The sequence below is a fragment of the Cibotium barometz genome, chromosome 17 (assembly GCF_041138505.1).
Source record: "Cibotium barometz isolate CiBa-2024 chromosome 17, ASM4113850v1, whole genome shotgun sequence".
NCBI lineage: Eukaryota > Viridiplantae > Streptophyta > Polypodiopsida > Cyatheales > Cibotiaceae > Cibotium > Cibotium barometz.
The window spans coordinates 52,156,409-52,228,497 of NC_141062.1; the positions used below are offsets into that span (position 1 = coordinate 52,156,409).

The 72,089-nt window shown below is 43.1% G+C and overlaps 1 protein-coding gene across 1 annotated transcript; it reads right to left on the reverse strand.

Annotated features, from left to right (window-relative positions):
- Positions 1-7,208: 7,208 nt before the first annotated feature.
- On the reverse strand, positions 7,209-42,463 carry LOC147630158 (uncharacterized). Its single transcript, XM_086811802.1, has 9 exons — positions 42,123-42,463; positions 19,921-20,029; positions 19,733-19,814; positions 19,565-19,650; positions 8,653-8,756; positions 8,114-8,244; positions 7,756-7,849; positions 7,615-7,670; positions 7,209-7,531 (listed from the first exon to the last, which is right to left on the reverse strand). Exons 1-9 carry the CDS (start codon positions 42,168-42,170, stop codon positions 7,405-7,407), a joined length of 837 nt encoding a protein of 278 aa, XP_086667928.1. The 5' UTR covers positions 42,171-42,463; the 3' UTR covers positions 7,209-7,404.
- Positions 42,464-72,089: the final 29,626 nt, after the last annotated feature.

The following is a 72,089-nucleotide window of genomic DNA, read 5'->3' on the forward strand; positions in this document are numbered from 1 at the left end:
CTCTGTCAGTGGCCTGGTCTGTGTCCCATAGGCCCCAGACCGCTAATCCATGGGCCGGCCATCAATGATGACCCGACCATCTCGATAGAAGGCCTTCTTGCCTTCTCTCCTCGCGTGTAAGACTCGTGGCATGCAAGCTCTCCTATGCTCAAGCTGCATCCTCGTGAGATCATCATCCAAGAAAATAGGAGCTCCCTCTAAACCCCGTAGTATGACCCTCTTCCTCATGAAGGTGACCCTCTCCGTCTCTCCTGCAAACTGTAGGATGAGGGCTCGCTTGCGTGTTGAGTCTTTCCCGGCTCTCCATGCTTTGGTGAAGGGGAGAGGGTGCTCTTCCTTGTAACCGAGCTTCATGCATAGAAGCTGTCCATCTTTCTCGGGAGTGGAGTCGGGTGTCTCGGCTATACCTGTGACTCGAATGTTGAGGCGGCGGGCATGCCTCATCTTCTCCTCCTCAATGGTGGTGTGAATGATTTGGTTTTCTTCCCTTTGAGTTTCCTCCCTCACTTCTTTACGGATGTTCTTCTTCACCACCTCGACCCATCCTGACTGCTTGGCTTCGAGCTTTCCCTCCATGTCCTTTGTGATCTCCTTGGAGATCTCTTCTTTGATGGCCGTGAGAGTGTTGTCATTGATCTCCCCTTCTTCCTTCTCAGCATTCTTGATGGCTACCATTTCCACTTTCAATGCACTCACCTCCTCCTTGAGTGCCGTGTTCTCTTGTTCGAGGTTCGTGACCCGTGCTTCGAGAGCTATGATGTGCTTGTGTAGTTTGTTTTCCACCTCATTGAGGTTGGAATCGGATGTCTTCTTGTTCTCCTTGATTAATGCCTTCATTGCCATCTCGAGGGCCTGGAGTTTCTCTTGGAGACTCGGGGCCATTCCTCCAAATCACTCTGCAGTCCTTCCCACAGGCAGGGAGGAGAGAGAGAGAGAGAGTTATGTTGCTGTCTTGGGGGCCTGAGCAGGGGTGGGTGGGGAAAGGGGGGCAAATAGGCGAACTGGGCAGCGAGGGGGCGAAAGAGAGGCGAACTGGCAGGCGAGCTGGGGGGGAAGCGGGCAAATAGGCGAACTGGGCAAATAGGCGAACTGGGCAGCGAAGGGGGGTGGGTGGGGAAAGGGGGGCAAATAGGCGAACTGGGCAGCGAAGGGGCGAAAGAGAGGCGAACTGGGCAAATAGGCGAACTGGGCAGCGAAGGGGGTGGGTGGGGAAAGGGGGGCAAATAGGCGAACTGGGCAGCGAAGGGGCGAAAGAGAGGCGAACTGGGCAGCGAAGGGGGGTGGGTGGGGAAAGGGGGGCAAATAGGCGAACTGGGCAGCGAGGGGGCGAAAGAGAGGCGAACTGGCAGGCGAGCTGGGGGGGAAGAGAGCGAGACCGAGAGAGAGAGAGAGAGAGAGAGAGAGAGAGAGAGAGAGAGAGAGAGAGACGTGGGAGAGGTGGTGAAATGAGTGCACCACGAGCTGCTTGTAACTGTTTTTTGTTTTCATGCTTTTCAAACGTACAAAATGTGGGAGAAAATGAGGGAAAATGACTTTTTCAAATGTCTAAAAACCAATTTAAAAGCCATGTCCAGGACATAGGTTTCGAGTCCACCTTACCATGCATCCACTCTCGTATGTTTGAGCACCCAATGGCGTTGACTCCTTTGAGCTTGAGGTTTCTTTACATGTATTATATGTGACCTTTGATGATCCTTTTGTGGGGATTGGAAGATGAGAGTGCATGTGGAATTGGTAAATGTGAGTGCATGTAGAATTCTTTTATAGCTGGATTTTAGTGTTATCCTCGTAGCCCTTGCAGTATCCTTGGGCTTGCAATAGTGATGTGGAACTAGCATGAGCTTTACCTCTCTTTAATTGCTCATAGCCCTTGGTATTCTTCCATGGCCTTTTATGGATCCAAGGTTCTCTACAACCATCATAGGCGCCTTGGGGGTAGCAAGTGGGTTCCTAGGTATCCACCATTTGCCGTGTTGTCTATATTATGGGATCAAGGTCCCTAGCTTGGTGAGTTTTCTTGTTGGAGGTTGAGGAGTCTTGGTGGGTGAGGTCTTGGAGCCAGATATGATTCTCAATGGTGAGGCTAGATTATCTTGGAGTGGAGGTGTCGATTTTGAGGCTCTAGGTTTCCTATACAAGACCCAAGGGTCCTATTTATAGTGATATGGGTTGGCCAACCCTAGGTCCAGTTGGACCACTGGAACAAATTAGGACCATGTCCACACATGATTGATTACTAAAGTGTTCGTGAGCATAAAAATTGGTTCCACACATATAAGCTTGTGTCCATGTGCTGCCCAAGTTGTACCAATGTATAGAGAGGACCAAACCCCACCTATCTAATAAACACGCTAGACACGGATCATCTTTGGACCATCTCCTGAGGGGGCTTACAACATGAAGGTTCCTGTCAACACAACAATGTACAGTAAATCTACCACCTTCTCTCATCTTCTTGGTTGCGAAGTCGATTTAGATGTGTCAATGTCAATGCTACTACTCATGATCTCTCCAATATCTCTAGAGGATCTCTCCATACACGCATTCAAATATACAATCTACTCCAGAACTCTCAATGGGACCAAGTCCATGTCCTCCCTCAAGTACGATCTCTAGAGGATCTCTCCATGTACGCATCCAAATATACAATCTACTGCAAACCTTCCGATGGGACCAACTCCATGTCTCTAGTATCTCTAGAGGATCTCTCCATGCATGCATCCAAATATACAATCTACTCCAAAACTTCCAATGGGACCAACTCCATGTCCTCCTCAAGTACGATCTTATGGAATAAACCATGTGAGCAATAACATGCTCCATGTTTTTATTCTAACTCCCACTTTGAGCCATCCGCATCCAACCAACCATGTGGGTCATGATGAACAACTCTCGTCTTTTGAATACCATTTCCCTACAAACTTCCACACAAAGGACATACATGTTTGATCAGCCTAGGAAGCCAACCTGTGACTAATCCATGAGCATCTACATAGCAACCTAAGGTCATCCCCCTCCAGGTACTCCAATAGGAGAGATGTCACCACCTCCCATCTTTCGAGCCATGGGCATGCATTCCCATCTTGCTAGTGATGAAAATATAAAACTGGACCTTGTCAAATCTGTGTACCAAGGACTCACAAGCCCCCTCTCGATCTCAGCATCTAGAAATGACATAGCGTCATCCCCCTCCACGTGCTCCAATAACATACAACACCTCCCATCTTCCCACCAGCCATGGGCATGCATTCCTAGCTTGCTAGTGAAGAAAATGTAAAACAAGACCTTGTCAAATCTGTTTGTGGATGACCCCCCCTCTCAACAACTACTAATGACTTTGTCCAATTGTTTTGGGCCACCATGATATGATATGCCAGAACCTCAGAAGACACTTCCCCCTCTATTTGAGCAAAACTAAGCAAATCCAATTCTTATACACAAAGCGTGCATACTCCCACATCTTGAAGTCTGCAACCTGCTCCTATTTATAACCTCGAAACCTCTGGTCATATTCAAAATCACATGCACACAACTATTGCTTCATCACCAACAAAAGCACAACACTTGCTTTGACACTTCTCAAGCCATATGTTTGCCACGTGTCCCATGCCTTGTCTATGTTCCTCAACACTATCCAACGAGAGCACCATAACTCTCAACCAACTGTGCCCGCAATGTGAAGAGCCCAAGCATAATGTGTGTTTGCCTATCTTAGCCAGGTGCCCGAAATGTGAAGAGCACCCACACCGCTTTGTGAAGAATGACGCGTGAATTAGCCATGGGAGGGCTGTTCACTCGATGTGAAGAGGCCGGCCTCAAAGTCTTAAGCTTTGTATTCACACCTTGCAACCCGAAGATCGTCGCCGAGACGAGCCTCCAACAGAGCCTGGCCACCACCAACACCTCTCCAATGCATGTGCCACACCCAGCCCTCGATGCGATCTCTGCAGCCTCCCCATCTTGGTCTACACTTCACGGCTCACACAACTGCCGCAACACAGAGAAAAGAAAACGCAACGATCAGTCCGCCTCCTCATATAGCTTCTGCAGCGCCGCCTTCAAGCCCATCTCGCTACGAGTGTCCCACCGCTTCTCATCACGAGCTTGGCATAGGACTCAAGCATCTCTTATAATCGCCTCAAGCAGCTCCCTCCTTTCAGCCAACCCAACAACAGCCTTCATCATGCGCCATGCTCAATTTGCAACCACAACAAAGAACACCATCATTCCTGTAGATCCCCCAAGCAAGCTTCCAAAGCCTGCCAGAATATGATGATGGAGTAGATGCAAGAAGATCGACACAAAGAATATATTGCTGAAGAACCATGTGGTTACAATTCTCTCTCTCCATCTATGTTGTTGGGCTCATGTTCGAGCTACTACAGTGTGCCTCGGATGACTCTCATGAGTGATATATGAGTACAAGACGCAGGGGTCCTATTTATAGTGATATGGGGTGGCCAACCCTAGCCAATGGTTTGACCATGTCCACACGACTAACCAGTAGCTAGTTCCACATACATATACAAGCTTGTGTCCACGAGCCCAAGTTATATTGGTGTATTGAAGACCAAACCCCACCTATCCTATCCAGCAAACACGCTAGACATGGATCATCATCTCCGGACCAGCTCCCAAGGTAGCTCACAACATGGAGATTCCCGGCAGCACACGTCTATGCACACTAAATCTAACATGGGGTACTCCGTTGGGCCTATGGGGACAACCGGTTGGTCTCCATTGAGGCTTTTCCTTTACCGAGCCTAGGTTTGGGCATAGTTCCACGAGATGCACTCACAAATGACCAAGATGAAGAAGTTTCTTCATCTAATCCGCTTTGATGGTGACCTGATTGTCGTCCTTACATGTGTGCTTCAAACGGCATTTCTTTTTCAATGCCTTTCTCAGTAGGTTTGACATTGGTTCGCAGTGGTTTTCTCTTGACCTCTTTCAAGGTTAAGAGTTGTGCTTCAGCCCGTGTAGGGTCTTTTGAAGTAGAGGCTTTGATAGTCTCCTTCGCAGCTTTCTTCTTCTGCCTGGCTTGCAATCTCGTTAATGTGTTCAAGGAAATGGTGGTTATCTTTCCATCTCAGTGTGTTTGGCAAGCGTTCCACTAGGGAGTTGGCTATGGAAGCCTTCTGTGTGACTCGAAGGGGACAGTTTAGATTTATGTGGACATTCCTGGAGCCTTGAACACAACGTTTCTTAACGAAGGACTTTAAGTAGAATGGTATCTTCATTAGAGCCAAGCAATAAGGAGGGTCCATGTGTACATTGACAAGCAGCAACATAGACGACGTGCTGTGGCGAGACGGCAAGGTGGTCAGAAGCTGTGGAGCTCCGAAGGGGGCTACTGGGGATCTCATCAACAGCACAAAGACAAGGCAAATGGGGATCATCGGCAGCACAGTGAAGGCAAACTGACGGCAGGACGATGGCACGAGGTATAGGCTGCTCGATAGTGATGAGGTGATGCACAAGGGGCCCAAAGATGGCAGCTCTAAAAGCGACAGCTATGGCATGCCCAGTTGCTTGTGACGACGACTGAAAGTGTGGAACCCTGCAGGGCACGGCGACATGACAAAAATGGGGTATGATGACAAAGGCACCTACGTGGAGATCGTCAGCAAGACAAAAGCACCCTGCTTAGAAATATCGTAAGTCATACTAGTATGCAAGCAGAACAGTAAAGGGGGAGAGGCACCATTCCCCTCAAAGAAGAGCAAACCTATGGCCCAAAAAGTAAAACACTCTTCAGAAAAGTCATGGCATACGTGGACAAGTTAACTGTAACAGAAAATGCAATGAATTATGGCATAAAAACTTTTCCATTTCATGCATATGCAACAGGAGGTGTTGGTGTATCTACAACAATCCAACTTTCTCTTACAATGTACACACCTTTTTCCCTAGAATGTACCACACTGATCTATCTAATCATGTGCAAGTATTTTAAAGTGGAAAGATCTACTGGAAGAACCAAAACAGTTAGCAATTACCATGTTTAACAAGTTTCATTTCATTGTTTTGTCTTTCATTATGGTAAGCTTTGCAAAGACAAGCCCCATCACTTCTAATTCGCTTTGATTTTCCTTTTATCACAACATAGCCACACTATTATAATAATAATCACAAGTTTGACGATGACTTCCTCTGACAAAGATATGTCTGTAGCTTGCTTGCATCTCTTGTTGGCACTGCATAGCAGTGATGTATCCATTTGGTTTTCTTTACACAATTCTCGCAAGGCTTTTTAATCACTCATAATACATGAACAAATGAATGTAGCTATTGAGCATGGTGCAAGGCAGTCCTGACATGTGATCTTCAACCCTCTTTATGACATTAAAACGAAACTTAAAACAATCGAACAGTAATATGCCAACTTTTCTATAGCACTCAAAGTATGGGTTCATTTTGATACAAAGATGTGTGGGCCATACGTTACTTGCAGTACGTAGGAGAGGTAGTCGCATCCATTTTGCTATGCTGTGGCAAGTTTCCTAATCTTTTTTTTATCCAACTAGCCTTAGGCCCAAGATCCTCCCGTAGTTACCATTGTTCACTGCCCGAAGGCACCCTGCCCGTAGGTGCTTTTTATCCGCCCATACCAATGCTGCCAAGGAAGCACCTAGTGGGGTTTTGAACCCAAGACCTCCTCGTCCTAGGCAAACACCTTCACCACTTGGGCTATAACCTCATTGGCTTCCTAATCTTCTTTCTTTCCCCCCACACCCCCCCCATCCCCCCAGCCTTAGGCCCAAGATCCTCCCATAGTTACTGTTTTTCACTGCCCGAAGGCACCCCACCTGTAGGCATTTTTTATCCGCCCGTAGGCAATGCCGGAAGCACCTTGTGGAGTTTTGAACCAAGGACCTCGTCGTCCTAGGCAAACACCTTCACCACTCATTGGCTCCCCTCATCTTCCTCTTCTTTCTTTCTTTTTAAAAAAAAAGAACTCTACACTCATTACAGTCACTCAACTGTCAACACAAAACTTTGGTGGATTGCCAATTCTATATTACCCGTTTAACAGGAGCGAGTTTTGGACAGGAAATTCCCCACCCATGAGGGACAGGAGGCCGGGTTTATGTCTATATAGAAGTGCAAAAAAATGTGTTCCGCAGATGGTGAATTAGCATGCTTCCTATCTTTAACTCACACAAGTGAATACCAGTCACCATTTTGGAGTAAACTTGCAAACGTGAATTGAACATCAAGAGTGCCAATTAATGGATTAATGGTTCAATGACGCTTTTTACTTGTGGTTGTACTAATTAAGAGTTTTCCAAAAGAAGGGTACCATAACTCAGTACGTCAGAATCTTAAATCCTGGGAGAGCTGCTGCTTGACTACAACACAAACAGCTCATGTAGCTATGTGAAAACAAACACTACCCCGCTCTTAGAAGCCATCATCCTCATCTGCTGCATCCGGTGCAATGAAATCAGGGTCAAATTCCCTTACCTTCACCTCCGCATCTTCTCCAAACTGGATGGCATTGTCTATGTGCGATAATAAGTACTGAATGCTGCAAAAAAGAGGTAGACTTAAGACTTCATTTTCAAAAGAGGATTTCATTGCAGAAGATGCCTTGTATTCAACAACACAAACCTTTTCTCTTTCCTGATGTCAAGCGGTATAAAGTTGACCATACTGTAGTCATCTACCTGCATTAACCCGTAGTATGACATCAGAACTGGTGTCCCCACTATCAAAGATCCTGCAAAAGAGTTAGAAGAGTACAGAAAGTACAAGTTCTGCTAGGGAATGGTTCAGCTTTGAGAACCGCGGTGCCATTTGCTGATTAAGGTCAGCTAGGAGCAACCTAGTATCTGGAGTCAAGAACCTATAGCACAACAGCATCGTGAGATCACTGAGGTGTACAGATAACAGCAACCATAGTCCCTTATTTTTCAGTTCTTTCTTTTTGTCAGAGTGATACGTAGACATACATGTGCACATACATACATATATACATACATGTGTGTGGGTGCATGTGTGCCTGTGCAGCTTGGTGTCAGGGTTTGGATTCATGCTCCCTCCTGGTCAGTTTGCTAGCCACTTAAGCACAGGACCACCGGCCACAGTCTTATTTTGAAACTACACTTACCTTTTGATGCCTTTCTTGTCTTCTAGAAGATCCATTTTTGTCAAGACATTAATATGTGGCAGCTCTAACTGTATCATTGCTGAAAGGGATGCCAGACAGCCACTAATGTATTTTGCCATATCTGAAACAAACTGTAGGAGAAAACAGCCATTATGTGATGCTATAGACTAATGACAGCATCAATTGAAACAACATAGCAAGAATCAAAGTTGACATCAATTAGAACAATACAACAATAGGGCAAATCCCCAGCAGTGTGAAACCGGAGCCAAACCCAAACCTTTTGGTTATAGTGGCTCTTTGTATGGACTTTATGCCTTGGGCTTCCTACACACACACACACACACACACACACACCCCAACGGCACTAGCACACTAGCTGCAAAGAACAATATGTAGGAGCTTTTCGGGATATTTGGGAGGTGGACGGAGCAAAAAAAGAACTGGGTTTGGGACCCCACACGTTAATCAAGAGAGCATAAAGAAGCATGTTTGGAATGCAGGACTAGAAGCGCAAGGTTGTGGGAGAAAAAAAAAACCTGACAATCAAGCAGATACACAGCACAGACTTGAAAGTCCCAGCGCTTCAATTGGTCAACAAAGGCCCTTAGCACCGGAATATGAGAATAGAGTTCTATCTGCCCTGCAGATCCAAAAAGAGATGCAAGAGTTAGCTAACAGATTTTCCACATAAAAGCAAGACGAGCGCAGAATTGCCTAGTCCTAAAATGATATCCAGGGTAACTGTTTGTGGTGTGTTTACAACAAATAGATGCTAGTTATTGTGTTATACTCAGCTAAACACCAGATAGACATGGGGCTACAAGCTAAGTTGTTGCCTGCAGGAGCTAAGTGATTCACATATTCGTTGCATTTGAGAGAGTTGTGTCTTCTTCTGTTAACTCCATTCTCTTGTAGTTCAAACAGCCTTACAATTGTACCGCAAGCATCAATGCATGTGCTAGGCCATGTCCAGGAGACTAGGTGAGTGTTGGCCGCTTGTGAGACCCAATTTATGAAAGGGACAAGGCCATTAAGTGCACAGACAGCACAGGGGTAACAGCAATAGGGGTGTGTTTGTGGTGGAGCCCAGAGGCAAAGGCCTATAGACAGCAGACTTTGAGCAAGAGAAATCAGTAGTGAAAAGTGGTGCAAATTGACCAAATTGTGCTGGAAATTACCTGGCCGTTGGGACTTAGTGCTGTATTATGTAAGTGTTTCCCAAGAGTCTTTTGATGTCTATCAATGCTTAACACAGTTAAAGATATATCGCGTCCACAAGAGTATCTAGCATTTTGTGTTTCGGAAAAATTTATGGTGGTTTTGCATTCAGAAAGGAGACACACTAAGAAGAAAGATTTTGAATATCAGCGTAAAGAGCAGTCCACAAGGACAAAGTGGCTGCACCAAATCCACAAATCCCCCATTCTCAAGGGCTTGAATCAGCATTACCGACTAGCTCTAGCCATGGACACTGTCCATATGGGGCGAAGAATCATGGAGAGGTATGCCATGTCACCAAGTGGTGACAGCTGGCACCGAGTGGCCTACTTGGCATCACGCATTCGTGCCGTTTGGATCACCTTCAGGTACAAACTGACTATCACTACTGTGTCCAAGCCCACCTTGAAATCCTCGTGAACTATGGTGTCGGGTGAGAATAGCAAAACTCATAACCTTTTCCCCTAGCCATGCAGATCATCTCAGGAAATGTTTGTGGTTTGGGAGGCACATTCAGCCACAAGTGCAAGACGATTGTGCCAAAGGAACTTCAGCACACCCTTGCATGGGCGGCATCGACCTGCTCTTGGTCAAGGAGCACTATCTTACCATGGGCGGAACCCACCAATGTGGGAATCTCCTTTAAGGGTGTAGCCATACCTTCTGCACCCCCCCCCCCCCAACTAAGCCTCTCAGGAACCAAGGTGGGGGTTAGCATCTTTATCAAGAACCAGCTCTTACCGGAGGTGGTGGACTCAAGCACTATCTTCCCCAGTAGAGCGCAGTGGCTAATCTTGGTTTTAGTGTTGGCATCAACATCTACACACCCAAGGGGCTGAGGGACCGCACCAAGTTCAAAATCCATGTGCGTAAGTTTTTTTTTGTTTTTGTTTTTGTTTTTTTTTGGGGGGGGGAAGGGGGCGCATGTTGAATCCCCTGAAGGACAGGCACGGTGGCAACGTGGATTCCACTGTGGCACGAGCTGAGTGCAGCGCACAGGGGCCAAGAAGCCTAGCACCTTCCACACCCCCAACAGCCTCCTCTTCTCCATATTGGATTGTTAGAACCAAGGTCCCATTCTTGCCTAGTTGGACCACTTTTACCTAGATGAGTGTACGTGCAACCGTAGCGGCTCATTTGGCGTCCTTGCCCGCACCATATTCTCTTACCACGCTCCAATTCTCTTGTACTTGGGAGACCCTTGGTAGCAATACCACCATGATCTCTAGATGAGTCTACGTGCAACCATAGCGGCTCATTTGGCGTCCTCGCCTGCACCATATTCTCTTACCATGCTCCAATTCTCTTGTACTTGGGAGACCCTTGGTAGCAAGACCATGATGATCCCGTATATGTATTTGGTAACTCGGTGATCTTGGATCACCCACAAGCTTGTATGACAACTACTCGTTGATAATATCAATTATCCAGGCCTTGGCATATTTCAAGGACAATCTAGTTGCAAAGATGATCAATTTCTCAAGTTGTCCTGCTGCCCCAGTCTACTTTTAAAAAGCCTGTTGGATGGACCTTTTGCCCACCCATCTGCTAGTGTTTCTCAGGCCACTTGTAATATGCGGAAGCTTCGGAGAAGGATCGGTACTTCAAAACTCAGAAATCAGCACTCTTTTCGCGACGGAATTAACGCACAAACTGAAAGGAGATGTGCAGAAAATAGAGAGAGAAGGGGGAGATGGAGAGGACACAGTATTGGGTCCCAATTACCCTCTGTAGGGCCCCCACCACGGATGGTGTATTTGCTTTATTAGAATGATGTAAATCTGAAAACAAAATACAGAAACTTGACCTTTTCTTGGCTGGAGAATCTTGCCCTTGACCTTCAGTCCTTCACCCCTTTGCGTTAGCAACTTCTTGGCTGTCCTGGCCCCTTTTTGCTTGAGCACTTGGTGAATTATGAGATGCTTTCAATGATTCTTGGCTGGAGTATTTATACTCCCTTTAGCATCCAGTCGGCTAGCTTCATAAAGCCTCACGACTAGGTTTTTTTTTTAATAAAATGCTTTCACATTATGAATCATGTTGGCCACTCTGCGCATGCTTGTGTGGGACAGTACCAGGCTGCTGGGCACTCTGCGCATGGGTGTGGGACTGCCCCCCTACACCTGGCCGACCTGCTGGGTAGGGTTATTAGCCCTGTCGGCTGCCTGTCCAGCAGCACTAGGGCTGGCCGACAGCCCTTCCAGCCCATGCCATGGCTGGTGGGCACAGCCGGGGCCCTCCTGGCCCCTTGGGGGTGGATCTACACCTTCCCCCATGCCCACACTAAGAGTGCAAGTCTTCGCACTGGGGGTAGCCCTATGGGCTGGCCCCATCTCTACATGCAAACCTACATGCCCACAGAAGTCTGGCATCCGGTTGCAAACTAGATACACAGAACATCTGACATCATTCCAGAGGGAGACTCACAGCGCGGACTGGCACTGCTTCATGTGCAGGACAGTGCACACCTGACCTTGGACTCATGTGCAGGACAATGCACACCTGACCTCGGACGACTGAGATGGATCCTTGGCTGACTCGTCCCGGACTGGGCTCACATGGGACCAGTTCACCATCCCAGGTCCTGCACCTTCTGTACAGAAATGTCTACGTGGCATCCAAGTGCGGGATGCACGTGACATCCCCTTCTGCTTAACTTGACGGAAGCTGCATAGCCTCCAAATAATCCGTCAATAATGCCGGATAGTCTTCGAAAAATTCTTTGTCGAGCCATACCGCTTCATGAGTTCCTTGGTCCTGAAACTTCATGAGGAACTGTCGTAGTCTTCGGCCTGAGCCATGCTTGAAACGGTGCAGAAGGATCTGTTCTGGAACCATTACTTCTGCTTCATCAATAATGTCTGGTTCCGCTTCGTCTTGGACCTCTGAAGGGGGTGGACCTGCATATGGCTTTAACCAACTCACATGAAATACATCGTGCATAGTCCAACTCGGAGGTAGCTTTAACTACATAGACACCTCATTAACCTTTTTCCGGATGGGAAATGGTCCGAAGCTCCTGAAAGACAACTTTGGGCATCGCTTGCCCACCTGCTTCAATCTTTGCTTCATAATCCGAAGATACACCCAATCCCCTTCTGAAAACTTCATGTCCCTTCGGTCTTTATTGGCCTGTCGAGTGTAGGCCTCTTGCGCTTTAGCCAATCTGTCTTTAACGGACTCTAGGATCTCCTGGTAAGACTCCGTCACTCTGTTCGCCTCAGGTACTGAAGACGAAGTCCTGGTTAACGACGACTGGAAAGACCTTCCAAACGCTGCCTCATATGGAGTCCTGCCAATAGCTGAAGAAAAAGAGTCATTCAAAACAGCTTGAACTAAAGGCAAAAACGATTCCCACTTACCTTGCTGATCGTGGACATAACACTTCAGCACATCAAAGGCCAACTGGTTGTATATCTCTGTCTGGACATCTGTCTGTGGGTGGAATGCACTGGAAAAATTCAACTTAGTACCAAAATTATCAAACAATGCCCTCCAAAAATGACTGGTAAACTTGGCATCTCGGTCTGACACTATGGTCCTAGGAATCCCGCCAATCGGGTATCAATGCCGAATGAATAGCTGGGCAACATCCTCGGCGGTCACATTGGCCCTGCAAGGAATAAGCATAACAAATTTGCTGAACCTATCAACAATAGTTAAACACTGTGTATTACGCTTACTCGGACTAGGACGCAGATTTGTGACAAAGTCCATCGAAATGTCCTGGAAAGGACCCTCAAGAATTGGCAAAGGCTGTAACAACCCTATCTTCTTTCCACGAGGAGCTTTCACCTTTTGACAAATGTCACAGCGTTGTACATATGTAAACACATCACGCCTCATCTTTGGCCAATAGTATTGCCGTTCTAATTTCTCCAGAGTCGAATTCATGCCCCTATGACCACCTGTAATGGCGTCATGGGCATCATGGAGAAGAGCTGCCCGGAATGATTTCATGACACATAGTCGGCCTTTGTAGAAAAGCCAACCATCGCGTATCAGAAAATGGCATGGTCCTGTGGCATCCAATGCCTGTTCCCACTGTGTACCGAATTCCTCGGAATCCGCGTACGTGTGCTTCATGTCCTCTAGTCCTGTACCAACAAGGTCAAGTCTAGTGGTCTGAATCGCAGATACTTGTCCCTTCCTGCTCAAAGCATCGACCACTGGATTGGCCTTTCCTGGAAGGTACTCAATCATACCACCAAATTGCAGGAATATCTGACTCCAGCGGTGTTGTCGGTCACTCCACTGTGCACTTGGCATCGTCTGAATCCAGCGCAATGCCTGATGGTCAGTGCGAACCTCAAAGTCACGGCCATACAGGAAATGTTTCCAATGTTTCAAGGCCTGTATAACTGCTAGGAGTTCACGATCGTAGACTGAGTAGTTCTTTTCGGCGGGCAGTAACTTACGAGACATGTAAGCTACCGGATGACCATTCTGTTGTAATACACCTCCAATTGCGATGTTACTCGCATCGGTGATCACTTGAAATGGTTCGTCCCACGAGGCAAGGGCTAAACAAGGCGCTTCTGACAAAGCCACCTTGAGGTTCTGGAATGCCTCCAACGCTCGTGGAGTCATTCGAATCTTTTGCCTTCTTGTTTTCACTCCCTTTAGCAGATCGGTGAGGTCTGCCGAGAGATCAGAAAACTTGTCAATGTGGGTGGAATATGCCTGGCATATATCCACAAATGATCTGATGTCATAAGCGGTCTGAGGTACTTCCCAGTTAACAATCTCGGCCACTTTAGCCGGATCAAGTCGAATGCCTTCGGCACTAATTATATATCCCAAGTAGTGTACCTGGAACAGATAAAATTCTGACTTCTTTTCATTGACATAGAGCTCGTTGCTTTCCAGCAACTTAAGGACTTTCTCCACATCAATGTCATGCTGCTCAACTGTAGCTGAAAATATGAGTATGCGTCCAGAAATATGAACACACACTCTCCAATCAACTCCCGGAAAATACGCATCATCATGCGGTTAAATGTAGCTGGGGCGTTCGTCAATCCAAATGGCATAACCACAAATTCATAGTGGGCCCGTTCTGTACGGAAGGCTGTCTTGGGGATGTCTCCCTCAACAATCCGTACCTGGTGGTACCCACTCTTTAAATCCAGTTTTGAGAACACCTTTGCTCCATTCAGCCTCTCGAGAATATAGTCAATTCGAGGCATTGGGAATCTGCTCTTGATAGTCAGCTTGTTGAGTGCACGATAATCGACACACAACCGAGAAGACCCATCTTTCTTCTTGACAAACAAGATCGGTGCTGCAAACGGCGACACGCTGGGGCGGATGAAGCCAGCTTGCAACAATTCTTGGAGTTGGCGGTCCAACTCCGATTCCATTGCCTTAGAAAGGCGATACGGAAACTTGCTCGGGGGTTCCGAGCCTGGAATCCTGTGATCCTCCGGTCTGGACGGGGGAAGCTGGGGAGGGAGACTGTCCCGAAGAAAAATCTTCTGGAACTTTTCATGGAGAACCGAGTACTTCTCGTAAGCACTGGCCACCGTCTGGGCTGTCTGGATGTAAATCATCGCACACTGTGCGCCTTTCCTGACTGCTCGTTTAGCCTGCAAGTGGCTTATGAGCGGAAAGTTGGGAATACCTGGCTCACACTTAATGGTCACCGGGGTGTTTGACACATTCCGATCGATCTGGAACGTGTGCTTGTCCCACTTGACATCAGGAAGAAACTTGTGAAACCACTGGATACCCAAAATTATGTCTGCTCCTACAAGAGGGGCAACCATAAAGTCACGCACAAACTCTATGCCCTGAATCACTAACTTAGCACCTAGAGCTTCATACTTGACGCTCGTTGTCATACCTGTGCTAAAACCCTCAACTTGTTTGTCCACCGGAGTCAGCTCGAAATGGGCACGCCTAGCGGCCAGTTCCGTGATCACATCCTCCATGCTGCCGCTGTCAAACAAGACAACGACTCTCTGGCCACCTATGTAGCCAAAGGACTTGAGCAATTCATTGCGCTCATACTCCTGGTCATGGGCGCCCTTCTGCTTATCTTCGAGCTCCCGGCTAATAATTGCTCCAACTGAAGCACCGGGGGTTGAAGAACTAGGGGTAGCCGCTGGGGTCTGTGTGGGAGCTGTGCTCATCTCACAGAAGCTGTGGAGGCGGCGGCGGCCTTTGGAGGCTTCTTCGGACAATCCCAAGAAGTATGTCCTTTTGTGTGACAAAAGAAACAAACTGAAGGACTGGTTGCGCGTTCTAACGCGCTCCCCTGAACTCGTCTTCGAGTCGCTCAAGGTAGTGGGGCGGTAGAAACCGCTGCTTAAGGTCGCGGACGAACTCGTCCCACACATAAGCTGCCATACCTGCTCTGGTGTGGGCATGAGCCCACTGAGTCCACCAAGGAATGGCCTCACCTTCCAAGTACCAACTAGCTAAGATCACTTTGTCAATATCTGTTTTCCTAACTGCGGCAAAGTAAGCTTCAAATTGATGTAACCATGAATACAGAGTAGTGGGATCGAGTTTACCATTATACTTACTGAAATTCATTTTCTCGGGAAAATGATTCGAGGGCGCCGCCGGTGTCAATCTGGCGTCCAAAGCTCTGAGGTAACGCTCGTGTTCCACTCGTCCCATGGCATCGTCTTCTCGTTGTCGAATCTCCAATGCACGCATCTGCATCTCAAGCAAGGAGCTTGGTTGCGGCTGTGACCCCGCGAGAGGGTCCCTGTGACGAGGATCTGGTATCTGGGATACGGAAGGAGAGGGAGGAGGAGATGGAAAACGCGACGCTGGAGAGCGAGAACGCTCCTCCAGAGCCAAAATCCGCGCCTTCTGCTCATCCAACTTGGTTGTCTGGTCTGCGATTGCTCGCATCATCTGCTGGAACATGTCTGTGACACTCAAGCCGGGTGCCCTAGCTGGGCTGCCTGGTGCACTCTGGTCCCATGGTTCTGGTTCTCTCTCGTCGCCGAAACTCGCCATAGCGGGAAAATGCAATACCTTTCCGGAACGCAATCTGACCATCCACTATCTGTGTGGGAGACTTCCGGAGGCTTCCGGAGGCTAAAAACCAACCGTCCTTCGAGGGACAAGAGTCACTCCGAAAGGGGTAGTCCACCGGCGTCTAAAAACCAACCACACGAGCGAAAAAATTTTCTGGTTTTCTTTGCTGAATCTTTGTCCTTGAAGTAGGCTCTGATACTACTGTAATATGCGGAAGCTTCAGAGAAGGATCGGTACTTCAAAACTCAGAAATCAGCACTCTTTTCGCGACGGAATTAACGCACAAACTGAAAGGAGATGTGCAGAAAATAGAGAGAGAAGGGGGAGATGGAGAGGACACAGTATTGGGTCCCAATTACCCTCTGTAGGGCCCCCACCACGGATGGTGTATTTGCTTTATTAGAATGATGTAAATCTGAAAACAAAATACAGAAACTTGACCTTTTCTTGGCTGGAGAATCCTGCCCTTGACCTTCAGTCCTTCACCCCTTTGCGTTAGCAACTTCTTGGCTGTCCTGGCCCCTTTTTGCTTGAGCACTTGGTGAATTATGAGATGCTTTCAATGATTCTTGGCTGGAGTATTTATACTCCCTTTAGCATCCAGTCGGCCAGCTTCATAAAGCCTTACGACTAGGTTTTTTTTTAATAAAATGCTTTCACATTATGAATCATGCTGGCCACTCTGCGCATGCTTGTGTGGGACAGTACCAGGCTGCTGGGCACTCTGCGCATGGGTGTGGGACTGCCCCCCTACACCTGGCCGACCTGCTGGGTAGGGTTATTAGCCCTGTCGACTGCCTGTCCAGCAGCACTAGGGCTGGCCGACAGCCCTTCCAGCCCATGCCATGGCTGGTGGGCACAGCCGGGGCCCTCCTGGCCCCTTGGGGGTGGATCTACACCTTCCCCCATGCCCACACTAAGAGTGCAAGTCTTCACACTGGGGTAGCCCTATGGGCTGGCCCCATCTCTACATGCAAACCTACATGCCCACAGAAGTCTGGCATCCGGTTGCAAACTAGATACACAGAACATCTGACATCATTCCAGAGGGAGACTCACAGCGCGGACTGGCACTGCTTCATGTGCAGGACAGTGCACACTTGACCTTGGACTCATGTGCAGGACAATGCACACGTGACCTCGAACGACTGAGATGGATCCCTGGCTGACTCGTCCCGGACTGGGCTCACATGGGACCAGTTCACCATCCCAGGTCCTGCACCTTCTGTACAAAAATGTCTACGTGGCATCCAAGTACGGGATGCACGTGACACCACTGGCTGCGCACTGTAAGGCCCCTAATTGGGTTGCCCAAGTGTAACTTGGTTGAACACAATGCTAATCAATACACTTAAATACACTAAGATTTGATAGACACTTGGCTCAAATACAAGAAGTAAATTGCTGAATTGACAAGAGACACACAATGAGCCGGAACAACCGACCCCTCCCTCAAATAAAGTATATTGATCTTGGGAGAATCAAGTACATAGTGTCATGGGCATTTCTGACCAGTTTTCCATACCAATGCATATGAATACAGTATTGCAAACAAGTGGTTGTCGTTGTAGACTTGCAATCCACACTACCCTCTCAAGTGCCCATTTTCCCTACCATCTGCTCTCTATTGTTCCACCAACACATGGTAGCAACAATCTGCAAGAGAGCACGTAGGACAAGAGAACACTACACAGGGAATGTGATCTTGTAATCCGGTTCCTCCCTCCTGCTACTTGCTTCCATATTTAAGCGTAAAAGCTTACCAATAGCAAGTAGAGTCAATGACAGCGGAAGTCTTCGCGATGGAAGTCCTTGGAGTGTTGAGATCTTCGATTTGTCGTCTTTCTTCGCAACAAAAGTCTTCAAGAGGATAAAGGAAACCTTGGGAAAGCTTCCCCTATGATTCAGCTTGAGAAAGGAAGGTTGAAATTAGGGTTTTTAGCAAAAAGACCAGAAATTACAGCAATAAAGAGAGCTGTTTTGCTGAATTTCAGTCATTGGGAGTGTGTAGGAGAGTGATTAGCATCCGGAATCACTCTTGGAAGCTTGAAAATCACCTTAGCAAGCTTGGAAATGGAGCTGGGAAGGAGAATGTACAGAAAATGCAGCCCAACAGTCCTCATGAAGGAGGCACCAATCTCTAGAGAGAGGAGGAGAAGAGAGGTGGTGAGTTGTCCAGTGTAGGTGGCAGGCAGGTGCTTTGTGGAACAAGCTAGAGTGGACACATGGCTGGTTACTCCCTTTGTACAAAGGGGATAAGGTCTGGGCGGTGGACATTGGGTTATCTCCACCTCGGGACATCAGTGTGTGTGAACACCGGGCTGGTCATAATTTATAAGTGAGTCTTGGTCGCCCAAAACTTAATGAAGTGTGTACACACTCACTTATAAATTAGTGCTAACTCCTAAGGCTAGGTTTATGACCAATACTTACCACCTGTCACATGCCACATAACCATGTCAAAACAGACAGTTTCACATGCACGGTTCGCGGGCGGGCGTCCCCTTACCCGAAAGTACACATTGGTCAAGCAAGCATGAAAACAGCATGCAATTTCAATTGCAAGCAAGCACATAAAGATACTATGCAATGCAACATTGGTATGGACAATCCCCGTTCATGAGACTATACCAAAATAGACGTGCTCCAGGCAAGTACACGAGGTACCAGACCCAATGGAACACCAATCCACCAAGCATTTCCGGGCATGTACACGGAGACACAAGTCCCAACGGAAAGCCAAGTCCACAGTATCACATGAGTGGCATCAATCCCCGGCATATACAATTGCCATGGACACCAGTCCAATGTACATACATGATAAGAAAGCACGGGTGGACCAATTGGGTGGCCAAATGGTGACACCAAGGCTACATCCATTTGCAGGTCTGTTGGCCCTGATTTTCTCCATTTCAGCTGTCCATTTCTCTCTTTTGTTACCAAACTGTCAATTCTCATCCACCTTTGCTGTTAGGCACTCTCATCACTCACAAGCGTGCACCTAAGTTAGGTGTGTGCTCCCTCGACCTTACCATTCATTCTATCCTCTGCCCCTTCATGGAATAGGACTCACAACAGGCCATGTCTTATCCTAAGCTACCACGTAGAATGCTTCGGTAGCCATGGCACAATCATATAAGGTCTGATGCATGTGACAAATGGCTCCCCACAATTAACTTGTCAAAGTCTTCTCCCCTGCTCACATTGGATTACAACAAAAATAGAGAACCTTACCAGGGCAGTCAAACACTAGATAATCATCATCAATATAGTCCTCCAACTGCTCAGCCAACCAATCATCAAGGTTCTCTTCCAAGTACCTGAAGGATAGTCAAGGCAACTTGCACAAAGAAGCAACTTCTATTGAGCACAAAGACCTGGCTAAAAAATTACTTAGGATACTCCATGCAGTAGATCAATCCACCATTCGGTCCAAGTTGCAACTCTTCCATCACATCTTCTAGGGATACGAGTTCTCGAATATCTACACCCATGCTCGGGGACAAAGAATGCTAGTTAGATCTTTGTGCTCCTCATAATTAAGGCATCACAAACAAGCATCTAGGTGGACTAATTTTAGCCTGTGTTACCTACAGATACCGGGTAGTTGAAATGCTCAGCTGCTGGATCCAAATTCACAACATGGACCACACGACCTATGCTTTCGCAATGTTGATGTAGATTAGCACAATATGTTGACTGCCAACAAGAAAACACCAATCACCATTAATTCAACGTTTTATCTTTGGTTGAAAATTAGTGAACAAGAAAAACAGTCCTTCAGTAGGTGATGTGTAATAATTAACTGTGGAAAATCATACAAATGATGTGTTAAATGTCCACAAATTTTCAACTTTAATAGCTTGCAAGGAAAAATTAGGGGCCAGGGCCCTTAGTTTAAAGTTCAATTAATTAGTTCAATTGAGAGGGAAGTGTAAGCAAATCTCCTAAGTTCTGTGGCATGTCGTGTAAAGTACTTGTGCCTATGCAATACGGTTTGCAGAGATAGAGATAGAAGAGTGCAGTGGAACTCAAAACACAAGCACACACATGTAGCCCTGGAACCTATTGTATATTTATGTAAAAAATGTATTACAACTGTTTCTCGAGTACAAAATGAAAGAAAGAATGTGATCTCTGATCTCAGCAACGCCTTTGAACGCAGGTAACCTTCAGAAAGTCGCTTCTCACCACTTCACACCCGGAGAATACGAGAAGCCAAATGTTTTCACATGCCAGTTATAATTTGGGGGGGGGGGGCAGCACCTCTTAAGGTCAGCTGCTCTATGATAAGGTGTTTATACACATGGGAGCCTAACCGCCATGCCCAATGGTCCTTGGGGCTGGGCGCCCATGCCCGACTGCTCAACACACATCACATCAGTCCAAGTCAGGGCTAGAGTCAGCACAAATCACTCCATTCATCTACAGCAATACAAACAGATACATCTTTGAGTGGGGGGCCTTCATAGGGTTATTTGGGACCCAATCCTGCATATTCTCTATGTCTCTACCTCTCTCTCTTTACACAGGCAGTTATGCGGCAAAAAAGAGAATGATGCTCTCTTAACACTACCACCTGTCATGCCTAAAAAAGGAAAAGCTTCCTTTTCCTGACAGAAAAGGTTTTCTTTTATATGCTCGTTTTTCTAACCTATGTGTTGTTTAAACCTTTGGCATGCCAAAAATCGTGGCTATGAGCTGCTCTGAGAAGGCCAACGTTACCCAGGTAGGGTGTTTAAGGAGCTCTACTCCATAGTTACTGGGGAACGCTGTTCCCCACTCCTGGAAGTTCCGAAACGTGGGGGAGCGTTCCCCCACAAGGAACGGCCAGGGGGAAACATTCCCCCACGTTCCGTTCCGGAACGTTCCCATTGGTAACAAGCCCAGAAACCCTTTAAAAAAGGGTAAAATAGCATTTTTCCTCTTTATTCCCACTAAACTATGCATACATAACATAAATTTTCAAAGTTTTAGCCTATCTTACTTAAAATTCATCATTTAAAATGACATTTTTCAAAATTCCATTAGTTTTATTTGCTGATTTGGCGTTCCCCCATTCCCATTTCGGGGGTTCAAAACGTTCCTGTTCCCAGGGGTCAAAACGTTCTTGCTCTACTCAACTATTAAACAAGAGATTAAGACAATTTGAGAAATTATAAACCACTCATTCAACCACATTGCAACACAAGAAAACAACATAATGAGATACTGAACACCATTCTGGACAGGAATGGCCGGACCCCCTTTGGTAATGATATATTACTTAGGAGTTTCTAGTGCAAGCACTGGGGCATCCCAAAGGATCACCAGATTCCACATGAAAAGAAAAAGAAAACATAAACAATGGCTTTCCTAGTTACCACCCTTGTCTCCCCATGGAGTAGGCGACACAATGCTCACACCAAGGCTCCCAATGTCTAGCACAGTGGGTTTTCATCACCCTGTGTGCCACACACATCCTTTGAGGCCTTACTAATGCATTGCGTATATTTACCAACCTTCCAAGCAAAGAGAGTCTTCGGGACATGTAATATATACCTGGAACCAACAGGCTGGTAGTTTTCAAGTTCTCCAACACGGTCCTCGCTCCTGTCGCGCTCCTCAAATCCTTGGGTGAGAGCCTAGGTAGCTGTAACTCTCAAGAACTCTCCATAGGAGGAACATGGCATGCCAATAACCACAAAAGTAATCTCGGCGATGATGAATCCAAACTAGCATAGACAGCCATCCATCGCTTGCATATTCAGCCCCTCAGCCATAGAAACAGTCCCCAATTCAGCCCTTCTCTCAGCCACAGATTGCAGTCCTCCTACAGCCCCTTGGAAGAGTGCATTGGCATCGAGATTGGTCATCATTGGTGCTTATACAGTGGTGTGCAGTCAGTGTTGGCCTTCTGAAGGTCTTGCATTTGGGTCATCTACAGTCTCAAAGTCAGTCTTGCAGTCATTCTCTTCAAAGAAATAAAGCAAATACTCCTAGCAATAGGAGGGGGGCCTTCAGTGGGTAATTGGGACCCCATACTGTGTACATATCTCTCTCTCTCTCTCTCTCTCTCTCTCTCTCTCTCTCTCTCTCTAAGTTTGAAGTGATAAAAAGGATTGCTGAAGACTCATGAAACTCAGGATACAGAAGGAGGCGCGAGTCTCTATGCAACAGGATCCTTTCATCTACGCATAATTCCGTTGCATGTTACATTGGTATGAGATTCAGCTTGTCCACACACACCGCATCCTAGTGTGAGAGCATTCTCGGATGGTCCAACTTCGCTCCGGCACAACCACCGACTTCACCAACATGTCTATAGAGGAGAGTACACATCATCAAGAATACATCTCCCACGAAGGAGATCATCCTCTTCCATCACCCGAAGATCCCTTAGCTCTACTCAGAGCTCAGAACCAACTTCTCATGGAGCATCTCCAACTCTTGGAGGCCACCATAGCAAAACCCACTCCACCAGCTACCCCCGACTTCATCTCTCTTTTCTTTCGGATGGAACAACAAAGACGAGAAGATGAGAGGCCAGATGACGAGAAGAGAAAGCCGAAGAAGACACAAGAAAGCAACAAGAAAAAACAAGCAAACGAGATTAGGAGGAACACCAACGCAAGCTTGAAGATCGGCATCAGGCTGACCTCGTAGCTCGGGAGCACTAACGAGAGCTTGATCATGTGCGAATGTTACTCGAACACAAGCACGAAAGAGAGGCCATGCATCTGCAGTTCCAACATACCCTCTCTTCATTCTCTCCGCCCATAGGTGCCACCAACCAATCTCCCCCGACATCAACGACCGTCATCCGGACTCAGCCAAACTTTAGTATGACGATAAGTGTGATCATTCAACGGTCAATCAATTTATTCATCAGTTTAATGCATATTTGCCTTTGGCTAAGCTGACAGTTCACCTAGCGGCTCCCTACCTTACAAGCGAGGCAAGCACTTGGTGGCAGCATTGGTCTAGTTTACATACAAACTCGACCACAGGTGTCACAGCTATTCACTAGGACACCTTCGTCCATGGCCTGAAGACCAGATTTCTCCCTCCCCAGTATTTGACCAACTTGGCATATGAGTTCAACGGGCCAAGATGGATCAATTCATTCGTGGATTGGATCCTAACATTCAGTTCACAATTCGTAACTTTGAACCCAATACCTATGATAGGGCTTTGACTCTCGCTCAAAATGAAGAAATGAAGATGAACGGAGGCAAGCCAAAACAACCGCAGTCTAGTACCAAACCCCAGCAACAGCAGTAGCAGTCTTCTTCGCAGTCAGGGAAGGATACTCTTTCTTCTAAAGACGCTAAGAAGGACAACAATTCTAGCTCTAGTACAGGGGGTAAGGAATCCAAGCCGAAGAAAACCCCAAGGAAAGGCTAAAGCACGCATCACTAGAGGCTATCTTCCTCTAGAGGAGCAAAGTAAGTACGAGTCACAAAACTGATGTTTTTATTGTCACACCATTGGGCATGGTAAGGAGGATTGTCAGAATGGCAAGCGGAGAAAGCCTCCAAACAGCCTTCTGCCACAGTTGCCACTGCATCTTCTGCTCCTCCATCATCACTTGCTACCACCAATGCGGTTCAGCTCTTACCTTCTATGCATCCCATGCCATCCGTGGTGTTTGATGCTAAGCACGAGGATGAGCCTAAAGCCACAAAGAAAAGCCTTATCCGAGCTTATGGGTCTATCAAGAGCTACCAGTTTGTAGTCCTTTTTGACATGGGCAGTTCTGAGGATGCCATCTCTCCCTAGTTGGCTACCAAAATGAGTTGTAACTTAGTGCCCTATCATTTGGAGGTGGATGGGTTTACACCTAGTCTCTGCACCCACATATCTCAAAAGGCACAGCAGTTTTCTTTTCAAGTTCAAAAGACCTCATTCCAACGAGATTTCATTATCTCGCCTCTTTTGGGATGTGACATGATCTTAGAAATCCAGTGGTTTTGCCAGTATGAACCCATTCCCGATTGGGACAGGACACTTTTACTATCTGTAACGGTTTTCCTAAGCCTGTCATGATTCATGGAGATAGGAGCATTCTTGGTATCCCATTGATTTCTCATCTCCAAGCCCGACGAGCTATCCACAAGGGAGCGGACGGAGCATTGATTTATGTTCGTACTTAGACAGCTTCTACCTCATCGATAGCAGTTGTCTCATCTTCATCTTCAGTCCCACAGTTGGATGTTGCCGAAAGGTATTATTCGGTTTATGATATAAAGCTTTTGCGTGTGATCACAACACTCAAACATTGGAATTTATGGACGAGTTTTCCCCGTCAACACAGACCACCAAGCACTTAAGTGGCTCCAGACAATGCCAAGTGCCCAGTGGAGTGATCGGCAAGCCAGATGAAGTCAGATCTTCCAACAATTTGGAGGAATGATCAAGTACATCCCTGGTAAGCATAACCCAATTGTTGCAAATGCTCTTAGTAGAAAGACCAACATCCAGACCATGCACGAGTCTACCATTCTCGAGATCTCTGGAAAAGACTCGGATAGCATGAAAGACCAATATGTCAATTCTACAGAGTTTGGTACTCACTTCTGAGCCTGGCTATTATTTAGTACAGAACGGGTGGTTGTTCTACAAGAACTGTCTCTCTGTCCTTTGAGAAAAGCACACAACTCTTCTCCATGATGACCATGACTCCTTAGTTAGAGGCCATAGAGGTATTGATAGTACCCTAGAGAAATTGAAAAGGTCCTTTTATTGGCCAAAAATGAGGCGTGATGTTTATTCACATGTTCAAGCCTATAAAATTTTTCAAAACGTCAGGGTTCCACATACGAAAAAGGCTGGTTTACTTCAACCTTTGTCTATTCCCGACGGACCTTTTATAGACATTTCTATGGACTTTGAAGAGCCTCTACCAACATCCACTAGATCTTGCAATATTCAGTGTTTTACCATCGTGGATCGCTTTACTAAGTTCTATATGCTCATCCTATGCAAGCACACGGCCACAATCTAGGACTAGCCCGCCTTTTTCTCAAACATTGGTACCCCATTTGTAGTTTGCCTAGCACCATCACATCAGACAAAGATTCCACATTCACCTCGCATTTTTGGATGACATTATTCAAGAACTTTGGTACCAAGTTGCAATTGTCTAGTGCATTCCATCCAAAGACAGACGGCCAAATAGTTATCTACAACCACTTGGCCTTCGATGTTCTCAAGTTATACTGTCATGACCAGCAGTCCAAATGGGAACATTATCTTCCATTGGTCCAAGCTACCTTCCATTCATCCAGTGTCGAACGTACTCCATATGAGGTAGCTTTTGATTGTTGTTTCTCTTCTCTTTTGACAAGAATGGTGTCTCCACCTCTACAAGCTAACAAGATGATGGAATCATTCTCCAAAATCATTGAGTCAGTTAAAGACCGCTTGACCAAAGCCCAGGAAGCTTATAGCAAATAAGTCTAGACGAGATGTCTGGACTTCAAAGAAGGGGATTGGGTCTATTTGCGTATCATGAAACAGCGACTGAAACAAGTGAGCAAGCATTGATACATGATGTTTTCCATGTTTCTTGGCTAAAACCATATGGTGGTCCAAAAGTTTTTGATGTTTCAGATGAATAGCAACTAGAGATGGTTGACAAAGCAGAAGTCATTGAGCCTGAGCATATCCTTCTTCATCGTTGGAAGCATGGTTCCGGTCGAAGACTCTAACAGTTCTACACAAAGTTCTGAGATCGAGGTACCCATGAAGCAATTTGGCTAGACAAGGAGTCCTTTCACGAGTACCCCCAGTTGTTGGCGGACTACTTGGAAGCCATGAACCTTGCCGCCAAGCTAGGCACGAGAAAATGCCACATGCACTTTGCACTGTACCGCATGGTGACAAGTTGGCTCATCATCAGTGCATCTTGTATATCAGTAAGAACCCTTCTAGAATATGATTTTGTCGTATGCCGTGAAGGATATGATTTTGTCGTATGTCGTGGCCCCATTGTAAGCCCCAATCCAGGATATGTCAAGAACAAGCTACATAGGTCTTTCCTTAGCCATAGAAGGTCAGTCACTCAGTCAATCAAGTCCCTTAACCCACTTGAAGAGATTCATTCATGCATATAGAAGTCACTTAGAAGCCTTAGGGTTTGCATTAGGTCATGGTCTGCATTGCATAGCATTCATTTCATGTGCATGTGCATTATGAACCTTCCCTTAGCCTTTCTACCCTTTGCATAAGCATATGACCTAGTCGCCGCCTTAAAACATTATAATCAGCATATGACTATTTGGCCCTTCTAGCTCTATTCACATGATGGAACCCGTGCCTGGACACTAGACAGGTAGATGAAGGCATGGGAACAGGGACCATGAAGTTGGCACATGGAAAAGCACCAATTTTGGTCAAAAAGCTGAGAAAAGCAAAAAGTCAAACTGGGTTGACCGCGAGCCAAGTGCACCACTGACAAGAGGAGACTGAGCCGTCATTGGACATGCCGATATTGCGGCAAGTCATACACCACTGGTGCAACAAGGCTTCTCCAGCACCTTTCAAAGATTGGGGGACAAGTTGCCCCATGCAAGGAGATTCCGCAAAGCATTGCCGATGACATTTTGTGGAAGATGAGCGGCGGCTCAAATTCAAGTAGAGGAGCATCATCCCTCTTTCATTGGTGTATCCTCCACTGCCACTTCCACGGATTCACGGTCCGCCTCCACATCGGGCAAAAGGCAAAGGGTGGTGGAGCGTGAAGGGGTGCAACCCTCTCTCCACCAAGTCACGGGTAGTGTGAGAGGTTCGGTTGCATTCCTTAAGGAGCGGCAACGCCTTGCGGAGATAGAGATTGCTCGTACCATTATTGAATGCAATCTTGCCTTCAATGTACTCCAAAAGGAGCAATGGAAGAAGATGGTGACGGCGATTGCGAATGTGGGCCCATGTCAGGGGTGGACGGGGGTCTCTTACACGGCTATGCGCATGAGGAAGATTGATGAAGAGAAGGAGAGAATTGATCGAGCCCTTGACCCGATTCGAGCCGCATGGACGAAAGTATGGATGTTCTATTCTCACATATGGATGGAGTGATCAAAGGAAGCGTGGCATTATCAACATCCTTGTGTCTTGCCCGCTTGGCACATACTTCTTGCGTGCGGTTGACACCGGGAGAAGGGGGAGAAAGACTACCGGGAGTTTCATCTACCGCCATATTAGGCAAGCGATCATAGAGGTAAGCATTATTTTACTTAAGTGTGGCTGATTTTGTCATTTGTGCAAAGCCCTCAACTCATATGATTTATCTACCATGTGGGTTGGGGCTCAAAACGTGGTGTAATTCATCACCGACAATGCATCAAATTGTCGACGCATGGGCCGCTTGCTTGAGGCCGAATTCCCGACCATTGTGTGGACTCCATGTGCGAGTCATTGCATTGCATGGAGGATGTGGCGAACTCGGGTGGGTGAAGAGGATTGTGCAACAAGCTACATCTATTGTCAACTTCTTCATGCTAAAGGTGAAGGGTGCTTGCTATGTTTCGTGAGCATAGCAGGCTTGACTTGAAGAAGCCATCGGCCACCCGCTTTGCCTACATGTGGCTGGTTTTGGAGCGTCTATACGATGTGAGGCCCGCCCTTCGCCAGACAGTTGTTTCCACCATGTGGAACGAATGGGATGAGCACGTCACTGAAGAGGCCAAAGCCATGCAACGCTTTTGCCTAGAGGAGAGATTTTGGACTAGAGTCCGAGCAATTGTCATTGCTATGACTCCATTCTATAGGCTCTTGCGGATGACAGATTGCAAGGGGTCCACCATGGGCCTTCTTGTCCACTTCTTTAGAGCTGCCCTTGTGGAGTTGGAGGCTTGCACAGACATTACATTTGACGAGCGAGCACAAATCATGGAGATTGCACAGAAGAGATGGAGGTGGATGCACAAACCAATCCACGGGTTTGCAGCATTGGTACATCCAGCCTACAAGTCTCCCCAGTAGTTTGCGCCGATAGGGAGCTTCGACAAGATCGGGATGCATATATGCTTCGAGCTGTGCCAGTTGATGAGCACAATGCCTTTCTAGAGGAGTTGGGCTGCTATGTTGATCAGAGAGGACAAACCTCCTTTTCGTCTCCCACTTGCTGGAGGAGGGAGTCACTTGTGAAGCCTCTTTTTTGGTGGGACAATTTTGGGTATGGACTAGAGCATCTCCAACCCATAGCCTTAAGGGTCCTAGCCCAGGATTGTTCTACGGGTGCATGTGAGAGGAACTGGAGTTCCTATTCTCTCATACACACGAGGATACGCAATCGACTGAGCACACGACAGTTGGAGCGGTTGGTCTCCTGCCGCACTAACTTGCGCATGATGCAGGGCATTCTTAGTATGGGTAGTCCCAAGCAGGTAAGTGACAAGTCTAGACTCTAACTTGTCATGACTCATAACTTTTAAGTTTTGTGTACAGACTCTAACTTTTGTGCCTTAATGTGTAGGTCAATGTTGACACTTTCACGTTGACGAGTGAAAACTTTGCAAGTGTCAATCAACAGCCTAATGAGGAGGAGGAGGCAATCTTCATGGAGCTCTATAGTGAGCTTGTGGCAGCAGATACTCGCAGCACCAGGAGTCAGCATGGACGGGACCGAGCAGTTGGAGTTCATAGGCCTCCGCCTTCGACATCGGCAGAGGGTGGCCTTCGCACATATGTGAGGCGGGGATCCTCGAACTCCAATCCCCGCCTTCATGATGATATTCCATTGCCCCCTCATGATGATACCCCACTGCCTAGAGAGCCCTTGTTTGATGATGACGGAAACCTACTTAGCGAGAATGATCCCCAGAGTGTCTCGTCCACCTTCGAAGAGAGTCCTCTTCAGAGAACTCTCTTGATGGACACTCTAGTAGTGATCATGTTGATGATCATGCAGATGTTGGTGATGATGTAGACTTTTGATATGTTATAGCTCTCTAGGCATTGGGCATCTATCTCCTTCTAGCCCATTGATGATGTATTGTAGTATGTAGTATCATGTATGTACGCATGTTGGCGGTCGCCCATGCCATGAGTTTTTGGCCTATCCTTTTGTACCAATTTTGTACTCTAATGGCATGATGACATTATGTTCATGGTTCTACTATTTTGTAACTTCTTGTCTACAATTTTTAAGTTTAGGAAGTATTTTTTTTTAAAAAACGTACTAATATCGTACAGTACCTCAAAAATTTTTAAGGTACCAATTAGTACCGTATTTTATCGTACCGTACCGTATCGTACCTTTCGTACGAACTAAGCCTGACTGGCTCTCAGAAGCTCTGAGAGCGCGGTTAACAACACCACACAGGGAAATACACTAGCCACACCAGGAAGAATTTTCCTAAACATGGCCAGCATATACATGCCATGCTCCTGCACTACACAACTTAAAGCATTTCCTGAATTTAAATTAGCAATTTTCAGATTTATTCAAATGAGAAAAAGAATAAGAGAGCACCTGGTACATTGAGTACAATCCAAATACAACCGGTACTATTTGTAGCAGGTACAATCAAGCACTTTAGGTTCTTCACAAGTGTGCAAGTACAACCAACCAGGTACTATGCAGATACCTGTACTTGCAGTAGGTACAGTAGGTACACCAAGGCAGCCAGCAGGTACTGTAGGTACTCCAGGGGCAGCCAGCATGCGTGGACAGCAAGTACACAAGGAACTGGTACAGCCGTGGACAGCAGGTACACCTGGGCTGGTACAGCCGTGGACAGTAGGTACAGTCGATGGACAGCAGGTCAATGGACAGCAGGTACATGCCATGGAGAGTTGGCGGGTACAGCCAGCTATCTTCAGGCGTGGGCAGCCGTGAGGAGGCAAAGGAGAAAGAAGAACCACCAACCCACCACGTGGGGAAATTTAAAGAAATGTTCCATGCAAAAGAAAGGCTTATCCAAGGTTATAATACCTTAATACAAAATTTAGGCTTATCCAAGGTTATAATACCTTAATACAAAATTTATATTTATGGGCACCCACACTAGGAAATAAATGTCCAGCCCAACTTTAAGTGTAGGTGAACACATTAGCTTATAACAAATTAAGGTTTACTCTAGTTTATGGATTTCACCTTTTAAAAAGGGGAAAATGAATATACTTACCACCTGTTCACACGCCACACCACCAAGTCAGCAACCAGCATCCATGGTACACTGAGGGCGTCCCCGTCCAGTGTACTAGCACGGCATAACAAGTCATGCAAAAACAAATTTATGCATGCAGGCATAAATGCATGTGCACAAATAGTGGATGAAATCTCCCTTTCATGAAACTTGTACAAGAGGTTCCTGTCGGGCACAAAACTGGCACGACAAATATAAATAAATATGTCCTGGTCTTCCTATGGAGTGACAGTCCCATAGGTAAGACACCATCCTGGCTATACACGGGTGGCACCAACAAGCTCCCGTCCATACAGCACGAAGCAAATTACACACAGGTGACACGAAACTGGTTCCCGTCCATGTGACGCAGCAGTGGTCGCACACGGGTGGCACTGATCTGGCTCCCGTCCATGTGACACCATAAAACTGGCCCTTTCACATGGGACACTAGCCTGGGCCCATGTGAACATGGCACAAATCTGGCCGCTCGCGCCGCCACCCAGCTTTTGGACAATCTTGTTGGGAGTTGTTTTCTACTCTAGGATTCGGCATCTACCTTACGATAAATCTCATGCCTTGACTTTGACTGCGATTTGGATTTCTACATCGACATATTTGTTTAGTTTTGTATTCATTGGTTGTATTGATCCTAGCTTGATAAGCCCGTGGATTGTTCTTGAATAAATTCCTAAAAGGGGACGGGGCCTATCCCCCCCTCAGTGCGTGTGTCTTGTGCAAAGCTCCCTGAACCCTTCTCTCTTTCCCTCTCTATATTTCTCTCTCTTGGATACATGGTTGAATTTGTCATGGCACGCCCCGTTGGGCTTACAGTGGTATCAAAGCAAGATTTCTCTTGAAGAAATCTTTCTTGGGATGACATAACCATGTCAAGAGTAGAGGGCAACCAAGGGCCTAATGAAGGGAACAACTATGAGGCCGATCCAAGACTTCAGGATGGAAACCAGGGCCATCGATCCATTACTCATGAGACTGCGGCCATATCATCAGAAGAGTATCATGACTTCTAGTAATTCAAGCATTTGCTCAGAGATGAAGAATTTCTCGCTTGGAGAGCCAAGAGGAAACATAACCAAAAAAGGGCTCAAATGTTTGAAGATTTCATCAAAGATAGAGCCACCGAAGCCGAAGGAGTTGAAGCTGCCAAAGCCTATCTTCGAGCCAAGGAGCCAAGGAGTTGAAGCCTATCTTCGAGCCAAGGAGCCACCATTGCAGAAGGATCTAGAGCCACCCCTAGGCCTACTCTATCGGATGCAGTCGCTTCGGGACAAGTAAGGGAAAGGAAGGCAAAGTGGACTTCAAGCCGGGAGAGAAGAGTGTCAAGTTTGATGCTTTTTATGGAAAGCGGGACACTCAAAAGCTTTATCTTTTGTCAAGTAATTCCATGCCGCCTTTGGAGGAGAGGACTTCTCCGAAAAGTCCAAGCTCCGTATGGTTTGCATGCATTTGAAGGACGCCGCCTTGAATTGGTGGCTAAAGGTGGTACAAGAAGGGACTAAGCCAAAGACATGGACCGATTTCAAGACTACATTCAACAAGAAGTTTCTACCTGCAAACTTTGAAGCCAATGTGCAAAAAGAATGGGATGAGGTAAAACAGAAACTCGGTGAGAATGTGGCAACAACCTATCTTAACAACTTTTCAGCCACCTCATTAAAGTTTAATTCTTATACTCCTATTCCACCGCTAATGGAAATGTGTAAGTTTATGAATGGGTTACAACCGAAGCTTATGCAAGTAGTGTACATGGTTGGTTCAAAATCCTTGGAAGAAGCCCAAGACAAAGCTTTACAAGACAAGGCCTTGCACATGCCTTGGATGGTGGGCAAGACAAAGCATGACAACCGAGATCCATCTCAAAAGAAGAAGTTTAAAGCGGGGTCCCAATCAAGGAACGAGCCACAAGAGAAGAAGGATAGGAGTGGGGACAAACCTCCACTCTTTTGAAAGAAGTTGTCCCATAAGCAACTTGAAGAATATGTCATGGAAAGAAGGGACACATGGCTGTAAAATGTCCTGACAAGCCAAAGCAAGAAGCCAAGCCACCTCAAATCAATGCATTACCAAAGGAACTTCAGCATCAGGATGACACATCGCCGGAGAGAAGGCAACTTTTCAAGGCTTAGGGCAAAGTGGCTAACAAACCCGTGCGTATTCATTTTGATAGTGGTGCTACCCACCACTAAATCCATCCCCGAGTGGTTGAAGCTATGAACCTCCCTCCAAATAGGTTCGGAGCTCCTATTTCTGTAGGTGCCGCTTTCAAGGGAATATTTGCGGAAGTGACCTGTCACATGCGGGCACCTGTCACATGCGGGCACGTGTAATACAGAAAACCAGTGACCTGTCACATGCGGGCACCTGTCACATGCGGGCAGGTGTAATACAGAAAACCAGTGGCCCAAATCACAGCATACATTCAACATACATCTCAACATAAGCATGAATCAACACATCTGTCACATACATCATGTACATATACATCCTGAAACCACACATGATAATCTTGCACATGACACAGCACTAGGGGTTGAAGTTGGGCCAGCACCCCCCCCCCCTAGGTATCTTTATTCCCAAACAGAGTAATCTCTTGTACAAGATGCGGGTGCCTAGGAGTTTCACGCAGCAGATTTATCCAAATCTGTGTAAAACAAAGCAATACAAGCTCTCAATCACCAACCACGGCAAAGCAATCACCAACTGCCCAATAGAGAAAACAAATCCTAGGTCACCAGCTGTCATGTGCAAGAATTGCCATGGACATTCTCAGAAGCTAATCCAGAAGGGGCAGCCAGAAAAAGATCAGTTAGAACCAGAATTTAGGAGCATCAGGTGCAAAAGAGGCTAGTGTGGACTTGAAGCAAGGCATGGAGGACATGAAGAGGATGTTGTCGGCTGCAAGAAGGGACTGTCGGCGGCATGAAGGATGACGTCAACTGTACCAGAAGACAAGGCGACTGAAAGCGCATCATTACATGGGATTATGACCAGTCGGCACTGCATTCATGATAAGATAAGCCAGTTGGCTGGTCGACTACTGGTCGGCCACACCAGCAGTCGGCCAGCACTCCAATGCTCCAAAGGGCCTATAAAAGCCATAAAGTGCTCATTGTTACGACCATTCAACTCTTATGAGTTGGGTCCTAGTTAGGGACAGATCTAGGTGTTTATCACCTTTTGTTTAAGGCAGCCTAGGGCTGCAAACAAGTACCTTTTTGTACCATATGAAAATACTGAATTTCCAGCATAACTCTCTCTCTCTCTCTCTCTCTCTCTCTCTCTCTCTCTCTCTCTCTCTCTCTATATCTGCGTTTTGCATCAGATGGTTTCCAAGAGTGTTTAGGGCTGAAAGAAGACTCCCAGAGCTTCCGCGTGTTACATTGGTATCAGAGCATCAGGCTCAGCAAAGCTAAACACTGATTCAGGCCCATATGATGGTGTACACGTCCAAGGTACAGGAAAGTACATGGATTCAAAGCCCAAGGCGAGGAGCACAGAAGCGGGAAGAACTCCCAGGAGGTTTGTTGGTGGTGTTCCACAGTGCCAAAGGGGATGGCAGTCCTGTGAGCCAGATAGGTTCTCGGGCAACGGTCCCAAGGGAGGTTTATCCTCCAAGGGGTGATGTGAGAGTGCCAGACTCATTTCTCAGGAATGAAGACCAAGACGATGTTCAGAGTCAGGGCAGGAATGGATTGTGGACTAGATGGAACATCTTCGTTTGAGACAGAGTGGTTTGGAGAACAGGCCGGGTTTTCAGAGAAAAAGGGTTGCCAAGGATGGATGGATGACAGAGGGACTTCGGGAAAGGATTGGGATGATGACAGTCATCCAAGAGCAGGTTGGATTCCCGTCATCAAGTTTAGCAGAGGGGGATGTCATGTGCAAGAATTGCCATGGACATTCTCAGAAGCTAATCCAGAAGGGGCAGCCAGAAAAAGATCAGTTAGAACCAGAATTTAGGAGCATCAGGTGCACAAGAGGCTAGTGTGGACTTGGAGCAAGGCATGGAGGACATGAAGAGGATGCTGTCGGCTGCAAGAAGGGACTGTCGGCTGCATGAAGGATGACGTCAGCTGTACCAGAAGACAAGGCGACTGAAAGCGCATCATTACATGGGATTATGACCAGTCGGCGCTGCATTCATGATAAGATAAGCCAGTTTGCTGGCCGACCAGCAGTCGGCCAGCACTCCAATGCTCCAAAGGGCCTATAAAAGGCACAAAGTGCTCATTGTTATGACCATTCAACTCCTTATGAGTTGGGTCCTAGTTAGGGACAGATCTAGGTGTTTATCACCTTTTGTTTAAGGCAGCCTAGGGCTGCAGACAAGTACCTTTCTGTACCATATGAATATACTGAATTTCCAGCATAACTCTCTCTCTACTCTCTCTCTATATCTACGTTTTGCATCAGATGGTTTCCAAGAGTGTTTAGGGCTGAAAGAAGACTCCCAGAGCTTCCGCGTGTTACACCAGCCAAGGTCAAAGCAGTCACCAACTGCTGTCCAAATAAAGCCAACCCTCGGTCACCAACCAAGGCCAAAACAATCACCCACTGCTGTCAATGAAACCAAGCCCTTGGTCACCAACATGGGCTTAACAGTCACCAACTGTTCCTTAGTTTTAAGGCTGTCCACACGATTGTGCAATTCAGCAGCTCCAAACATGCCAAAATAGCACTTAGACCAATCGTTTTGCATCCCATGAAGCTGTGTTGAAGCCTGGCACAACCTGTGTCTGTTCAAGCTCAAGGAAACCCATGAAGCATTTCAGTACAACCAACAAAAAGAGAAGAAGTAGAGGAAGTCGACCACCTTTAGGGAGTAATTATGCAGCTCAACTGGCCCCTTTAGCCTGTATACATCCCGGCCAGCACTAGAGAAAAGAGGAAACGTTGTCGGCCAGCCCTGTAGCTGATGTTTCAACAGTCGACCAGCCACATATTCATTGCTCCATGAGTCGGCCAGCTGTCTGGCAACAGTAGATGGAGTCGGCCAGCCACACAGGTCTCTTCCTTGTTGTTCAACAGCCTTGTGTTCCCTAGAGAAGCAGTAGACCAGCTCTCTTGGCTGCCCTTCCTTGCTCCACACCCCAAGCACCCAGAAAAGCAACTCGTGTCTGGCAAAAATAGCCCCAGGGTCACTTTTAGCAACTCATGGGTTTTTGGTCCATGCCCGGGTGCCCAAACCTAAAAATTGGTCCCGGTTCATTAAAATAGTCCAGCCCGATGTGAACTCTGTTATAAATTATAAGTTTGTCCGTCCAAACTCTAATGAATGAGAACCTACAACCATAGACTTTAGTAAACAAAGAAATAATAATTAAATAAGATTGAGTGTGCATCCTTACCACCTGCAAAACACATAAAATTCACCACCTTAGTCCCAAACAAGTGTGCACACACGCGTCCACCACGAGGTGTCCAGGCGTACCCGATGCCCGTGGACATTAACTACACTAGTTAGAGTCACCAACTCTTCTTAACTGACTTAGAGTCGCCAACTCTTACATGAGCGAATTCATCATGCTCCTGGAAATCCTTCTGCATGGCAGAGATCTGTGGAGGATTGTGACATCCCCCTCGGCTTCTAATCAGTTGTCATCAATTGAAAAGTGTCCATATATGCTGGAAGGAGATCCGGGTAGTTCTTAAATTATTCTTCATCAACCCACTTCGCATCAAGTATTGGGTAGTTTTTGAATTTAACCTATGAACAAGGTTGCCACAAGGGGCTTGTCATTCCTTGTGAAAGACAATCTGCTCAAGCTGCAAGATTTCTTCCAATTCATCAATCTCCAGTTGGTCCTCTACTACCGGTTCCAAAGGATCTGGACCAACATATGGTTTGAAGAGACTGACATGAAAGGCATTATGTGTCCGCCAATGATCTGGTAACACCAATCAAAAAGCTACCTCATTGATCTTCTCCAAGACTTGAAATGGTCCATAATACCTGCAAGATAGCATGGGATACATTTTCTCTTTGCTTGTCTTCTTATGGAGGCGAGCTTTTTGGAATTTCAATAAAACCCAATCACCCTCCTTGAGCTACAATTGTTTCTGATGTTTATTTACAACTTTCTTATGCTTTTCCCAGGATCTCTATATGGCTGTCCTAACATGTCCTAACATGTGAGAAGGCAGTATCCAAATCCCTAGCATATTCATCTGCTGCAAATAGTACGTAGGATAGGAGGCAAAACCACTTTGCCATACACAATTTCAAACGGTGCCTTACCCTTAGAAGTATACACTGTATTGTTGTAGGCAAACTCAACAAGTGGTAGGTACTTCTCCCAGTCTGATTTGCGGTCAGAAACATAAGATTTCAACAAATCAAGTGTAGGAAATATGAAAGCAAGAACAAACTGAAATGAAACAAGAACACAAATGAAAGACAAAGAGTTACCTTGAGATGAGTGTAGACAAGACACAAGATTGATGCTTTCATTGATGTGACACCTACAATCTATAGGTGAGAAGTACAAGATTGAGTAGACTGACTTATGGGATAAATGTAGAGGTGCCACATGGCACTAGACTCAAGACACAAAGACTCAACTGAAACTAGACTAGAGAAATAGTACACCTAGTGTGCACTTATTTCCAACACCCTCCTTAAGTGGACACTAGGAGGAAGACAAAAAGACAAGACTATGACATGACAAAAGATAAAACCAAGACAGAGAGACTAGACAAGGATTGAGAGACAAGCTAGAAGACAAGATGGACAAGACTAGAAGACAGACATAAAGACTGATAGACTGAGAGACAAGACATGAGAGACAAAAGATCCTGAGACACCCCTCCTCAAGTGATATCCTCATATGGGTCCACAAGGATAGGGACAAGATGGATCTAAAACAAGACACAGTCAGATTGATAGACAGATAGACAGACAGACAAGGCTAGATAGATAGAAGACTGACTGTAGACAAACAGATGGACCTTGAAGACATCCCCTCCTCAAGGGCAATCTCTGCCTCTTGGGTAGGGACAAGAGAGAGGTCAAAAAAACATAATGAGTAAGACACTAGAACCCCTTGACCTACATCATCGGTGGTCAAAGTGGTAGACAAGAAAAGGTGAAGTAATCAGAAAGCCCACTCCTCATCATGTGAGGAATGAACAGCAAGATCTGCTGATGTAGATGCTGCAGCAACATGGGCTGAGGTACATGCAGGGGCTGATGTAGAGGTTTTAGAGTAGCAGTCCTTCTCCCGGTGATTATCACGGCCACAAATGGTGCATGGATGAGCCTTGAAGCAGTCCTTCTCCAGATGATTAGTTTTCCCACAATGGGTGCAAGGCTTTCTTACTTTAGAACCTCCTTTCTTTGCTAAAAATGCAGTGTCAGTTACCTTTTGTTGTTTTGTTCTTTCCTCTTCTTGGAGAGCATTGATGATACCTTCAAGAGTAGGACTATTGTGATACTTAAGGTAGTGACAAGAGTAGCATAGGTGTCAGGTAAGCTTTTGAGAAGCACAGCAATAGCAATATCTTCGGAGATGGGGGACTTTACTGATGCAAGCTGAACCATAAGACTGCGAAAATAATTGACATGAGAGGCTATAGTAGCTCCCTCCTGCATATATAGATCAAAGAATGAGATCATAAGTGAAAGGGTATCCAAAGTGATCCATGCTCGAGAAGCAGACTGTATGTCGGAGATGTGATGAATGTAATCATCTCCAAGACCGAGCAGGATGATAGCATAGGCTTTGTCATTCTTGGCAGTGGGAGCATAAGTGATAACTTGCTCAATGTCGGAATCTTCGGGAGCAGCATGGTGAACAACGTCCCAAAGACCTTCTTTCATAAGATGGCACTTGATTTTGATTTGCCAAGTATGAAAGTTGGAGCCATTGAATTTGTCGATAGACATGAGTAAATGCAAGGGCAGTGTCTATTCCCTTACAAGATTGCAGAAATGAATGAGAGAAGAGATCCAAACTGTTTTAGAAGCCGGCTCTCTCACCACTTGTCAGGGCCATAGCATGTGACAGCCCATCGAAGCATGAGGAACTAGCAGTTTACAGATATGAGGATAAGAAAAGGATTGACCAGCGAACTGAAGGAGATAATGCACAGTACCTTGTAGACTCTTCAAGAGGAAGCGATGGCAGAACTGAATGCAGCAAATAGCTCGTTGGAGGAAAGTCGATCTGCAGCTTCTTCTAGATGATGCGCACCCTTGAGTCGATGAAGAAGGCAGCCAAAGGAGAACAGTATGGCGGGCTGTATGAGTCTGAACAGGGTGGACAGCAGGAAAGTGGGCGGACAGAAAAATTCAGGCCGGCGGGTTGCTTACTTGATATGACGAGCTGCATGTGCAATACTAGAGGACAGAAGCTGAAGCGAACAACATGCAATACTAGAGGACAGAAGCTGAAGCGAACATATAGAAATGGTGAAATTAAAAAAAACGTGAGGCAGCTCCCAGCTAGGCGGCGGCCAACAGCAAAGGCGGCGGCCAACAGTAAAGGCGGCAGCCTGTTCTGAACCAAATGACTGCAGCAAGAAGAGGGGCAGTCGCTCACAGGAAACAAGGGCAAAGATGAGGGGAGCCAGGATAAACCTGCTCTGATACCATGTAGGAAATATGAAAGCAAGAACAAACTGAAATGAAACAAGAACACAAATGAAAGACAAAGAGTTACCTTGAGATGAGTGTAGACAAGACACAAGATTGATGCTTTCATTGATGTGACACCTACAATATATAGGTGAGAAGTACAAGATTGAGTAGACTGACTTATGGGATAAATGTAGAGGTGCCACATGGCACTAGACTCAAGACACAAAGACTCAACTGAAACTAGACTAGAGAAATAGTACACCTAGTCTGCACTTATTTCCAACATCAAGCACCGCTGAATTTGCAATTATCAAATAGTGCGTGCCAAAAGAGACTATTGGTGCGAGGATTACGGTCCCCCACAATTATCTTTGGCATGCCATGATGCTTAAAGATTTGGGCTAAAATTAGCTTCGCCATATGCTTTGGCTTTACGGTCTTTCGCACTGGAATGAAATGTGCTTGTTTACTGAACCTATCCACAATGGTCCAAATAGCATCATTCCCTTGCTGCGTTTTCGGAAGATCCATGATAAAATCCATAGTGATACTTTCCCAAGGCTGATTCACTACTCCAGGATTTGGCATCTACCTTACAATTGGACATCATATACCTCGTGTGACTTGTTTACGAGCTTGAAGATCATTGGATATAGATTTGGACTTGGATATTGGTACTATCTCGGTGAGAGACTTTTCCCGTGGTGTGCTTGGCATCAAAAATCTCGTGCCTCGACATGGACTCCGATTTGGATTTCTACATCGACATATTTATTTGATTTTGTATTCATTGGTTGTATTGATCCGAGCTTGATAAGCCCATGGATTGTTCCTAAATAAATTCTTGAAAGGGGGCGGGGCCTGTTCCCCACTCAGTGCATGTGTCTTGTGCAAAGCTCCCTGAACCCTTCTCTTTCCCTCTCTATATTTCTCTCTCTTGGATACGTAAAGTCAGTCCTACAGTCATTCTCTTCAAAGAATACTCCTAGCAATAAGAGGGGGGCCTTCAGTGGGTAATTGGGACCCCATACTATGGTCAGATCTCTCTCTCTCTCTCTCTCTCTCTCTCTCTCTCTCTCTCTCTAAGTTTGAAGTGGATTGCTAAAGACTCACGAAACTCAGGATACAAAAGGCAATGTGAGACTTTGTGTGACAGGATCCTTTCATCTACGCATAATTCCGCTGCATGTTACATTACATGCTTGGAATGATGCGACTAGCATTTGGAAAGCAAAAGATTAAAAGCTTTTTAAATACTAAAAAGAGAAGAGCTTTTATTATTAAAAAGATACTTTTTGGACTATAAGTGAGTTTTAAAGGACCTTTCGCAAGTGCTTCAGGCAAGAACTATAAATTCAACTATTCTCTCATTGTTGAGACATGTAAAAAGACAAGAGAGCTCTCTAGGTCTAAGAACTTGTACTCAAGACTCCTCCAAGGAGTTTTATCTAATATAACTCGAAAGGGGAAGGGGGGGAGGGCGGCCCAAGGCTGTTTCGACCCCTAGTGTGGTGTCTTCTCTCTCTACTCCCTTTAGATTTTCTCAAGGTTTTACACGTGAAATTGTTGTTTTCTTGAAGATACACTAAGCACCCATGCCACAACCCTTACAAAGGCCTATTTTAGTGGTATCAATGTCACCGAAGCATCAAAATACAGGTTGCTGATATGCAAAAATGCAACGCACACCAAAAAAAAAGGTTTTTTAAAAAAATGTGATGTGGTGATATCGGGCACAATACTGCTGATGGTTGCGCCATCTACTGAGACCAAGGTAACATCAAGGACAAGCTTGCACCACGCGGCTCATCTATCCTAAGATGAAACACTCACTAGGAAGGTCGGAGAACTCGATTCTTTGCAAGAAGTGTGAACCATCCAATCAGGAATTACAAGACGCAAAGGGAGGTACTCCAGAGATGCAATAAGCACTTGCAGTCGATCAAGAGATCCATTGCCTGAGATATTGTTGCTGCTGCTTTTTCTCTTCTTCTTCTTCTTCTTCTTCTTCTTTTTTTGGTGGGGGTGGGGGGGGGGGGGGAGCCTGGCCGAGGGGGCGCCCAAGCGCTAAGAGAAGCTCGAAGTATTCCTTTGCCAAACCATAACAAGGAAGCCCTCATAGAGCTACCAGAGGGTCAAGTGGAGTGCAAAACCATGGCACCACAAGTACAATATGCTTGGGCATTGCATGACCCGAGGTGCCTCTATTGCAAGACTCGATCAGCCAAGGTGCCTGAATCAAACCCAACCTTAGTGTAATTCCCCATGATCAGGACATCGGAGTCCATCCTTGCATGCCAACAAGGGCGGTTTGCAAGAGGTCCTGAATCTACCGATGCCAGCAATCTTGCAAACCAAGATAGTGGTCTCTAGAGAAGCCAGAGGTCAGTTTCCATAAAGGGAAGTTGAGAGCGCCCTTAGTTGGGGAAGTTGGAACGATGAGAAGCTGCCTACAAAGTGTGGAATGAAGAGCACAAAGCTTTCCAGGATAATTGAAATGGAGGGAGAGTGGGCGAATGAAAAAGGAGAAAAAGGGGGGCAAGAGGGAGAACCCAGGAAGAAAAGGGAGAGGATAAAACTACACCGCCAAAGGATGGCTGGAGCAAAGGCACCCTCCTCTGGCAGCCAAAGCTGGCATGCACTATGTGGCCATAGAGTTGAGACCTATCAAAGGAGCCCTCAGGAGAACCCCTATTAGACATCATGATCACAATCAAATGTGCCCAACGAGACAGAGACCCCTTTAAGATCTCATAGAAACACAACGGAAATAGTTTGATGATTATGTAACCCCATCAGATGGATAACGTATCTTAACTCCATGAGAGGTCAATTTTTCTTTTTACTTTATATCTGTTTGGAGATGACTGGGCTCATCCCTCCCCTCTCCCACAAAGACGCCGAAGCATCTCTCTCTCTCTCTTTCTCTCTCTCTCTCTCTCCTCGGGGAGGTGTATAATTGTTCGTGTTACAGTTTTTTGAAGTGAAGATGGAAAATGATCAGAAAAACATGCTACAGTCTTGAAAATTAAGGTTGAAAATACGTTCGCCAAAAGAGTAAAACCCCCACATGAACACTTACTTTGCCGCTGCCGGCTGGCCCGATTACAAGTTGAGCGTAGCGAGGCATAGCTTCCTGGTTTTCTTTTCTTTCTTTCTTTCTTTTTGGAGTTCAGTTGAGCAAGAACAAGAGCGTGGTTTGCAGGATAGGGAAGGCCGAGAGGAAGGCAGCAGTGCTGTACGCTGCGCACCACACAGCTGCTGCAAAGATGAAGGCAAAGCACTTACCCATTCCCATCACACAAAAATAAGTTGCCCGCACTATCCTAGTCAAGATTATTTTTAGCATAAACTTCTTACGCCATAATAAATAAAACAAGTAGCGCCTTGCTGAGGCATGAAGTTTTTGCTTCAATGCATATGGTATGCAATCGACATATGTATATATGTGCAAGCGTGTGTACGTGTATGTATCTATTTGTGTGTATTTGTTGGCATACATCTATGTGTATTTGTGTGGCTGTGTATATGCCTGTGAATATGTGCATATGTACATGTGTGTCTCTATGTGTGACCCTTACATAGATGTGTATTTGTGTGGCTGTGTATATGCCTGTGAATATGTGCATATGTACATGTGTGTCTCTATGTGTGACCCTTACATAGATGTGTATCTCTCACATGCATTCTCTCTATGTCTCTATCACATGCACACATACAACCCTCTCTCACACACACTCTCTCTTTCTTCTCACAATCGTCTCGCATACACACTCACACACATACAATCTTTTTCTTTCTCACACATACACACTCCACACACACGTGTATGACTGTGTGTATGCATACATATGTGTGTGTGAATGTGTTTATACATAATAGTATTAATGTAATGTTATTATATATTTATTATATATGTTTTTAGTTCTTATTTTATATATTTTTATATATCAATTATATATTATAATTTTTATTTAAATATCATATTTTTTATACTTATTTATTTTATATTTCATTTAAATTTTCTTCTCTCAACATACACCTACACTCCTCTCTCTCTCTCTCTCTCCCCCCTCTATCTCTCTCTCTTTCTCTCCCAATATGTGGCCTCTACTTTCCTCCCCCCCCTTCTCTCTCTCTCTCTCTCTTTGTCTTTCTCTCTCCCCTCTGCCCCAGGCTCCTCCCTTCTCCCATCACACCCCCTTCTCTCAACTGTCTTCTTCCAACCACCACGTGCCCCTTCCCCTCCAAAGAACTTGTGTATAATAGATAGTAAAGATAGATATATTGCGCACACACCCCTTCTTTCAACCATCTTCTTCCAACCATGCATCGTACCCTATTGCATACATAAGCTCATGCATGGACGGATCTCTTTTATTTTTGGAATAGAAGATACACTACCAAAAATTACTTTACATATGGCCACATGGCCATATGATGTACTAGATTTCCCTCACTAATTACTCCCCATCCCATCTTGGACTTTTCCCTTTAGGCAAAGGCTTCAACACATCTTCCACCTCATCCGAAAAAATATCTCTTTCCAATCCATTTGTAGAAACATCTGATACCTAGTGAGACGAAACAGGTGAAACAAAGGCTCTCTAGCTGCAATGACATTAGGAGATATGACCTCCTGTGGACCCAACAAATGGCAATAAAATTCCATACACACATCTAGAACACAAGTAGGATTAGTAATCAATACTCCTTGCCTATCTTGCATCCTAACAATATTCTCACATGCATGATTTTGCTACAAACGTATGTGATTGACAATTAGAATCCATTAGGGCATCCGTTCGAGCCATAAGCTTATATCTCACATATTGATTCGCCATGCAATGTTGCAACCTGATGGGACAACCAATCAATAGTTATCTCAATGTCAGGGCAAGAACTGTCCTCTTAAACCACTTGGTTGAAATCAACTAACAATGATTCTAGGTTCTGCAACTTCTCCTTAAAATATGATGCATTATGAATCCCATACTAGCGAGCAAGCTTTTGAATATTGAACATACAACACTCCCAAGAAGCTAACACCCCAACAGAGATTACATGGCCTTGAAAGTTTTGTAACACCTGAAACATAAACTGATGGAAAACAGTATGCTCCAAGAAAGACTGGTTAACCTTAAGAGGAGCCTTTCCCAATAATTGCCTATAAGCATCCACACAGAATGGCTATGCATCTCCAATACCAATCCACCTAAATGGACAATATCTCTGGTAGAAACAAATCATGCTAGCAAATATACATTTGGTCCAGACAAGCTCTTATACCCACGTACTATTGAGAGGCATATATAAATCCTCTCTCATGTGGGTGTAGCCATGACCACACATCTTGTTTCAAAACTTGATTAGCAAACACATTCCATTTAGGCCTCTCCGGCCCATCCATAATAGAGCAATGTGTAGAAGCATGCTTCGGCAATTCACATACATTAAAATTGCCCAACACAAAGCCAAGCTTAGTGTTGCACAAACACAATAAATCGTCCCATAATTGATGATATTGTGCAACACCATTAGGTGCATACAACTCCACAAGCCATAATGTTTCATCCATAAACTCCACTTCCACAACAATGAACCATCCCGGACATCCTGCTTAACCAATGATGGCTTAAACATAGATTTCACTGCAATCATGACCCTTGATTATTGTGTAATGGGGTGCCCACTATAAAACACATAAAATTCCTTGTATCATACACTTGTCCAACCATGGAATGTTGTTTATGCTCCACATCACAAAACATATCCCATTGACCTTGCAACGCAATACGCCACATGTGATAATTCTTGGACGGTGAACACACACCTTTTACATTCCAAAGAGCAATCTTCGTAATCCATCAAAAGAGAAAGCCAATCAATGAGAGGTACCACCATCGGCCTCTCTTTCCTTAAAATATTGCACAAGATCCTCAATGCCTTCTCTCTCCATCTGTTCCCATACTCTTCGCAGCAAAACATCCACCCGTTCCTTCTCACCTAAAGTATGGGCATCACTAGGTGATGTATCCTATCTCCACTTGACATCCGGATACTTCTTGTCCAAAGGCTGAGTCCTTAGCCCCTTTTTTATCGAATAGAAGAGGAAAATTTACATAATATTCTTTCGTAACTCGAGACCTCAGATTATACCAAGAGTGTGATACCCTACCTTGGTTATCTTTCTCTCGAGTCCATCTTGTGGCATGAGGATGAAATGATGAAGAGGCACCATGACCAACACCCAATGGATGGACCTCTCTCTCTCTCTCTCTCTCTCTCTCCCCCCCCCACACACACACACACACACAAATAATTAGTAAAGTCAATTGTCTCTAATAGACCCATAATCCTTGATCCTTCCCATATAAGAAAATATCAAATGTTTTCCAAAGCATCTATCTTTTAAAAGCAGGAATTTTCCACCACCTCCTCCCTTCCCACTTCAGATAAAGGCTCTAATCAGATATAGGCTCTAACACCAATGTAAGGTACACCATGCCCAAGTCCTAAAACTATTTGACCAGGAGGACCACATAGGAGTGAGGCTTAAGGCTCACCCTCCCTACCATAGAGTCCTCCAAACTCACCCTTGAGCTAGAGACCATAGCTACATCCTTAGAGAAGCTCCCTGCACAGCAGTAAGACATGGCATCCCATACCACCACGCCACACCTTGCAAGTGTCCTCACAGTGAACATTCCTAATGAGGCATGCTCAACAATGTTAAACTGGCCTCCATATCCTGACCTCGCGTCGCTAGTGTGCACCTATCCTAGATGTAACACCCTCATCCAGTTACCCTTAACCTCTAACGAGGAGACTCCACACTAGTGCAACCCTTGATTTAGAACCCTCTCTTCATTATATGCATTTCAATTGTAGCATTCACTTATGCCTCATGTTATTGGATATGGTGGGATCTTTGGCAAACTCAACCATTGGGATGCACCTCTCCCAATTAGATGGTCGCTTTGGAGACCTATGCACGAAGCACATCCTCTAAAACAGGATTCACTCTCTCTGTTTGCCCATTAGACCGAATTCCTCCCTATTCGAGAATCATATAAATATCATCTATCTCAGCATTCTCATTTCATGAGTAACATTAGAGAATGCACTTATCAAGAGCATGCTCAAAACATCTATCTCAACGTTCTTATCATGAGTATTAGAGAATGCAATTATCAAGAGCATGTTCAAAACAGAACACCTCTTATAAAACATATGAGGTGTTATGTACATGGAATCTAAAGATTAGCGAACTTCCAACAAGGTTAAGAGGCCTTGAGATTAGGATTAGCAAGCAAACACTTGGCTAGGGTTCCTCTATTGTGATAAAGTAGGCTTAATGGCTATTTATAGCATGTTAGCTATCTATGGCATAGTTATCACTGCATAGATCCATCACCCTTTCTCTCTCTAATAGAAGAAAATACGAAAAGTATTCCAAACCATCTATCTTTCAATAGCATGCACCCTCCACAAGCTTACCACCCCCCCTCTCTCTATACCATAAAAACAAATACTCAAAAATCAACATGGTGTAATGACAACCATCATCCTTGCTCTTTTTGGGATAAGAGAAACATGAAGTGACCAACTATTTTAACTACACAAATACTAAAATGTTATTTTGCATAATAAACCATTTAGAACAAAAAATGAAGAGCACGCATGTACTAAATAAAAAGCACTTAAGAATATGAGAGAGAGAGAGAGAGAGAGAGAGAGAGAGAGAGAGAAAAGAGAGATTAGCATTCAAGGGGTGTAATATACCATTGGGACAAAGTGCAAGCACTCAGACGTGAAATCATTAGGTTGTAAAGACCTTACACATGAAAGAACATACTATTCAACTTGTGTAGCTTTGTGGTTTAGAGATACATCATTTAAAAATTGAGAATCCACTAGTTTAGGAGTACAAATTTTTTAAATATCCTAAAGAACTATTCACTTGCTTGGCTTGTGGGTTCTCCAAACCTTGGCAAACTCCACTCCCTTTAACTTCAACTGGTTTGGTGTAATTTTTATCCATAGCTCTTCGAATGCTTTAGAAATGCAAGGTTCTCTTCCTTGGTTTTGTAGGTTATGGTCACATGAGTTGTGCTCCTTTGTGGTTTGCACAACCCATTTGTTAAGTCAGTCTTGCTACCATGAAATATGGCAATTTTCCTTCTCATTGTAGCATCCCACAAGTAGATCCCCCACTCGAAGTTAAAAGAAACGCTGACTCTTTTCATTTTGATTCCTTGTCGACTTGGGTTGAAACTTGTGTGTGTGTGCGTGCGTGTGTGTGTGTGTGGGTGTGGGTGTGTGTGTGTGTGTGTGTGTGTGTGAGAGAGAGAGAGAGAGAGAGAGAGAGAGAGAGAGAGAGAGAGAGAGAGATCTTCATAGGCGATGCATAATCCAAACAATTGGCTACTATTGTATTGAGTTGCTTAGGAGAAGGGCACAAAAACACTCAAACATAATAAACATATCATTACAAAAAAGCTAAATATTTGTTACTTCTCATAGCTTCAAATTTAATTAATTAGTAGTATTGCTTTACAAGTTTTTCATGAATTGAGTGAGTTTTTAATAAAGTATAGAAATATAATACTAACTCGTTCATCTATAAATCAATTAGTAGTATTGCTTTACAAGTTTTTCAGGAGTTGAGCTTTTAATAAAGTATAGAAATATAATACTAACCGATTCATCTATATCTATACTCTTATTAAACATAAGCTTTCCCCCTTCCACGTAGCCAAAGGAGAGGGCCATTCACGTTGCCCCTTTCTTAATTTTAAATTTTGAAAGGAAAGGTATCCTTTCTTAATTTTAAATTTTGAAAGGAAAGGTATCCTTTCTTTCTTTAAGAGAAAAAATAGGAGCTTTTCTATGACCTAATGATTTCCTTGAGTTAAAAAAAAAATGGATCTTCCCTCTTAAAAGGTGAGCTTCATGATGAAAACTTCAACATGTAGGTGTCTCTCTCTTTCATAAAGAAAAGACAAAAGGCATTACATGTAATATGCATTTATTCGAGCACACTTCACCATGCATCCCTACCCATTAAAATTCAATTAATTGAAATAATAAGTGTACGTATGTGTATAAATTTATTCATATTTATAAATACACATATATAAATTTACTAATATTTATAAATACATATATATAAGTATGTATAGGTATATGTATCTAACATAATATATATTTGCATATGTATGTGTGTGTGTGTGTGTGTGTGTGTGTGTGTGTGTGAGAGAGAGAGAGAGAGAGAGAGAGAGAGAGAGAGAGAGAGAGAGAGAGAGAGAATTTCTATGTGTGAGAGAGTGTATGTGGGGGGAGAGAATGTGCGCTTGCATTAGTGTATGTGCAGGTGTGTGCGTGTGCGTGCGTGTGTGTGTGTGTGTGAGTTGTGTGTGTGTGTGTGTGAGAGAGAGAGAGAGAGAGAAGGCGCATGTGCGTGTGTGTTTGAGAGAGAGAGGGAAAAAGAGAGACATTACATGTAAGATGCATTTATTTGAGAGTGAGCACACCTCACCATGCATCTCCACCCATTAAAATTTAATCTAAATTAAAATTTAATTAATTAAAATTATGTGTATGAATATATATATGCATAAACCTCAATCTGGGTCTAAACAAGCAATAGAGTATGATGCATGGACCTTGATCGAGGTCCATCATGGCATATGCATAAATCTCAATCTAGGTCCAAACAACCACGATGGACCTCGATTGAGGTCTATTGATTTTTTGGACTCGATCGAGGCCCATTGGTAGTGGAACTTGTTGGACCTCGATTGGGGTCTATTGTTATGCTTGTTTGTTGCAACACTTCGATTGAGGTCCATTGTGGTGCTTGTTTGCACCACCTCAATCAAGGTCCATTATGGCACTTTTGTCTGGCCTCAATCGAGGTCCGACAAGCTAGATTCAGTGGAAACTAGACCTTGATTGAGGTACTTGAGCCATGTGAGATTCACATTCGACAAAAGGGTAATGCTTGTGAGTTGCTCCCCTTTACGAGGTCTCACCAAAAACTATGACAAACCCTTAAAGAGAAATTAAATATATTTTTTGTATACTAGTCTAGGGAATCTACAATTCGCAACTTCTGGGTATAGTAGTCTAGGGAATCTACAATTCACAATATAAGGGTCAATTTATTTGGTACACTAGGGAACCTACAATTCACAAATCAAGATAATTAAAGGGTCAAATTCAAGGCAACTATGATTTTTTTCCTCCAAAACAAAAAGATGACTCCTTAATTCTTGTCTTCAAGGTTGGATATTCTTGACAGGGTACCACATGGAGTCCAGTGGACCAGCTGCACAACGTTAGACAAAGGGATGGTGAAACCATCTAAGACTATATCAATAGAGTCAGATATCTCCACTCCTGCCTACAGTGCGAGAGATAAGTTCTCTGATGAAAGATTAATAGGGTGATTTCTAGAAGGTATGATGAAGTACCCTTACACAATTCATTGTATACCTTGGTCCATACCACTTCTACTGAGATGTTGATGATGAACAACAAGATCCTCTACTTATCTCTCTTTTGATTACCCTAATGCTTAAGTGCAAGACTTATCATGTTTTCATGACCATCCATCTCCTTTCTTATGTAGCAGTCCTTTTTTTTGAGACCACTTGGCAGGTGTACAAGAGAGATCTAATGCAACCTATCACAACCTAGACTAATGCAAGTTTAATCTATTCACCTTGCCAAGTCTAGCCGGCCCGGCTCTGATACCATGTTGAGAAACATGGACCAAGGCTAGGCTTAAGCTAAGGTGGATTAAAGAAAATGCTAAACATGATTAAAACATGAACAAGAGTAAAGAGTAACTAATAAGAGATGGACAAGAAATGCAACCAAATGGACTTACTTGATATTGCTTGAGATGAGTTGATTGTGTTTACATTGCTTGAAGGTGCCCCTTTTATATGAGGTGGCTACTAAGTTGCTTGAGAGCTCATGTGGGATAAATAAGCTTTGATGATGTGGCAACTTGCTAGATGAACTTGTACCTTACTCACTCCCAACCTCTTGCTTGTGCATTTTGGCACCACATTTCTCAACATATTCCACGGTGACGTGCAACCATGGCTCAAGTGATGATATTCAAGATCTTGAAAACACCATCACACCATCAATGAAATTTTAGGAAAATTGATGGCCAAGATTATAATTTTTCCAATAAAAAACTTAAGCTTCAAGCAAATAGTAGTCTTCTCATCATGCCATTTCAACCTGAATCTCCATGGGCGAAGGTGATCATGTGTTGAAGATCCTTGATTTGCACTTTTTGTAAATAAAAGGGACATTATTTTGAAATATAAAAGCCAAGATGGGGACTATATAATAAAGCTAAGAGCTCATAGTTGTGTTGCGAAATGTGGTGCCATGAAGCACAAGGAGGATAGGGACTTAGTAGAAGAGGCAAGCAACTAGCAAAAAGCAACATGAACAAGCAAGGATAATCCTACATGAGCTAACAAAGCCAATATGTACTCACCTCATATAAAAGAAGATCATTTCAAGCAATGTAAATGTATCACTTGCACTTATCTCAAGGTCTATTTATGTATCCAAGCTAATTTATCTTGATGTCTAATTATACTTGATTGCATCTTAATTGACACACACTCATGATGACTTTTCTTCATTTGTATCCACCTTAGATTAGTGTAGGATGAAACACCATGATGACTTTTCTTCATTTGTATCCACCTTAGATTAGTGTAGGATTAGTGTTTCATTAGAAAGTTATGTAGGGAAGCTGGATTCGTGTTTCTGAACTTAGTATGAACGCTAAGGTTTATCTCTCATAGTTTACCCTCAGTTAATTTTAGCAAGAGATTAAGGTTTCTTTTCTTCTTCTGTTATCTTTAGGATTAGGATCTTTTAAGCGAGTATTTAAATTTGTATTTAGGTAAAGAATCATTGGATTACCTTAATCTCTCTTCTCCCCAACCTTATCCACTGCCTTCGTGAGGCCCAAAATTTTGTGAGCCTGCCATTAGTAAATAGAGCCAAGAGGAGGCATATTTGCATCAGAAGAAAGTTGCTACGAGTAAAACGCTCACAACAAGTGAAGCATATCTACCAAATCAAGAAAGTGCAGAAGGCTGAGAACAATTGACAGTAGCAAGAAGGTGGACCATACAAGCGCCTCTCAAGAGCAATAGCTCTAGGAGAAGCAAGAAAGGAGTGCATAGAGTAGAGAAGAGGTGCGACACTGATCACCGCAGAAAAAAGATAAAGCGGGGCTGCAGCCGCAAAACGGTGTGTTCACATTATACCTTATAAAATGATCCACAAAAGGGTGTGTTCACATGCTACCTTATAAAATGTGTTTATATGGGTGTTATTATCTACATTGGCATCATCAACATCTGCACTTTCTCTTAACGTAAAAATTATTTTAACTTTCGTGTTCAACCATGAGTCTGAAAATGTTTTAATACGCCGCCAAATGAGCACGTATAGCTACTACTACCCAAACCTATCTTTTATCTCAAATGTTGTAAGATTAGAAGAATCAAAGATGTTGCAAATGAAGATAAAGAAAGAGACTCTTCTAGAGAAAGAACCATGGTGTTTTTCACCCCTCTTATCTCTACAAAAAGTGTTGTAATCAACCTTCGAGACCATATGAGAGCGAGCTGACATTTATAGCCAAAGTAACTATAGTGCAAGGGCCAAAGTAGGCTAACACAAGGGGGGAGAGAGGAAGAGTGAAAGCCTAAAAATTGTACTCAATCTAGCATCCAGGGGGCTATTGAAGTTGTAAACCTCGCATCCGACCACCTTGTAGTAGCCTAAGAATATGGCACCAAGGGTGGTGTTAATGTGGTGCTATGAAGCACAAGGACGGTAATAAGGAGTGAGTAGAAGTGATAAGTAACTAGCAAATAACCACATGAGAAAGCAACAAAAATCCCACATGAGAAATGTGGTGCCATGAAGTACAAGGAGGGTAGAAAGTGAGTAGAAGTGACTAGCAAACAGCCACATGAGCAAGCAAGGATAATCCCACATGAGCTAGTAAAGCCAACATGTACTCACCTCATATAAAAGGGGGTCATTTCAAGTAATACAAATATATCACTTACACTTATCCCAAGTCTCTTTATATATCCAAGCTAATTTATTTTGGTGTCTAATTATACTTGAGTGCATCTTAATTAGCACACACTCATGATGAGTTTTCTTCATTTCTATCCACCTTTGATTAGTCGTCATCAGTGTAGGATTAGTGTTTCATTAGGAAGTTATTTACGGGGAGCTCAATCCGTGTTTCTCAACTAGTTTTTCACTTCTTGCACTCTATTCTTCTTCCTCCTCCTCCTCCTCCTCTCTCTCTCTCTCTCTCTCTCTCTCTCTCTCTCTCTCTCTCTCTCTCTCTCTCATGCAACAATGCATATTCAAGCTCTTCAAAAACAACATGATGAATGAAGTCTACAAGAATACTGATAACCAAGGTGACAAGTTTTCAAGTCAAGGACTACATCTTCGAGAAAAGGGTAGTTATCCCAAATCCTTGATAGGTGAGCATGATCATCTATTAAAGACCCTTGATTATTAGATTTATAGTGGGAAGGATGACTACTTCTCTCTTGCAAACATTTCTCTCTTGTGAACATGGGTGAAGTCTTGAAAACCGATAAAACTGAGGTGACAAGTTTTCAAATCAAGGACTAGATCTTTGAGAAAAGGTTAGTTATCCTAGCATGCCATTTCAACCCTAGAACTACAGCTTTGAGAAAGGGTTAGTTATCCCAACATGCCATTTAAGCCCAAACACGTGAGAGTACTCATGAGGGTGACAATGTGTCAAAGACCCTTCAAGACTAGCCAACCCCAGCCTCACACTTATTTCCACAAAGATTTACAAAATTATACAACTACGAAGTATCCAATGCTTAGGCCAAGATATCACTATTAGCACCATTTCTGTGTTTATTGTCAGCACTACAAGAACCATGATATAGCTCATTATTATTGGTATCAGGGAAACCCGGCACCACAACCATGCTCTCGCCACATAAATGCACTCACTAGCCTTACCAACCATCCCAAGTGCACCTCAACTGGCACATAGTCCAGTGCTCATCTGCTGCCAAAACCCCTTACCGAGAGAGGTATGCACAGACCACACCAATGCCATACCACTATCCTTGAATCCACCAGTGTGCAAAACCTAATATCATTCCATATGAAGGCACATGTTACAAGTGCAGATTTGAACATGATTTCAGGGATTGTCCCAATAGAGTGACAATCAACCCAGTAGCAAGAGCAGCAGCACTTTAATAAGCCTTAACTTATTAAGCATACAAGGAGGACTTATTCATATAGTCCCTCTTAATGCCATTTTTAAGGCTCCAATTCCAAAGCCTTGATCTCTCAAACCAAGTCAACCAAATTCCACATTGCTAGTTGCAAGGAGGACTCAAGGGGGAGGTGGAAGTTGGCCTTCCATGGATCATCATAATTACCATAACATTTTCTTCGAAGTGATTGGTGTGAAGACTTCATTTTGGCCCCTTTTTAGAGGTACCGCCTTCTAAGGTAGGATTAGTGCACATCCCTTACACTTTTGGCAGGTCCCCTCTTAGAGTGAGTACAAACTAAGTGAGTGTGAATATCACTCGTGGGACATAGCACGCATCACAACCTTTGTATCTTTGGAAGTATGAGTCTCGCTAAGTTCTCTTTTACAAGGGAATTCTGAGTTTGGAGAGAATTATCTTACTCAGAATCTAAGAGTCCACACACTTGAACCTAAAAAGGAGAGGAATGAGCCATGCCATATTGAGCACCCTCATTCCATATCTAAAATAAATGGGTGGCCAAAGTGCTCATGAGAAAATTGGGATACTACTTCGAGAGTTGACAAAATGAACTTGTGTTACCTACAGTTTATAAAGGAATGTCAGCCTCCATAATCTTGGATGGTGGTGATGGTATCAACATAATCACCAAGGATTACTAGGAAGCCTGGGTAGCTTCCTACTACTCCTTAGGCCAACCACCCCTCACACTATCCACATCCACCATCACCATTAGTGAACAATTTCCAATCCATAACCATCAGTTGTAAAGCTACATTTAAAGTTGGAGAACTAAACCTGTATCTTACAAATTTTATGTGATCCCCTAATTGAGATATCAAGCTCAACTAGGGCAAATATGGAGGACATGCTAAGATGACATCTCTACACTTATGTCACTCGCATGGTTGGTGAGATTATGGTTGATATGCTGCCAATGATTTACACACTTTATGACATCCAGTTTTGTTTACTAGGGTTATGGCATAGTTATACCACTTTTTCCTATGTTCACAAAAGTATCACCCTCCCCAAGAGGGTGCTCCCAAGCCAAAATAAGCAATGAAAAAATCTCCCACATGTGGAGCACAAAGGATAGACTAACATACTTACTAAATTCCATTGATCTCAATGTAATCGCCCTACACTCTCGCCTTCCTTGACAACATCTAACAACAAGATAGAGGCAAGATTCCATAGGTGACTAACCTAGTAACCTTCAACTAGAAGTCCCTTAAGCTAAGGGGTGCCTCACATGGATGCCAATGGTGGTTTACATCAATCGACCTTAGTTATGTGCACCATTGGAGGTAATAGATGGATAGTGTAGTTACGTATTTATTCATTAATCAACCACCTACCCTCAGTGTTTGTGCACCCTTGGATTTAGAGTGCATACAAAATTTGTCTCTACAGTATTTAAGCATGCCATGAAAGCTCCTAGCAACTAGAGCACACACGAAATTGTGAGTAGTTATAATCGGTTTTTTTTTCCTTTTTTCTTTTGTGAATAGTTGGCAATGTATATGGACAATGCGCTCCTCTCAGCATGTATCTCACATTGATGTATGGTGCATATTTGTATGGCTCCCATTATGAGGAGAAGCCATTGGTGCACATATCTTTAGTGGGAACCCCAAATTAGATGCTGGAAGGGCTTGTAGTTGTGATCGTTAGTGGTTAGGAGATGATGAGGGGCCCAAAAAGGTATAGGTAAAAGTCCTTAGAATATTCCCTCGGATACTAATTTCATCATTAGTGGGTGGTCGGTTGGGACATGTTATGAATACGCAGGCGGTGAGCCACGTCAATGTAGTGTAGCCGCCCACGTCAATGTAGTGTAGCCGCCCACGTCAATGCAGTGTAGTCGCCCACGTCTTGGACGTGTCCACCACAATACCTGTAGCACTATAAATGAACATAGTTGGCACAAGCAAAGGTGTCCAATGCTTGTGAGCATATATTCCCTATACTCTCAGTACGCCCTCAATCCAGGTTTTGTCTAGATCGCCGTGTAAGCTCTACACTAGAGTGCACGGGTGGACAACACCGTCATATTGTACCTATCTCTTGTTTGGTATAATCAGAATTTTAAAATTCTCTCCATTCTCTCTATTGCATTGTCTTTTTCCACTATGCCATATTCTTACAGGCAATGTCCAAGCGAGTGGAAAGCTATGAGGCAAACTCATCAAAAAATGCATTTATAAAACTATTAAGTTCTTCAATCAATCTTTTACATCTCTAATGTCATCTAAGGTTAGTTTAAGTGAAATAGAAAAAGGATTCACACAAAAGTAAACATTGCTTCCACAAGAATGATAAAAGGTTTTCAAGAAGCAAAAATATACCATATACAAATTTTGTATTTCTAAAATTAAGTTACAAAGTAGAGGGTAAGTCTCACTAATACAATTTAAAGATAAACTTTTTTCGCATCTTAGTCAAAGTTTAGAGTATGGTTCATGGAGACTCTTTGACTTTCTAAAAAGCCATTTCATGCCTTACACCACATGGAGTCTAACTAGCTTCTAATGTGAAAAGATAAAACTTCTATACAACCTTGTATGTGAAGCTCAAATTTTTGTCATAGGTGTCCCGAGTCTTTCACATAGTAAAAGAGACATGTCTTGATTGTCATAAAGTGTGATTGTTAGACAGCTTAGCCGTGGTCATCTTCTTGGGATAAACCTAGTTCAAGATTGACATCAAATGTTTATGGCATTTGACATGGCTTGGCCACTTCCTAAGAGAGATAACCTTGAGGTTCTTGGTCTTGCTTCTACTCCTTCACTAGAGCTTTTCCCAAAGATGGGCGGTTTAATACCCTTTTCACAAATAATAGATCCAATTTGTGATGTTTATAGAGCCAATTGGTGAATCTAGGGCTCAGAGGACTATGGCGGCTCCTATTTCCACATGTTTCAATGTTCATGTGCTCACGTATGTGTTTAAAAAGGCTTGTCTCTATTAACCCTATTTGGGCTTATTAACAAAGGCGCTCCTTAATCACACCACATGGGAGTAGCCAAATAAGTGTTATGTAAATGGCACTATAAATGTTGTATATATTATGAAAAAAGGCACTCCTTATTTACACACAGGAATAGCCAAATAAGTGTTATGTAAATGGCACTATAAACATTGTATATATTATGAAAAAAGTTGGTAAATGATTAAGCTTAATAGATTAGGCTTAAGTTTGGGCTTCCAAGTGTGAATAAGGGCCAATTGTATATAAAAGCAACTTTCTTATGAAAAAAACACAATCCCCCTTTGTGCTAATTGAGTCTTGCTTGTCTACTTTCTCTTATCTTGTTGAGAGAGAGAAAGAGTTAAGAGTAGAGTGCATGAATCTTGGTGCATGTGCCCCTTTTTCCTTGTGGGAGAGTGAGAGAGGTGATTCCTTGTAGGGAAGTGAAGCAACCTCTTGTTGTTTGGTGTTGAAAACAAGAAGGAGAATCAAGGAGCTTGGAGCTAGTAACCATTGCTAATGCTTAGAGGATATGAATCTCAAGCCATAAGCAAGGTAAGTACCCCACGATTCTACAAATTACTAGAATGGTAGAGTTCTTGTAGGTTGGGAATAAGCCATAACATTTTTTGTTTAAAAATCCTTATTTTTAGTTTGTTGAGGTTTGGAGAAGAGTCGTATGGATAAGGTTTTTCTGTAATGTTGTGGAATGTGTGGTAAAGTGCAAATTTTGTGTTGTTTTTAGTTAAAGGAGTGATGTGTAAGTACTTGTGAAACTTGGAGGACCAATCACCTTGGGTTTAATTTCTTTAATTTTTAGCATACTTTTTTTTAATAATTAAAAAAATACTGTTGTTCAGTCATTCTAAGAAATTGATTGTCTTAACAGTCTGCCTATCCATTGGTAGATAATACACTATAGACTTCTTATGAATTATCATGTGTTATTGGGTCATCAACTTTTGTATTACTACATTTTTAAAATGGCCCCGTTGGTCACTTTTACCAATTATGTCAAACATCCAAACCTTGTCACATGATTAGCTCATATAGAAATTTGGCTAGATGAATTGGATTTATTATTCCCTTAAAGCTCTGACTTCTACCCATTTGGTATAATAATTTGTGGTGGGGCTACCAAAACACACTTGTTGCCAATCTAGTGAATAGGAGGTTTAAATGGTCCAACCAAATCCATACCCAATTTTTGAAATACTAGATGGTGAGGCATCTGACCTACCGCATTCGGCTGGCCCAGTCTTTGACAAACATCACACTTACAAGCAAACTTCCAAGCATCTTTTAACACTGTAGGCCACCATAATCCTACTTGAAAGATCTTTTGGCCTGCAACTTATCCAGAAAAATGGCCATCACTTATACCTTGATGGGCCTCCATTAATATTGTTTGCTACTCATGTGACTGCACACATCAAAAATGAACAATCTGATCAATGCCCATTTTATACAATTGTTTTGAAATCAACAAACAAGTTTTGTAATGGAATTCTCTTTCGATAATCCCAACTAGAAAAACAAGCATCTCATCATACCAATCTAGGGTAACAAATATTTGAAACAAATCCACATTCAATAAACTGACCTGGTGTCCTATTTGGTGACTTCTCAGTCTCAATTTCGGATAAGAAATCTACCCATACTGTGGTTACTCGCGATGTGTGACAAATAATGAAATCGAATTCCTACAATACCAGCATCATCCATATTACTATTTTTTTAGATAAATTAGACTTATTCACCAAGAACAGCAATGCTTGGTGATCTACATGAAAAGTGAATTTGTTATCAAAAGATAATGCCAAAATTTCTTAATAGAATAAATCATCCCAAGAGCTTCCCTTTTTATAGTATAATAATTTCTTTTCACTCTAGATAGCATCTAGCTAGCATAATACACTGGGCAGAACCATCCATCGTCATATTCTTGCATGAGCACACTCCCAACTGCCACATCGGATACATTAACAAACACGTGGAATAGTCTGGACCAATCCAGTGGTTGAACAATTGGGGCAACAGTTAACATAATTTTTAAATATTTAAAAGATTGTTAACACTGTGTTGCCTGATTATACAACTGCTTATATGGTACCTCTTTCTTTGTAAGGAGATACATGGGATATGCCATATTTGCTAAGTATCTCAGAAACCAATTATGCCACTTGATCTATCCCAAGAATCACCCTAATTCTTTGATATTGTGAGGTGCCCTCAAAGCTTTAATTACTTTCACGTTTTTAGAATCCATGAGAATTTTGGCTCCAGACACTACATGTCCTAGAAGGATTCCACTGGCTCCACCAAAGGCATTCTGGCTTAAGTAGGCAGAATGACATTTTAGCCATAGGAAAGCATCTAACTTTAAGCTAGGTCTCGTCGGAGGCCAAAATGCACCATGACATAAGAGTTCAAAAGTCAAGTCGCCACAATAGCCAAAACGAGCCTGAGGTATAAGAGTCAAGACTCAAGTTATAAAAGGCCAAAACAAGCCCATGAGGAAGTTATTAGGGAGTCACATCACTTGCACTACACAATTCCTTTTTCTATAAGTCAAGTCACTTGTCAAGCATAAGGGTTCAACTGAGTCACCTATGCAGAATGGGCATAAGAGTGAAGTCCAAATGAGTGAGGAGGAGCGATGGAAGGACATATGCATCTAGGCTCTGAAAATATCCATCAAGAAAAAGTACTTTTAACTAGGCTAAGCAATTGGCAGAAATTTAGAAAAAGTCTTATCGGTATCGAAAGTAGAAAATGTTACTAAATGTGAATAAGATGAGAATACGATGTGATAAGATGTGGTGTGATGTAATTGAATGTGGATGGGATGTGAGGTGATGTAAATAGATGTGGATATGAATGAAGAGATGAGAATGAGATGTGAGGATATGTGATAAGATGTGATGTGATGTAAATGGATATGAATATGGATGTGATAAGATGTGATGTGATGTAAATAGATGTGGATGTGGATGTGATAAGATGAGATATGATGTGATGTGAATCGGGATAAATGTGAATGAATGAGATGTGAATGCGATGTGAATCGGGATAGATGTGAATGAATGAGATGTGAATGTGATGTGATGTGATGTGAATCGGGATAGATGTGTGGATGAGATGTGATGTGAGAATGGATGTGATGTGATGTGATGTGAATCGGGATAGATGTGAATGGATGAGATGTGATGTAAATAGACGTGATGTGAATGGATGAGATGTGATGTGGATCGAGGTAGTTGATGTGAATGGATGAGATGTGATGTGATGTGATGTGGATATGGATAGATGAGAATGGATGAGATGTGATGAGGATAGATGTGGATAGATGTGATGAGGATAGATGTGGATAGATGTGATGGGATGTAATATAATGTGATTGGATGATAATGGATGAAGGACGATGGGAATACATATGATTGAATGTGGATTAAGCAATGTGAATTGATGTAGAAGAATGTGGAATAACGAGAAATGATGTGGAACAATGTGAAAAGATGAGAGTTCATTAGAAATTGTATTTATGACCTATTTTTAAATGAATGTTTTATGTTAAGAATGCTGGGAAAGCATTTTGACCATCTTGTGGAATGAGGTCGTGGAGACCAAAGTGATAAAGTTACAACAGTTGACGGAGAGTCAACGGAAGACGTCTCGCGTAGCAAGGTCGGCCGAGGTCTTGACCAGCCTCGGTTTAATTTAAATGGTGAGCTTCCGGTATAGTGGATGAGGGACCAACAAGGAAGCGGCCTATGAGTGAAGCGCTAGGTGACCTGCGACGAAGGATCTTAAAGGGTGCTGACCATACGGTGCTCGGGCTCTGGGTCACCAAAGATACCCACACGTGCGTCGAGGAAGAAAATGGAACAAGGTGTTAGAGTTGTTTTCTGAACTCGGGCATGGATCTGGTTGACTGACCTTGCTAGTCCTCAATGGATGAGTCCATGGCTCTTTTATATGGATCTATTGGTATTTCTTGCTGATCTTCAACGGAGAGTCCATCTGGATTTTTATAAACGAATATATTTTCGGGTACTATGAACTAGGACCTATTGAAAAGGCCCCTGAGTGGACAAGTGGTGAGTGTTCTGGTTGCCAATGATGCCATAGGTACACCGATGAAAGAATGATTGGAAATTAGAATTCAACCGGATATTTTGGAGAATTATGATCAGTGATACTATGGTTTCATTAAAAGATTGTTTTAAAGACAGCTGAATCTGTGAAACGAAAATTGGGTGTGTAAGTGGTGTGACTATCTTGAAGTTTGCATGAAGTGCTGGCTAGGTGGCTAGGGGGCCTGGGAACTCTTTTCCATGGTACCTGGGACAAAACATAACCAAATTCCTAAATGGATCCTATCGCTACAGTGGTTGGGCGGTTGGCTGACCCATGGGACTAGATGGGGTTAGGTTGGAGTGATGGATCCCTAAAATGAGACTCAATTATGTTATGGTACGATAGATGAAGTAAATCCCAAATAGTCTTGTTCTATGGAAAAGAATCAACGGCTGTGCCTCTCGATGAGGAAAAAAGCATTGGTCTCTATGATCCAAGTGCAAGTTTCTTCCTTGATCTGACCATGTGACTTCAGGTTCGGTCGGATCAGTTTGGTTAGTTAAGGCTCTTGACTACGTTAGAATAAAAATATCCTAGAGGAATCGCCCGTGCTTTCTGGGCGAGGGAAGTTTTTCCAGGTTCGATTTTGGAAGAACCGAGGGATTAGTCTCTTGTCTGGATATCCGTGGGGGCGAGGCCTTGAGTGAGAGGCTTTGCCATGCACAAGAAGTGCTACTTCCGTTGTTAGCACCCCCGAATTCGTTGCGCGGAGGGGGCAGGGATCTCTCAGCTGGTATCAGAGCTAATTGACTAAAGTGGATCAATTGAGAAGCTAGATCCGCATGACATGGTGTGCATGTATGGCACCATAGGTGGCCGTAGAGTCACAATTTTTATTGATGATGGAGCTAGCCACAACTTCTTGAGCTACTCGTTAGTCAAGAAGTTGGGGTTGACTGAGACCCGGAGTGATCATGAGTATACTGTTGGCCTAGCCAATAGATATGACAAAACGGTATGGAATACCGTAGTATTGGGGGTCCCATTATCTATGCAGGACTACGAGGCTCCGCTTGACTTTCAGGTCATGCACTTAGCCAGAGCAGACGTATATCTAGGCAGGGAGTGGCTGTATGGCTTGGGTGGCTCGGAATTACCTACATAATACGCTATGTTTTGAGCATGGAGGTAGAGTCATTACCCTGCAGGGCGACCGTACTGTCCCCGCCACACCACTTATTTCCTCCATGGAGCTATGCACAGCGGTTCGCAGAGACCAGATAGCAGAGGTATATGCTTGTTATCCTCTTTTAAATTCTGTTTTCGTAGATGAAACTGTAAATGATGTTTGCGTAGACAAACAAGGAAAACAAAATAGCCTTGGACGAGACCCACTATTTGAAAACCCTGTTTGGCATGCATGCGATTCAAACAAGAAAAAATCCAAGGTGAAAGAGACATTAAAGAAAAAGTACGTAGATACTTTAATGAATTTGTTAGAGGAATTTCAGGATGTTTTTCCTGATGATTTGCCAGATGGCTTACCACCATCTAGAGAAGTAGACCATGGCATCGAAGTTATACCAGGATCAAAACCTATAAGAAAACCTGCTTATAGATTAAGCCACTCCGTCGAGGCACAGGAGGTGGAAAAACAATTGACGGAATATTTGAACAAAGGCTTCATTCGGCCTAGTTCAAGTCCGTGGGCATCGCCTATTCTTTTGGTAAAGAAGAATGACGGATCTATGCGGATGTGCATAGACTATAGGGCTCTTAATCAGATAACGATTAAGAACAAGTATCCGATGCCACGCATGGATGAGTTGTTTGATCTTTAATTTCCATCGAATGGTACTGTTAACTCCATGCAATAACGAGGGGGAGGACCCCAATATCTTTCCGTCGACACATAAATATCCTTTTCGTGCACAATAAGGAGGGGGAGTGGGTTCTTCTTTTCGAGACACCACCCTCCATGATGTCGTGGGCATCTTGTGGTTTGCTTGTCCTACTGCCTCATGCTCGTGCTCCCTAGGCCTTTGTATGGTCTGCCTCTTGCATGTCACGGAGCGTCTATGGTTCGCTGCTCGGCCTACCTCGTACTCGTGCTCCAACACTAGAAATAGCCCTGGATGATAGGTTGGGTACTTTAGTATATTAAACCCTTTGGTATACTAAACCCTATGATAGATTGTATACTTTGGTATACTAAAACCTGTGATTGCTAGCCTTTTGCCCTTGTGTGCTAGCCATTCAATGTCTTTATTACACTATTCATCTTGAAAGGATGCCATGTGCATGTACACTTCTACTTCCAGGTCTATCTTTTGCTCTTTATTTGACTTTTCTCGGGTTGCATTGTCGAAAAGGCAAAACCAAGCTATGTAATTTGTTATGATTGTGTGGTGGTCAGTAGTGTATATGTCCATGGGATCATGTAGTGATATATTAACCCTTGAAAGACTAGCATTGTGGTTTAGGTTTCCATTAGCACATGCACCTACTTGTTTATGATCTCCAAGTTGAGTAGACAATCTCTAGGCAATATATTATGATATAAGACCGTAAAGCTGAGTGCATGACTGACTAATAGAAGCACTTCTAGTAATATATTATGATATAATGCCATAAAGCCGAGTGCATGCGTGATTAACAGAAGCACTTCTAGTAATATATTCTGATATAACGCCATGACCAATTTTAGATACCTTGTTGGGTGCTGGACTTAGTGCACAAGCTTCGGGAACTTGGTGGCTATTTGACTTAAGACAACCTCTTTGTCCAACATCTCACTTTGAGGATGGAAAGGAGGGTACTCTGAGGATGAAGAGGAGAGTAACGTTAGGTTTCTAAGTTCTATCTACTTTAGTGCTGCCACCTCAACCTCTAGTCTTCTAATTCTTTCATCTTTTGTGTCTGGATGAGTCTTCATGCTTACATTGGTGCTATCAACAAGAGCCCTTTACATAGTTTCTAACTCAATGTTGAGCCCTACTAATGCATCCTAGACCTTGTTGCCCTACTAATGCATCCTAGACCTTGTTCAGCTCTATGTTAATCTTTTGTTTGTCTCATCCTTTTGTTTGAGGTATAGGTTTGTCGTGTCCAAGTGGCTCTATAAGGTGTCAACTTTTTGTGATTCTAAAAAAAGCACGGCCTACTGTTGGGGTATAAGAGTTCATAAGTTGTTCATACTTGGTATCGAAAAAATCCTTTGAGCCTTGAATATGCTCATTATCCCTTTCCAACTTGCTTATTGTTGTTTGGGCTTCCTAAAGTTGTGCTTCATACTACTCTTTTTTGGAAGCATGGGCTTGCAGCAACTTGAGAGTGCTAACAATGATAGATTCAACATAACCTTCTACCACTTTTGGCTCCAAAGTGGAGGGGGCTACCTCCTCTGTTAAGACCATTTTTGCCTCCTTGCAAAGCCCTTTAAACTACCCATACCATTGAGAGGAGGTCATAGCCTTCTCCCCTTCTTAGGTGTCTTCTTGCTTCTTTTCCTTGGCCTCTTGGAGGGCTCTAATGTATCTACCTCTTCTTTGAGGGCTCTAATGTATCTGCCTCCTCTTCTTTGATGTCCTCCCCTTCTTATCCATCTTTACCTCTTCTGTGTCAATATATGTCTTTGAACCTCATTGTTCCATCATTTGGCCTTGCTCATTGATGGTGACAAACAACTTTCTCCTTCTTTTCTTTGGTCTATCTTGCTAATTCTTGTTGGCTTTCAATTTCTCTCTTTTGGCTAGGTTGCTCATCAAAGTGGGATTGTAGAGGCTTTGGGTCTTCCTTTGGAATCAAAGTAGTCAGCCTTTGTAATGGGGGGGGGAACTTTTTTTGTGGCCTGCATGCTGTGATAGAGAATCTGAGTTAGTAGAGGTGCAATTCCAAGGTATGGTTGCTTGGGGTTTTTCAATTACATATCATCACTACCTCATAAATGAATGAGCCTGCAAAGTTTCCCTGCTAAATTTTTCCTTACTTATTGGGGGTTCCAGCACTTCAAAGCTTTGTTGAACCTAGTTAAGATTCTCACATCTGCTTGAATGGTCCTATATGGTTTATAAAATGATAGATAGGCATAATACAATCTGCAGGGCATCACTAACTCTAGCAAGTTAATCTCACTCTAGTGGTCTTGAATCACTCACTCATCTCGGCCAAAGGTACTGATCTTCTTGTCCTTTTAGTCCTTGGTTTCACTGTCGTCGATAGATTCAGTGCCTGCCATATTAGATCTTGTGTGACCTTGATAAGGTGTTTCTCGGCTTCATTCTCAAAGAGCTTATCGCCACACACTCTATCTTTTGGTTGTAGGTGGCAATGGCCTCACAACACCTTCGGAGGTCCATCCCCCATGGTGGAAACTCTAAGATAGAGGTAGCATTCATATCTTGTCCAAAGCTTTCCTTGTTTGCATTCTCAAGTGCCAGAGCTTCCTACACTTTGGTGTAGGCACACAATAGACATAATTGAGCTGGGTGAGGGGATCCCAAAAGTAGAATCTAAGGATGCTACACGCTTTTAATCTCTCTTTGTCAATGTATCTCTCTTTGGTTTCAGTGAGGTCCATCAAAGTTTTGACGATTTTAGTAGCCACACCGATGACAAGCGGTCTTGTTGACAATTGAACTATGTTGAAGATTGGAGAATGTGGGATCTATTTTTGGAATCAAAGTTTTGATGATGGAAGTGGCCCCACCGATTAATTCAATAATTGAACTATGCTAACAATTGGAGGATCTACGATCCATTTTGGTGATGGCAATTGGAGGTGCAGAGTTGATGATTTACGAGGAGGATCAAATGCTTGGAGAATTGGATCATTTGATTAGACCTTTCGATTTGACTATCGGATCCTTTAAAAAACAAGTGTTCTTCTTCTTAGTGCATGAGTCCCAATAAGGTTCACTCATGAAATAGAACTAATGTATATCAAAATGTTGCAACACTAATGTGCACATAAAATATCACTGCCATTGACGATCATAAATAATCATGCGTCAATAAATTTTCGTTGATGCAATGCAAGCCCAGTGGATCCATGCACATCCCACACACTAACCTTGATTTACACTGACATTCACAATATAAGCTCAAAATATGTGACAAGCTAGAGGTGATCAGTCTCGCTTGCATATAAAATAAATATCCATCAAATAAATCCATAAATGTCAAATAATTCTGATAATTTCAACATTCCTCCTTGGTGAAAAAAAATTGTCCTCAGTTGCTAAAACATGCAATACCTCAAAGTCGGTAACTTTGCATATTTAAACAACTACGTGCAATACCTCAATTTGGTGACCTTTGCACCATGAAAGAAAATATCAAGTTCAAAATATCCATCACAAAAAATCTAATTCCACAATATCAAAACCTCGTGCAATACCTGAATTCGGTGACCTTTGCATAGAAAATAACCATGTGTGATACCTCAATTTGGTGATACCACAATATCAAAACCTCATGCAATACCTGAATTCGGTGACCTTTGCATAGAAAATAACCATGTGTGATACCTCAATTTGGTGACCTTCATGCATACCAATGCTAAATACCAAAATAAAGTGCCAATCATGTGATACCTCAAATCGGTGACCTTCACACGATTACACCGGTCTCAATACCAAGTGTAAGATTCATTGTAATTATCTGTGAAAGGAGTCGATCAGGGTAGAGTGCGTAACAAGGGCATGGTCTGGAATCCATTGAGATTCTTCTACAGGATGATTCTTGTACTCAACCAACAATCTTACATAAACATTGCCATTGCGAGTTGTATTTTGCTCATGATAAAGAATTGCTTTAGGAACTAAAATATCTGTATCAACCTCTAGGAGAGGTGGGTCATCATAAATGGAGGTAGAAGGTGGTGTACCTTTGAAGGGTCTAAGTAGACTAATGTGTGAAAGGAATTATGAATATTCCAATGGTCAAGAAGGAAGCATTATCATTGATCTTAGCAGTAATTCTAAAAGGCCCATAAAATCGTGGAGATAATTTAATGGCTCGATGTTTCTTAATAGACTTTAATCTGTGCTTTTCTATGCGAAGCCAAACTAAATCATTCTCTTCAAAAGTCTTTGGTCTTCTATGCTTGTTAGCCTGTCTAGTGTAAGCCTGTTGAGGCTTAAGAATAGACTCACGAGCTTCAACCAAAATACAGTTGAGTCACGGCAAAATCATCGGTCGCGCTGGAACTTCATGAGAAAGTCTAGTAATTAGAGTTGGAAGTTTCTTACCATAGACAATCCCAAAAGGAGCTTTGCCAATGGTTGTATGAGGTGTGTTATTATATGCAGATTGCAAAAGATGCAAATACTGATCCCAATTTGCAAGAGATGAGATAGTGTAAGACCTTAAAAGATCTAAAATCATGCTGTTTTAGGGCCTCACTTTGTCCATTACTTTCTGGATGATATGCAGAGCTAAAATCAATCTTAGTGCCTAAGTTTGAAAACAATGCCATAAAAAATGATTACAAAAACGAGAATCACGATCTGAAATAATGATTTTAGGTAAACCATGATTTGTGAAAATAGATTTGATAAACAATTGTGCAGCATGTGAAGCATTCAATGTTTTACGATGTGCAATGAAATAAGCTTGCTTACTAAACCTATCAACAATTGTCTATATCATATCATTTCGAGAAGATGTGGTAGGTAAACCAGTTATAAAATCCAAATAAATTTCTTCCCATGGTGCCGTTGCGGAATAGGTAAAGGCATGAGTAGCCCATACTATTTTCCTTGCCGTCTTTTAACTCATTGACATGTCACACATTCCGATACAAAAGAAGCAACATCATGTTTCAATTGTGGCCAGTAAAAATATTCTTCTATAGTGCGAAGAGTGGTAAGAATGCCACGATGACCAACATATGGGGGACGATGCATCTCTTCAAAAATAAAAGATCTATAAGGAAGTGTAATGCATAAATGCTTTTGAAAGAAAAGGAAACTATCATTATATGCATAATCATGAAGAGGCAACCAATTATTAGTTTCTAACTTGTGCCAAACATCATAAAAATCAGGATCTGTAACATATGAGTCACACATATCATGCAAAGAATGAATGTCAAGCACTGAAATGTTAGAAATAGAAGGTCGTCGACTAAGTGCATCAGCCACTACATTCTCTTTACCAAGTTGATATTGGATAAGAGGATGAAAACTCTAAATAAAAGATGCCCATTTAATGTGGATGAAAACTCTTTACCAAGTTGATATTGGATAAGAGGATGAAAACTCTAAATAAAAGATGCCCATTTAATGTGGCGGTCTGAGATAAGAGGTTGATTAAGAAGATATCTAATACTTTGTTTTGGTCGGTCTTAATCATAAACTCAGAACCCATAATAAGATAATGTTTCCAAATGTGTAAGGCATGGACAATAGCTAATAACTCCTTGCCATATGCACTATACGAAAGTTCATAAGGTGTTAATTTTCTACTCTCATAAGCCAAAGGATGTCTATCCTGCATGAGGAAAGCACTGATTCTTGAGCCACTAGCATAAGTGATTACGAGGAAGAACGATCGAGTAAAGTCTAGAAGTTGGAGGATAGGGGCATGAGTCAATAAATATTTTAGTCTATCAAATGACTTTTATTGGTTTTCACCCCATCATTGAAAAAACTAGACCTTTCTTAAGCAACGTTGTCAAAGGAAGTGCTATCAATGAGAAATTACGAACAAACTTTCTACTATAAAAACCAGCCAAACCAAGAAAAGATCTAACTTCTTTAACACACATTGGAGAGGGCCCAGTCTCAATGACTTTTACCTTTTTTGGATCAACTTTGATACCTTCACCTCAAACAATGTGGCCTAAGTACTCAATTTCATCTTGGAAAAAGAGACTTTTGTCTGGATTAGCTTAAAGTTGATTTTCTTTAAGAAGATTAAACACTAATGCAAGATGCTCTTCATGTTCGGCATGATTCTTACTAAAGACAAGAAAATCATCAAAGAAAACAATGACACAATTCTGATGGTTAAGAAATATACAATTCATCTTATGATAATTCCCTTTATTAGTGTTTCTTAATTTTTGCATTTCTTGATTTTCTTGAGAATTTTCTTGATTTTCTTGAAATATTGAAATCTTTTAAGATTAGAGGTTCTTTCACTAGTCCTTCTCTATCCTTGCTTGGATCCTTAGGGAGAGATTTGAGGTTTTATGCAAATTTTGGTGATATTCCATCAAGAAAGTGGTGCAGATTTCAAAGATTGCTATGCAGTATTGTTGTGCAAAGTATAAATCTGTTATAAATTGATTAGTGTAGAATTTACAAATCTTGGTGTAGTTTTTTATCAAGAAAGTTTGCAGATTGGAGATTCTAGTTATGTTGAGAATTTTATGCAGATAACTATGTAAATTCAATTGGCAGTTCAATTGAATTTGGACAAAGTTTACTATGCATAGCCAAATTTCAAGAATCTTGGTGTAGAATTTTCAAACTTTACAATGATTATTGTGTAGAATCAAATCTACAATGAGTGATTATTGAATTAACCTTTTATTAATCTTGGTTATTTCTTGCGAATCTAGTTCCTTTGAGAGAAATTGTTATAAACTTCAAGAAAACAGTGGATATTACTAAAAATTTATGCAAGAAAGCAAGATTATTGAATCTTGATGACATTAGTACAAGATTATGCCAACAGTTTGTTGATTAAGTGCCATTAAAATAGTTTTTTAATCAAGAAAATGACAAACAATAAAGATTAATACTAATCTTATGATTATTTTTGATGAAACTTAACAAATCAAAGTAGTTTGGACAACTTATTAATCAAGAAAGTCATTAAGAATAGCTTATTATTAGTGATGATCTTGTGATTAGTGAATGGATCTTGATGGATATTGATAAAATCAAAGAAATTCACAGCAGATCATGAAGTGCTATAACAAGTTGAGTGCAGTATTGAGTTTCCAAAAATCTTGACATCATGGACTTTATAAAGTTTGTAAAGATAAGTGTGTAGAGGTCAAGATTTTGGTGCAGTTAACAATATTCATCAAGGTTTTGTGTAATTTGCAACACCCTATCAGGAGTTGAACCCCAACCCTTCTGGTGTTAGTTCCAGTGCTCAAACGGTGCTCAAGACTTCCATTAGATGTCACACTAGAGGAATTTAGATATTTGTTTGGGAGCATTGATCAAGTTGCAAAGATCAAGCAGAAACACGGATACAAAGTTCAGTGGACATGGAACTTCAAAATCTATACTTATAATGTAGGGCAAAACAAAGAATGTGCATCATGGTGCTTTGAGCTCTTAGCAAGGCAAGAATCATTGTATTGATCAAAAACCAACGTAGTTACTTTTGCACAAGGAAGCTGATGAGACTGATGATTCTGCCACTTTATCTGACTTAAACATTCTACCTAGTGCACATCTTTGGGTAAATGGGCACAGGGCTACATGAAAACGATGATATAGAAGAGGAGTTTTATAATCAAGATGCTAACTCAGTATTTATGGTGAAGGCTTCAGTAGCACCCCACTTGCTAGATTGCCTACTCTTGCAAGATCATTCTCTTTGAAGTAGGCCAGTGAGTCACTTGGAGTAGCTATGCAGGCTGTTGTTTTGGCCATGGTGGCCTTATGAAAACATGGACAAAGTGTCTACTTGTTCACTTACAAGTGGCCACCAATGCCTTGATCTTCATGCACACAAGGGACAAGCGCGAATCTCAGATTAAATAGTATGAGATAGTAGAAACCTTGGAACCTTGTAAAGTTGAAGTAAACCTTGTAACCTTGGAAACCTTGTAAAGCGAACGTGATGCTTCGCGGTCGGATCTTCTCAAGGGCTTCAATATCTGGAGACTTTCACAAATTCTATAAAAGGCTTCAAGAGTTGATTTTCATGGTGGGGCTATTCCCTTGAGCTATAGAGAGGGAGAGAATAGGTAGATGTGCGAGGAGAGAGAGAGAGAGAGAGAGAGAGAGAGAGAGAGAGAGAGAGAGAGAGAGAGAGAGAGAGAGAGAGAGAGAGAGATGACCGTGTATGATAGCTAGTGAGAAAGAAGATTGTCGGTAGGGCCACATAGAGAGACGAATTATTCAATGGTTTTTTTAAATTGAAAAAATTTAAACCTTAGAGCCTAAGGTTATGAAGCTTAGAGGCTATCCATTAATTAGTGCGTGCTTGTGGGAACTAATTAATGGATATGGGCGATGGCTTGAATATCCAAGGATTAGTCTTATGAATGACACGTAAATGATAAGTCTAGATACATGCAAAATCATATTTATAAATATTGATAAGGTCACATAAATGATAAGTCTATATACATGCAAAATCGTATTTATAAATAATGAAACATCAGTATTGCATAGCACTTCTAGAAAGCCTCATGAATGAAAGGTCACGATGGAGGTGACAATAATTTCTTCATAACATAGAAGGTAAAGCTTACTTTATTTCACAAACATGATCTACATTTGAGAAATACAAAGATGATGATGATGTTGTTGGCTAGTAAAGCATGCCATGCAATCTTTGCTTATGATGGTTAACAAATCTACTTTTTGATTATTTTTAAATGTTAACAATAAAAAAAATCAACTCATCTGAAAGTGAGCCTCACTTCTCCCCATATCACTTATGTGAAAGTGATATATTTCTTTTAAAGGTGGTCGTTGTTGGAAACAAAAATCCCCATATCACCTATGTGAAAGTGATATGTCTTTTGAAGGTGGTCTTTTGAAACAAAAAACATATGAAATATGACATGAGTCAAATTATCTAGAAAGTGACACAAAATACTATGCAATTACTTGTAAGCATTTTGTAGGAAATTGAAATCTCCTTGTGAATTAAAGTGATATCATGCATATCTTTTATTGGCCTTGCTATTAGGATAGGATAAGCATACAACCACCATGTTTCAATGAATAAAAAATACATATTAACAAATAAAGTATGTTATTGTAAAACTGTTGTTATCTTCCCCCATTGGTGAGATGATGTACTTTATAAAAGAGCCTCCCTCCACGTATACGTACCATATATGATATTGTATCACTTAAAAGGAAGACCCTAGATTTTATTTGTATTTCTACTATGAGTGTCTCGACATCACGAACCCATGTGGGGATTTTGACATGGATCTCCTCTCTCTCTCTCTCTCTCTCTCTCTCTCTCTCTCTCTCTCTCTCTCTCTCTCTCTCTCTCTCTCTCTCTCTCTCACACACACACACACACACACACACACACACACACACACACACACACACACACACACCTATGCTCGCACGCTCACGCGTGCGAGGCATGCACATACACAACATGCACATGTAAGCATGATGAAGACTAAATGGGGTAATGAAGTTGCAACACGTGGCATATGGGGAAGTAGAGGACTTTTGTGTTTGTTATATAATATTTCTTTTGTTATTTATATTTTACATGCCCATTGGTGATGATGTAGTTCATAAAAGAGTTACCTTAGCATCATATTAAACTCAAATAGAGAGATATCCCTCCACAATATATGTACCATATATGATATTGTATTACTCAATCAAAAGACCCTAGATTTGATTTATGTTTCTACTTATGTCTCTAGAACATAACTAGTGGTGAGCCCATGTGGGGCTTTTGACATGGATCTCTC

Coding starts and splice junctions, on each gene's coding strand:
- LOC147630158 (XM_086811802.1), bottom strand. CDS start 42,170: ATGCCTCGCTACGCTCAACTTGTAATCGGGCCAGCCGGCAGCGGCAAA. Junction 20,030..42,122: donor GGCCAGCCGGCAGCGGCAAA/GTAAGTGTTCAT, acceptor TCTTGTTGGCAG/TCAACATATTGTGCTAATCT. Junction 19,815..19,920: donor CAACTACCCGGTATCTGTAG/GTAACACAGGCT, acceptor GCATGGGTGTAG/ATATTCGAGAACTCGTATCC.